General features: G+C 36.9%; 1 protein-coding gene and 1 long non-coding RNA gene across 2 annotated transcripts; both read right to left on the bottom strand.

The window, feature by feature from the left end:
• Window positions 1-44,876: 44,876 nt before the first annotated feature.
• LOC148759306 (putative CENPB DNA-binding domain-containing protein 1) lies at window positions 44,877-45,236 on the bottom strand. Its single transcript, XM_088795405.1, has one exon. The coding sequence runs from the start codon at window positions 45,234-45,236 to the stop codon at window positions 44,877-44,879; it is 360 nt and encodes a 119-aa protein (XP_088651531.1).
• Window positions 45,237-49,740: 4,504 nt separating this feature from the next.
• LOC109451023 (uncharacterized) lies at window positions 49,741-70,690 on the bottom strand. The gene is made up of 3 exons (XR_016018995.1): window positions 69,770-70,690; window positions 63,173-63,312; window positions 49,741-51,901 (listed from the first exon to the last, which is right to left on the bottom strand). It is a non-coding gene; the product is annotated as an uncharacterized LOC109451023 (long non-coding RNA).
• Window positions 70,691-72,089: the final 1,399 nt, after the last annotated feature.

Here is a 72,089-nt window from a genome sequence, read left to right as displayed (position 1 = left end):
TCAATAATGGCTGTTTTGTAGTTTAGTTGTAATTTTGATGTCGTGAGAGAAAGTAAGCACAGCATTTATCTATTGCACCATCTTGACCGGAACCTGTCTTGTTCCTGATCTTGTGGTGGAGAAACACTAATTAGGTCTTTTAGCATTAAGTATGATGTTAGCTGTAGTTTTTTTTATATATGCTCTTTACCAGGTTGTGGAAGTGTCCTTCTAGTCCTTAAGTTTGTTGAGTATTTTTATTATGAAAGAATGTTATATATTTTTTTCCAAATGCATTTTCTGAATCTATTGAGATGATCATGTGTTTTTTGTCTTTTATTCTATTAATGTTTGTTACATTAATTTATTTTTGGATATTAAAACAACTTCACAATCCTGGGATAAATCCCATTTGTTTGTATTATATAATCTCTTTTAATGTTGCCATATTTGGTTTGTTAGTATTTGTTGATGGGAAGTGTTTTTCTTTTAATAATTTTGGAAAAAATATAAATTATTGATATTAATTATTTAAATATTTGGTAGAATTCACCAGTGAAGCCATCAGGACCTGGGAATTTCTTTGTGGGAAGGTTTAAAATTACTAATTTAATCTCTACTTGTTATGGGTCTCTTCAATCTATTTCTTTCCTCCTCCTCCTCCTCCTCCTCCTCCTTCTTCTTCTTCTTTTTCTTCTTCTTCTTCTTCTTCTTCTTCTTCTTCTTCTTCTTCTTCTTCTTCTTCTTCTTCTTCTTCTTCTTCTTCTTCTTCTTCTCCTTTTGTTCAATCTATTTCTTATTGAGGTACTTTCAGTAATTTGTGTCCTTCTAGGAATTTATAGATTTCAGTTAAGTTATCTAATTTGTTGATTTAGATTTGTTCATAGAATTCCTTTAAAATCCTTTTTTTCCCCTCTAATGTTAGTGGTTATGTCCTCTCTTTTATTTTCAATGTTAGTAATTCCTTTTTCAAGCTAAGATTTTGTCAATTTTATAGCTCTTTCAAAGAAACAACTTTTGATTTTATTGATTTTCTCTGTTGTTTTCTATTCTCTAATGTGTTTCCATTCTAATTTTTAATATTTCCTTCCTTTCACTTACTTTGGATTTACTTTGCTCTTTTATTTTCTAGTTGTTTTTTTTTATGGTGGGAGTTTAGGTTATTGATTTGAGATCTTTCTCCTTCTTAAATATTGGTGTTTAGAGCTATATATTTCTCTCCAAGCACTGTTTGAGTTGCATCCCATAAAGGTTTAATTTTCAAGCAAGTTATCTTTGAGATTGCTTAATCCACTGGGGGAAACTCTTGGAGACTTTGTGCTACAAAATACTTAGAATTTATCCCACTTAACAGCTGAGGGAGTGTTCACCAACTCTCATCAATTACTAGTTGAGGATTGCTTTGGGGAGGCATTAATTACCTTGTACTGTTGGCTTTCCCCACACCGGTGACTATAAAAAGAGCCCTCAAGCAAAACCTGCAGCGCTGTCAGTTAGAAGTCAGGTCTATATGTACAGAAATGGAAAATTATAAAGTACCCTGTATAAGTCTCTGAGAGCATCTGTTTTACCCATCAAATGTTTTGACTCTTTGTTAATGGCAGGGTTGCAAGGTACAATGTCTTGTCCTTTATCTTAGAGTGTGTGAGGACATGTCCCAATATATATATATCATTGGCTCCCTAAAAATCTCCAAAATATATGGCAAGCCTTGAACCTTTGTAGCTTTTATCTCTGACTCTCTGGCATGAATGATCTCGCTATGGCAATGTGACGACTCACAACTTCCTGTTCATCATAGTGTCATCAACGTAATATACCAGCATAATGTTCTGCAGAATGCCAAGATGATCCACTCCCTTTGTATTATATTCTGATAGAAAACAGGAAAATATAGCCCTGGAACAAGGCAGTGAATGTGTATTGTTATCTTTTGCACACAAATGTGAATTTCTTTGATCCTCATTATTGATGGGAATTACAAAGAACCATATTAATGGCTACATACCTAGTGAAACCATTTGATGAATAAGGAGTGTTGATCAGTTCCAGTGAAGATACCACATCTCATATAGACTCATAATTGTGGCTCTCATTTATTCAATTTATGATAATCAACTGTCATCTATGAGGATGTTAACTAGACAGTGACATGAGAACAATGATACTTGTGTCCTTTACATCTTGATTGTAGCATTGACCTTCCATTTTCATATGGATTGTGGTATTGCTTCTGATTTACTATTACCTTGGCTGGACAAGGGTACTTCAAAGCCTTATCCTTGACCTTTCATGTATTAATGGCTCTTATTCCACAATTCAGGGAAGTACGTGAATGTTTGTTAGCTGCTGAGTATATCCATCCCAATTATACACCCAGGGACAGGGGAAATAACAACAGGATGAGTCTATGAACCATTGTGAGACATTGTTTGGTCAGGTTTTATCTGACCTTTAAACACCTCACTCTAACTAGGGTAAAAGGACATGAGGACCTTCCATGTCTCCTTGTATTTGTGTCAGCCCAGAAATATATCTAAAGGTCCTTGAAAGGTTAGAGAGCTCTTCTTTCCCCAGTGCACAGTTTACTCTGGTAAATGGCCACAGGTCCTTTTGGTCAGAAACTGGGGGATGTTTATTGTATATGCTTGTTGTAGCAGTATATACAATATATTTTCCTTAAGGAGATCTTTAAGGATCTTTAAGGGAGACCAATTTTTCTTCAATGATTGGCTCTTTGTCTGAGAATAGGATCCCATCTTAAAGTTGAATGAATAATTGTGATTTTCCACTGGTGCTTGACAGCAGCTTTGTGCTTTGCAGCCCTAGATTTTTGTTTATAGTCAACTGCCCATCTATCTTACCCTTAGGAACACAATGGTCAGGATACTCTGATCGCCATTCTGGATTTGATGCCCATTACAGTAACCACTTCCACCTTGCCTTTGACTATCAAATGCTACCACCTGCTCTGATTTTTTTGAATTCTATAGTCTGCTTTGACACAATGAAAATGAGTTATACCATGGTGTCATATTCTACTATATACCCTGGCCTATAGAGAAGAGCTACCATTGAAATTCTCAAAAATATAATGGGATGTCATAAAAATTTTATCACTTATTGTCTTAGTAAAGGGAGTATCCTTTGGGCCCTCCTGCAAATCATAGTGAGAATGAGTTTTCTCTTCCATTTCCCTAAGCCTTTCAAGTCTTTTTCTAATACTCTGCCAAGACAGTTCCAGGAGCTCCACCTTTATTACTAAAGGCCATAATTGTGACTGAGCTTCAAGGAGGCATCCCAACTCTGAGTTAGGACTGGTACCAGGTGTTGTTTCTTAGACACTAAATCCTGAGTAATGGAAGAGTACTTCAATGTCAGCAAATCTCCCCTATTTAGGTTTATATACTGCCTCCTGATCTTAATTCTCAAAATTCGCTCACACATATCCCTCCAATTTCTGGCAGTACATATTAGTCAGTATTATATTTTTCTGTAAAAAAGCTATTTCCTTCTGGAGCAAGGACTATATTTCTCTACTGAGTGAATGCACAGTCATGACCTTAGTTATTGGTTTGTATACTATCAGGAGAGGTTGTGGTGGGTTTTAAGTAGGCAATATCATCTTGCTAGGCATCTGTCTCAGGTGAGGTCTTCACAAGCTCTTCAGGTAAGGAAGGTGTAATCATTGCCCCATTCATTCAGTGCAATGTTTTTCCTTTCCCCTGTATTTTATCACATTCACTATGGATGAAAGTGTTAGTAATTGAATGCTATAGCATGTTAGGTCTTATCACCATCCTATTTACCACCAGTAATTGGATTATTTGCATAATTTAAATCAAGGTAATTCAGCTATAGAATCTCATTTTGAGGGTCTGCTTTCTAGGACCATTCCTGGTACCAAATACCTTTGGGTTTCCTTGAAAGCAATGCCTTATACAAGAAATTATGTACAGGTAGTTTAACTTATTTGGAGAGTGATCCCACAAAACATGAGTGGCCAAGTAAGGAGAGTGAGATAGCAAAGGAGGAAGAGCCAGTGTAAGGTACTTTATTGAGGTTTGTGTTCTGGGCAACAGGGGACTTATGATAAGAACAAAGGATGCCTCCAAGAATTAGCCATCTAAAAAATGGGAGTCTGGAGCATTGATCTACCAACTCCCACATTGTGGGTTGCCCTTATTTCAGTGGAAAAGCCAGCTCCTATGACATTATAGAAGGCCCTGGGGACAGAACAAGGAAATACACGAAGCATCAGGCACTTGAAATAGAAGTTTGACAGCAGGAGCTGAGTTGTCTATAAAGACCACAGCTGGCTACCAGCAAGAAGGGGCAGGTGAAAACATAAGGACTTAGGAAGGAAGCCTAAATCAGAGATGCAGATGTGAAAATCATGTGGAGGTGATATTTAAAACATAGGAACAAATGCGATAATAAAAAAAGAAGTGGAAAGCACAAAGAGCATGCATTTTTAAGAGGATGAGGGGAGAGTATTCAGGAAAGAAGACTATGGATTTGAGATGTAAGAGAATCAGGAAAGCATGGTATCATGGAAAACAAAAGAAGGGAAATTTCTCCAAGGAGAAAGTGGTCATTATCTTCAAATATCATGTAGAAATTCAATAAAATAAGTCTTAAGAAACATTCCCTGTATTTATCAATAAGCAGATCATTTTGACCACTGTCTTTGTACATTTCAGTAAGGTAGGAAGGACGGAAGCCAGCTTACAGTGGGTTAATAAATCAGACGAGAGGCAGTAGAGATACTGAATATGGCAACACTGTCAAGGTGGTTCACTGAAAAGCCAAGTAGAGGTATAATAGTCAGGATTAACAGGAAAGGAAGAGATTGTTAGGTGGGTCTTTAGGTTCCAGACAGAAACTGTAAATTAGTCACCTCAAACATTTTGTCCTTAAAGTTGTTCAGTTGGCTAATTCTTTATTGAGCTCATTAACCAGTTACTAGGAGTCTCAGCTGCTTTAGGAAATGCCATCCTTTTATTTATCTCACCACTTCCTCTAACAAAAAGAGACTTGGGTTACAACTTGGTTGTGTTCCACTCTGCTCTAACCACCAGAATTCAAGTGAGGGCCTGGGTTATCTAGAGCCTGGAAACAGGAGGAAAAAGTGATTAAAATAAACACAAAGCTTGTTTACATATTCACAGGAAACTTCCCAGGCCATACTAAAATGGAAACAAAGAGATCAAATTCAAGAAAGGGATGCAAATGTTGAATTTCTTTGAATCCACGGAGGCCAATTTTCTTTACAGTAAAAAGCCCTGAAAAAGAAAATTAGCCCAATGCACTACTGTTTTCCGTGGCTGCCAGCTTTTCAGCATCCGGTCACATTGTTGCACTGATTTCCCCCCTTATTATAGGCAGGCAGGGGCTTGAAATTCCCTGCTGAAGCGAAGGAAGGCATCGGTGCAGATGCATATCATAGGCAATTGCAGTGTGATTCACACGGTGTGACTGGGGATCTTGGGAGTTGAACTAAGGACAAAATGGGAGGGCTTTCCCTTCCCTAGGCTGGTCTCCAAAAACGCATTTTTCACACACCCCACTTTTAATGTAAGCTTAATGCTTGGTTAGACTTCCTCATGGAGAAAGATTATAAGAACTATAGGGAAAGTTAGTGCTTGTTGCTTTCTTTCTTAACTTTCTTGACTCTGTGCTTTACTGTGCTCTTATTGTTGTTTTTTTTCTGAACTTCCCCAACTTTACTATATATGAGTTGGTGAATAATTTTATAGAAAAATTGGTGATGATAATACTAAGAATTTGTAAAAAAAATATTGGGGAGTTCAAAGAACTATGTGGCTCTTAATCCTTGGAACACTTGTTAGGAGATATCAGATATTTTTAGGATTAACACTGATATAGCTGGATAGGCAGCTTTTCCTCTTCCCCTCCTCTCCTTTCTCTTTCCTCTTTCTTTCTTTCTTTCTTTCTTTCTTTCTTTCTTTCTTTCTTTCTTTCTTTCTTTCTTTCTCTTCTTCTTCCTTCTAAGTGCTATTGTGTCTGCCCTAATAGCCTGCTTTTCTCAGTGTTATTATGAGATTAAATCACACGTAGGAAACTATTTTCAATTTCATAAATTCTTATAGTATTTTTTGTGATTATGACCACTACTGTGCTATTTGGAAATGAAGATCAAAGGTGATATCATTGATGGAAACACAGCAATTGACTCATAAATATTTCTTTCTTTTACCCTGTACATGAATTGAAAGAGAATAGTAGATTTGTCATTTTTTTAAAACTAATTGATTGATAACAGTAATCATGCTTTTGCCTTAATTTTACCTGTAACAGACGTTGTGTGTATATCTATATATCTATATTTACTATATATCATTTATCACAGATTTTTAGGATTATTAGTCATACATTACATCAGGTTCCTCCAACTATTTACTAATTTGTTGATGCCACAGTCCTGTGTAAACTTCCATCTTGGTTTTATCTCCCTTCCTTAACAATTCTCAGTGTACTCACAAAAACATCTGCCTCTGTCCTGTTTGTGACAGAGTGGGCTAGTCTATTTCCCTGAAGTCCAGAGCTACGAGAGTACCCTGAAGATTTCCTCAGTCTCTGAGATCATAGTACAGTAACTACTTTTCATATATTTCTGAACATTCAATGAGCAAACTATTAGTGCTTCATACACACCCATTGGTCTTCCACTAAAAATAAATCATGAATGGAGTATTGTTTGAAGGTTGATAATGTTCATGCAATATCATTCCAGCAATGAAATTAAAACCCCTTGAACAAGATTCCATTGTATAGCCAAGAGTGCCATGGTTCGGTTCCAGCTTCATAAAATTGTCTAGCATTTGTAACTTTAAATAGGCATTGCTTCTTGTTGATGTTAGAGAGGAAAAGAGAAAAGAGACTCTCTCCCTCTCTCCCAATATGGGTAGGAACATGACACTTCCCATGGGACTCTATTCCCCTGCCCCCAAATCAGCTCAAGGTTTTATTGTTTAATCACTTCACATTCAATGTTGTATGGATTACAATATCACCTTGAGAAAAAGGCCTGAAGGCATTTAAAATTACAAATGCTAGGCAATTTTATGAAGCTGGAATAGAACCATGGCACTCTTGGCTACACAGCAGAATCTTGTTCAAGGGGTTTTAGTTTCATTGCTGGAGTGCTGTTGCATGAAGATTATCAACTTTTAAATAATACTTCATTCATGATTTAATTTTAGTTCAAGATCAATGGGTGTTCAAAATGAAGCATAGAACTGCAGTCTTTCTTTCTAGGAGAGAACTACAGATGCTAATTTAAATGTATGGAGAAAAAAACAATGGCCCTTGGTAAGCTACTAAGTAGAGCATCTGAGAGGTCATTGCTATTCAGGGAGGATGCTGCCTGATTAAGCAGCACACCTCCCGCTCCCACTCTCAAGACCCAGCAGTGGTTATTCATGGCAGATAACTTATCACTTACTGTTTTCATTTTCCTCCTTCAAGTTTTTGGATTTTTTAAATTTATGCTGGCAAATTTTTAAAACTATCTAAATCATGGACAGCTCTTCCCCTCAGGGGAGAATAAACTTGAATTAAAAATTAACTTTTGCTTCTGAGTCCTAGAAATGTAGAAGCTTTATCCTTTCGAGGAGACATGACAGAAGAAGCTTGCCATAATTTTTCTTTCGTGCACTGGCCCAGAATACTTTCAGGGTTACACTGAGAATTGTTAGGGAAGGAAGGAGGAGTGGCAAACAGAGGCATTGTGTTGTCATTTCAAATCACCAAGGGAACCCTATTAATATAACAGAAAGTTAACTCTTACAGAACTCACCCATCTTAGGTATCATTCTAATTTCTTTTTTAATTTTGGCTCTCGCTCCCTTATTCCATCCTTTCCTCTGCTTTAGTACCACTGTCATATTTCTCTGAACTTGCCCAAGGTCAGTTTTATAGCTAATTGTCTGGGTGTAAGAAGTCCCTACTTATTGATCGCTAAGAGTGTTGTCTGATCAGAAATAATCTGATTCTCAAGAAGCTACAGTGAAGGGATTGAACTGATTTCATGGAGAGGGCAAGAGTGATGCAGATAATATGGCGAGGAGAAGAATGTGCTGCCAACTTTTCTCAAAAGCTCCAATGGTGGAGGAAATGTAATGTAAGTGATTGTTTCCTAGACCTTCTAGTGTCGCAGTTGTACTATAGTCAATTTCTTTTGCAGTCTTATATTTTTCTTTTCCCTTCCTCTGCCCAAGCATAGGTTTTCTGATGATGAAATAACACAGAATGATATATTAGGAGACCAATAGTGAGTATTTTGTCTTATAAAAGACTGGCTTAAGATCAGTGATGTGCTGGGAAATGTTTAATGACTGGTTCTCTGGGTAAAAAGTCCTGATTTGTAGTATTTGCTGATTTCATTGGTGTAAATACTCTCCCCGTCTGATTTCAAGCTACAAACTTGGTCACTGAATGCAGAGTTGGGAAGAGTTATGCATAACCAGCTAGCCCTCCACTGAATATATATATAGTGCTTAGCACATGGCTGGGAACACAGTGCATTATAAACTAATGTGTCTTTTTATCAAACGTTACTGATTATTATTCTGATTATTATCATCCTCTCTCTCCTGGTGATGTGCTGAAAACTCTCTAAAAAAAGTCTTGATTTGCATCATTTGCCAATTTCCATGTAAATGCTTGTACAAAGGGTGATTTGGACTTGGTTTGCAAAATTGCTGAATGTTTAGCAGTCTGCCCTCTCAAGCTAGTAGAAAACTGCTGCTCCAGCACACAAGTGTAAGAGTTGGTTTCCGGGGATGTCTGTATTGTCTCCAGGGTTTTGTTCACAAACATTGAAAGGACAGATTGTAATTTTTAGATTCTGTGTTTTAGAAACTTTTTCTCTTCTGAGTAACAACCTATGGATAAGTATTTTCTATTTTTTTTCCCCAACTCTTCCTTCTTTCTCTATTTAAATAATTTTATCTCTCAATTTACAAAATGATATTCGATTTTTAAAATTTATTTATTAAAATGTAGCTGACATAAAATATTATATTAGTTTCAGGTGTACAACATAGTGGTTAATCATTTATATACCTTATGATGTGATCACCATGATAAGTCCAGCAACCATCTGTCAACATACAAAATTATTACACTATTATCGACTACATGCCCTGTGCTGTGCATTGCATCCCCATGACTCTTTTTTTTAATAACTGGAAATTTGCATCATTTATTTCCTCTTCACCTTTTTCACCCATCCACCCACCCCCCTCCTCTCTGGCAACCATCTTTTTGTTCTCTGTATCTATGTAGCTCTTTCTGTTTTGTTTTGTTTCTTTGTTTTGTTATTTTAGAATCTACATATAAGTGAAATCATATGGTATTTTTCTTTCTCTGTCTGACTTATTTCACTTAGCATAATACCCTCTACGTCCATCTATGTTGTCACAAATGGCAAGATTTCATTCTATCTTATGGCTGAGTAATATTCTATTATCTATGTGTTTATATATCACATCTTCTTTATTTATTCATCTCTCAATGGGCACCTAGACTGTTTCTGTATCTTGGCTATTGTAAATAATGCTGCAATAAACATAGGGGTGCATATATCTTTTTGGATTAGTATTTTTTGTTTCTTCAGATGAACATCCAGAAGTGGAATTTGTGGGTTGTATAGTAGTTCTATTTTTAATTGTCTGAAAAATTTCTGTACTGTTTTCCATAGTGGCTGTACTAATTTACATTTGTACCAACAGTGTATGAGGTTCCCTTTTCTCCACATCTTCACCAACACTTGATAATAGTCATTGTGACAGGTGTGAGGTTTTATCTCATTATGGTTTTGATTTGCATTTCCCTGATTATTAGTGATGTTGAACATCTTTTCATATGTCGGCTACAAAAAGATTATAGAACAAAATCTTATATTACATAATTTATCTGACATTTCCTAGAAAGCCTTATAAATTTAGAGTCTTGGACTTAAAGTTATATGAGTATATTTAGAAATTGAAATGTTGTTCTGGCTTTTAATAGTTAATAGCCTTGTAATTTTGAGCAAATCCCAAATCAAAGATAAGAAATATCTCAAAGAATAGCTGTGAGGTATGTGAAAGGATGTTACAAGTTATGTATATTTAAATGTATGACATGTTCTTATTATCTCAAGAATCAATATTATGGCTAATTTCATATCCTCCTGTGCATGGAAGCTGGGGGGGTGGTGGTGGAATGGATGATATGGACTGTTAGTGTCAGAATGTGAATGAAGAAAGACATAATTAAGCTTAGGACAGTTTGGAGAGAAACTAAGACTAGAGAAAATAGTTTGCATGGAAAAGAATGAAGAGAGCATCCTAGGTAGAAGGAGCATACAAATAAAGTAACAGAACTAGAGATAAAATCAGTAGTATTCACGGGGAACACTCGTTCAACACACACTCCCTGGTTGCCGTATGCCAGACACTGTGCTTGGTGCTAGGGCTATGAAGCAGTAAGGCAGAATTACTGTATTCATTGACTCTGAAATCAAGTAAGAGAAGATGCACTAGACTGAAGAAGATGGTTTGGGAAAAGTGCAAGTTAAATTTTGCTGGGTAATTTGAGGTAATTTGTTGGAAGAATGTAGAGTTTGTAATTATCAGATGCATAAAAGAAGTCACTGTAGAATTTTTAGTAGGTGAGTGACAATTAAAATGGTATTTTGCAACAATCAATTTAGTTGAGATATGCAGAACAGATTAGGAGGTTGAAAACAGGGAGAGTTAAGAGAATATATAAATAACTTATGAATGAAGAGAGCCTGAATTGAGATTGATAACACTTAGTCCCTGATTGTACATGAAGGAAAAGAAGAAACCAGAGATTTAGAAAATGGGCTGGTGAATTTTTCTGTAGAAAGCCAGACAGTAAATATTTTTGATTTTGAAGGTCACATGATCTCTGTTTCAACTACTTAGTTCTGCTATTGTAGAGTGAAAGCAGGCATAGACAGTATAAAAATGAATGAGCAGGGCTGTGTTTCAATAAAACTGGCAGTGGGGGATTTAGCCCACTGGCTGTAGTTATTCGACCCCTGGTTTAGAGTGTAGAGAAAATGACAAGGATCATTGTGTAGAGGACAGGATTATAACTTAAGTGTTGGATATGCTGGATTTAGTTGATGAAGAGGAAGTCTAGGTGGAAATATGGAAATTTAGGATTGGATTTTGGAGGAGAGCTCAAACTTGCATTCAGGTTTGAGTTACTCAGTGTTAAAATAAGAAAGTAGCTGTGCTTTTAGAGTCCGGCCAGGAACACAACAACCAGAAGGAATCTAATGTAAAGGATTGATTAAACGCGTGATGGAGTTTAGGACACAAACAGGAGACAACCCAGATATTAGGAGTAACATGTGGCTCAGCTCATAAGCTGTGCTTAGGATGGAGGTGTGTTTCCAGAGCTCAGGGGTTGGTTAAATTGTTACAATAATGGCGTCCAGTGAATGACATTTCCTGTGGCTAGGCCCTGTGCAATATAATATTGTTGTTCTTCTCATCATGAAGCAAAGCCTATTTTTCTATCCCTTTGGATAAGAGCTAACTTTGTAACTTGCTTTGACCAACAGAGTGTGGTAGATGCGACATTGTGTGAATTCTGGAACCTACAGGTCTTGAGAAGCCTCATAGTTCCAGTCTTGCCCTCTTAAAAACCTTCTGACCACCATGCTGGGAAGAAGCCTAGTCTAGTCTACTGAAAGATGAGAGGTCACATGGAGGAGAACCCAGCTAACAGCCAAAACAAATCACCAGACATGTGAGCCATCTTGAACCATCCAGCTTTAGTCAAGACATCAAACATGGCATCCAAGACAGAGAGAGATCCCCTGGTTTCTTCCATCCTTTATCCTTCTATCTTCCTCAGTGCTTCCTGTCTGTACCCCTATCTCCCACCAGCACCCCCATTTGGTCTAACTAAATGAAGCCAGCTGATAGGAAACCCCAGGAAATGCATCTGCGAATGTAGTAGAACTGAGGAAACAAGTCCAGGATCACCATAATAGATTAAGTAAAGGAAAGCAAGCGTGAAGTTGGGTAGAAAAGCAGAGGGTTTAGTCCTATTGTGGCCATGGAGAAGGGAGAAAGAAGTGGGATGGGCCAGCCAGTTAGATAGGAGAAGAAAGAATACAATGTTGGTCTGAAGAAATGAGAGGAGCATAAGGAAGAAGGAGAGGTATAATATATGGTGGAAAATAATGCAGAAACTTCAGAAAGAATGCCTGCAAAAGGGGCACTTTTATTTGGTGACATGCAGTAATTAGTGGCCCATGAATGCCAAGTAAACATTATTTCTCTCTCCCAAATTGTGGTTTGAAAATCTTCAAAGGTTTATGAAAGTGTCTTAGGGGATTCATCATTAAAAATGGTAATGACATCTGTTTGGGTTTCCAGTGTCTTTAATTTATTTTTATTTTTATTTAGATGGTAAGTTTAGAAAAGATTTTCAAATGTAGTAAATCTCTATTAAAAAAGAAAACCAAACAGAGATGAATAAAAATTAAGTTAATGACCTCTAATCTCTCTTTTAACAATGTTTAAATTAAATGATGATATATTGATTTTCTTTCAAAATTGAACACCTTACGAGTTTTGTAGAGTGTATACACTACTTGTAGAGTGGACATACACACCAATCACTGGATATAAGGTGATTATATTTGTGATTTGGTCACCCGGATGAATACCTCTAGCCACTATATTGATTTTGATTACTATAGAGCTGAAAATTCTTTTTATTCGTAAGCACCTTTTAAATATAACTTATATCCATGATGGGACTTTGATAAAGACAAAAAAGAAAATTAATAATAAAGTTAAACATAAGTTACATATGATGTAAAAATGGTAAGTCTAAAATTTGCTTCAAGATGTCCTGTAGAAGAGTCTTACATTTCATTAATTTAATAACAATTTTTATATAGCATACCAAAATCTCTGTAGTACTTCCAAAACCAGTGTAGAAAGAAAAACAAAATTGAGACAAGTATATCTAATTTAACTTTTTTACTTATTGCCTTTATAGATAACCCTGTCTGTAATGTGACATTTTAAAAGAAGTGCTGCCATAGATATTTTTCTCATCTTGTAATTTAAAAACAAAATGTATATACTGTATGATCCCATTTGTATGATATTATGAAAAATGAAATCTAAACTATAATGACAGAAAGTAGTTCATTGGCCTCCTAGCTACCAGGGATGGGCACCAATAACTTTTTGGGATGATGGAAATGTCTGTATTTTGATTGTGAAGGTTGTTACGTTGTTAAATCATTGAACTATACATTTGCAAAGGGCGAACTATGCTGAAGGCAAATTAAATCACAACATAGCAGATTTAAAAATATATATAAATTTCATAAAAAGAGCTCAATTTAATTTTTTTGTTCAATCAGATAATACCAAATATTAGGTAACAAAAGCAGATATTTGTCTGGGGTGAGGCTAATGAGGTACAAAATTGAAGGTAGAGCTCGCTGCCAGATTTCTGCAAGGGTCAGCCCTGTACCTTCACATCCCTAAATTTTCCCTCCTTCAATTTTGTGCCTCGAGCACCTCACTTACCTCACCGTTTTTGACGATTTAATAGAAGTTAAGATTTTGTCTCAGCTTTTAATATACATTTGGTACCTACATCAAATTTTATAAAATGTTGCCATTAAATTTTGTTGCCAAATCAAATTTTTTTTTTTTTTTTTAAATCCTGGTGTGATTTGTTGGGCTTCTTGAGAGTGTGCTGCCTTTCACTTGTGGAAAACTCTTAGCCATTATTTCTTGGACTATTGTGCCCCCCCCCCGCCCCCCCCGCCCCCCCGCCCCCCCCCCGCCCCCCCCCCCCGCCGTTCCTCATGTTCTCCTTCTGTAACCCTGAGTGGTTAAATGCTAGAACTTCTCCACCTATTCTTTATGTTCTGTTCATATTCTGCATCCCTTTGTCTCTTTGTCTCTTTGTGTTGTATTCTGGATAAAAGCCTGAGTTCTCTCTTCAGTTGTTTTTAACCAGTGGCTTATCCTGTCCATTGAGTTTCTGTTTTCCATGATTGTTATTAGTTTTTATTCTTTCAAGTTCTATTTGTTTATCAAATCTGCCTATAATTTTGACATGCTCCTTATTTATTTAAAACATTTAAACAGACATTCTTTACATTTTAGACATTGATAATTAATATCACCAAAATGGCAAGAGTTCAGTTTTGCTCATGGATGCACCTGATCCCAGATGGAGGATAGTCTGGCACACAGGAGAAAATCTATAACTATTTGTTTTAAAATTCATGATTTGCTATCTTTGCAGGTCAGGTTCTGTTATTTATTGTTCCTGCTGACTCTTACTAATGACAGCTTGTTTCCTTGGGTGCTTTGTGATTTCTTTTTCCTTATTGTGACCTCATGTTTCTTGGAGCTTTATTTGGGAAACTTTGTGTTCTGGGTGTAAGGTGCTTTTCCTTGGGAAGTTTCTATATTTTCTCTTTCCAGGTGCCTCAGAGGCGCTAACAACTGGGGGCCATTTTAAATTCTCAGCTTGGCATTTTTATGGCTTACACAGGTAGAGAGTGTGAGTCTGAACTCTGCATGTACACTGGATTGTGGTTAAGAGTTCTCATGGGAGAACTTACTGTTGTCTTCACACAGGACCAAGGCAGGATGTCTCACCATTTCTCTTGAAGGTAGACAATGGAGCAATAAAATTAAGGTCATACAATTACAAAAGGAAAGACTTACCATGAGTACACAGATTTGTAAGACTTAGAAGCCCATGCTTTTCTCTTATACCAAATGTTGTCAAATGACTTTATTGTGTTGATATATGAACCTGCCTTAAACTAGCTCTCCAGTGGGTAAATAAATTAGAGTTTTCAGGAAGCCAGTCATGTCCAGTTGCTGGGGTGGAATTAGAAATGGGACTGGACTAGAATTCTACAGAAGGCGTCTGGTTCTTTGTGGCCAATGGCTCTGTGAATTTATCATGAAGTGGTTGGTGGTAGCCTGGTGTTGTTATTGGTCAGCAGAAAAGACAGTCAGGTAGGGAGCTGGACACAGATCAAGGAGAGCAGGACAAACTGGAACCTTTCGTCTGTCCCTGCCTGACCTGAGTAACCATGATCTTCTGAGCATAATGGCTGCTGCTTTACTTCACCTCCAAAATCTCATGCAAAAGTCTCTGTGGCCAGCACTTATCCAAGACTATATAGGGATGGGGATTCTGGAAAATGTAGTACCAGCTTATCTAAGCAGACACAGTATGCAACCACCAATGGAGGGGAAAAAATACATACATATGGCAATGAACATATAGGCCAGTTGCATCTTTCTCCCATCCCTGAGTAGGGGAACTGTAGTGTGTAGGCTCTTCATAAGTGACCACTAGCTGCCTTACCTTTTTACCACACAACTTATCACCTGCAAGTGAGTGTGGGAAGTTGTACATATAGTGCATCCAGTTTTAAAATTACATTTATTTCCCTGAGATGTTTGTTTCAGAAGCAAAAATATATGCTAATTTTCAATCCATAATCCCTGCCACATTTTTCGAAGGCTATTTAAAAATCTTCAGTTTCTGTAACAATGGAAAGCTGTGAATTTGGGAGCAGAGATATAAAAATGAATGATTGCCACTGACTGACAACTTCATGTAAGAATGCACAAGCATATGGTCAATTGATGTATTGAGAGAGAAACACGACCTTGACAAGTTAAGGTGACCCCACACACTGTTCCATGGGCAAATGTCATTTGAAACCCTGCAAGCTCTTTGGAGAATAGGATCCTCTACCAGCGTACCCTTTGCTTTTGAAAAAGGCTCTCAGAAAGATGTGACTTTAATTCAAGGTCTGTAGAGTTTCTTTCAAAGAACATGTGTTAATGTGTCTGGAGTCCACATCAGTCAAAATAGACTTCACTATTTTATATAGGATTATAGGGCTTGCGTGTCTCCTTTTCCTCTTGTCCAGAGCGTAAGAACAACATAGTCTGAGCTGTACCATCTACTAATTTTAGCAATTCTGGGCAAGACTCACTATTTTCAATAATAATAATAATAATAGTAATAATTGTCATTGTTATATTTAATAACATTACAATTATTTTATAATTTTATTGTTGTTACTATTATCATTCCACTTGCTTCTTCCTGATGCTCCTAAAATGTTTTCCATTTGCAAAGCTCTTCACAAACATTTTACTATTTCCTGCTCACAACAGCCCTGTAAGGGAACATTTGACCATTTCCACTCTATAGATGGGGAAACGGAAGCTCAGAGGCATTAAGTAATTTGCCTGGGCTCTCACCATCAACATTGGCGCTGGGCTTAACTCAGGCTATTGTTCTACTCCGTCATATTTTTATCATTCTATTTTTAACAAGGCTGATTATTCTAATTTTCGATGTTTGGTCACTTGCACGTTGTCAGTGTTTTTCCAGTAGGAATTATGGAAAAGCCACCAATTTAGTCAACGTTACCTGTTTAAATAGTCAGCATATAACAATGACTTCCTGGACAAATTGATGAATCTGTACCATTTGTTCATCCTCCTTTAAAAGTGATGTTTCAGGATCAGTCTTCAAGGTAAATTACATATTCTCAAGGAACTGATTAAATATGGGAACATTTTGACTTCTTAAAATGGCCAGCCCCCTGAGATGGGTAGGGGATATTTCCTTTTGCTCATATGGAACAGAATAAAAAATGATTCGTCATGCACTGATAATTACGGTACAAAGGAAATGTGACTATTTTTAAAGCACCATTTTTCTCTCTAAGACCCAAAGCTTCCCAACCTGTTATAAAAATCCATTCACCTGATATTAAAAGCTCCGTTCGCTGCACCAAACCTCAATCTCTGACCTGACACATAATGGCAAGTTCCAAGGAAATGATGCAGCCGCTGCCACAGTCGAAGCCTTTGTTGTTTGCACTTATCCTCACACGCAGACATCTCTGAATAGAGAGGCAGGTGCTGTTTGATAAAAAACTGGTCCCCACAGTAAATGTGAACAGCAGTCAGAGCACATTTACATTGCTTTATGTTCTGAAGGAAATGTTAGATGATTTTGGAATCTTGCAATATCCTTCAGCAGTTTAGCACCCACTTCCCTTCAACATTGACCAATCCCAATATTTTAAAGCTGTGTTTAGTTAAAAATGCATACCAGTTGTTCAGGTGCAGGCATCCCAGTAGATGACAAAACAATGACAAAGAGAAAAATCATTGTATATTTCAATTAACCCCCTGGACTTAGAATTAGAGACTATGCTTGTGTATTCCCATTTCTTATTATTTAGAAAGGTTCTTTGGAGTTGCTCTTTGCAGACGCAGCAAATTCATTGACAGGATTACAAACATTTGGAGCTAGATTTCAGATGAAAGTGTTGCTGTCTGCATATCAATGCCAGCTACAAATCAGCACAAACAATTGTTCTGTCATTAGCAAAAGCCTGTGTACGGAGCGGTCCTAATATTAAGCCTTCTGGCACTCTCATTGGATTTGTTTGACTTGATTGCATCTCGTTACATTTACAATCTGCTTTCTGTTATCAGCACATAGACTGACAGACTTTTAAATTCACATTTAGAAAATTTGAGAGCAGTTTTCAAAAAACAAACACCCTCCAAAAGAGTAATAGATCAGCAGTATTGACTTACACTGCCAAAAAATAATATTTAGTCACCGGAAACAAATAATCTTGTCCAATTAAAGAGGAATCCTAGAAGATGAGAAATCTAGATTCTGCTAAGGGTTTACTTGGTTTTACTTTGTGCATGTAGTTAGTTCTCTGTCCATCCTATAGTTGTTTTTAATAACTAGGCCATGTATGTGCTCCCGCCTTTACTAGTATAAATAGACAAGAAGTAATATTTTCCAGGGCTTTGGTCCTCTGAGATGAAAGGTGCTGTGGAAATGCAAAGATCTATGAAATTATGAGTTCCAAATGTGGTTATCATTCAGCTCAGGTACATGAAACAGCTAGTTACATGTATAGTAAAAAATAATAATGAGTATAAATTCCTGTTTAACGAGTATTTATCATGTGCTGGCCATGTGCCAAGGGCTTCACATTTGCTCTTCCTTTTCATTCTCACAACAACACTATTATTATCTCTGTTTTACACACAAGGAAACTGGTTAGAGAGGTTCAGCAACTTGTCCAAGGTCACACAGCTCGATGTCACAAACAGGATTCAAACTAAGGTTGGTCTGTCGCCAAAGCCTGTGCTCTTCTTCAGCTCGATGAGAATTCTGAAAGCCACTGCCAAGGCTCTGCTTTACTGAAGTTCTCCTTCATGATCTGTTCCACAAATGACATGCACTCTTTACTTGTATGCTTTCCATCGGTCATCTCTCCACATAGTGGGGACACTCAGGGGATGAATTCCTGAGATGAAGGATCCTTGTCCAGTCTCATAACCCACATCTATCTTTAGCCAAGAAGAAAAGCTAGTTAAACAACTTTAGCTTCTCAACAAATAGGAGTTTTTAGGCTTTTGAGGGGGTCCTTCCATTATGATGTGAGTCTCATAGAACAAAGAAGAGGGTGTGTTTTCTTCTATAATATTCTAATTTGTTATATGAGAATAACTGAAGAATTAGCAGAAAAATTAACTGAGTTGTTTCCTATTTGGTTCAACATATGTAAGTTAAGAATGAATGATATTTGGGGCTGTTCTAGCTGACTAGGGATGTGATGAATTAGACATGATAGCTGCACTCAAGGAGTTTATAATTTAAGTGAGAAAACTAGATCTATGAACAACTAACTACTTAAAACAATGTGGTGTTAGCAGGAGTAGGGACAAAAATCATTATAGATTTTCAAATATGTAACAGGAAGATTATTGTTTATATTGGAAATATAATTATTTAAACTAAAAAAATTTGTACTATTCGTGTGTAAGGTCCATTTTACAGATAAAGTTTTGTTTTGTTTTTTAAGTAAAGTTTATTGGTGTGATGGAAGGAGAACTGACTCTGGGTGGCAAACACACAACATGATGTATAGATGATATATTACAGAATTGTACAGATAAAGTCTTTAAAAATGAAACATACAAGATTCTGGATTCAATGATTGATCATTTCTGATAATTACCTGAATTACTATGGGTAAGTTACTGAACTTCAGTAAGCCTCAATTTTCACATAAGATGTGGATAATAATTCCAACTCCAGAGGACTGTTGTAAGGATGACATAAGAAAACATTTGTAAAGTCCCTAAAGTAGTACCTGGCATCAACCATCACTCAGTGCAGATTTGCCTTACCCTACCCTCGTCTCACCCGCGCTGTTTTTCTTCTTTCTGATTACACAATAGGAGAGATGAATTTTAGTTAGTAATAATGATTGTAAAACAAAATACACGTTGAGGTCATGCCTGTATGAGATAAGTGCCTCCTATTTAATCCCTTGTGCTATTTTAAACACATAGTTTAACACCGATTATAGTGAGAAATAGGGGTTGTAAATGAGAGGCGGCCTCCATGTCTTTCTGTCTACACGTTAGGGGCACTATATTTCATTTAAGGACACTCAGGAGCTCTACTTATCATTCCTGATTTTTAGCGGTAACCATATAACTTAACAATTGTTAAGGATCCTCTCTGTCTGGACGCTGAGCTAAGCCTTTCCATGTACATCTACCTTCAGTTCTTCTAACAACTTTGTGAGCAAAAGGTGAAGAGATGGGAGAGTTACAGAGTTGCTCAGATGATCATCTGAGCCAGGATTACAAGCGTTCTGTTTCTCTTTTTACAGGTGTCAGTTCCTCATTGTCGTTTGAAGGCTCTCCCTACTCTTGCTTCCTCTCTTTATCGTTCACAAAAGTTTCTCTCAATGAGTATCTTGTATGTGTAATGCTGTCTTACTGTCTCCTTTTGGGTTGACCTGGGTTAATTCAGTTGATACCCAAAGTGGCCTGATAAATCAGGTGGTAAGATGTGTTTGGGGCCTGGCTCACTCACGGCCCAGCCAGCAAGGAGGACCCCATCCTGAGGGGAATGCAGGACACACACAGTCTTTGGCACAAGATAGCAGTCAAAGTGCTGAACATTTCATCAGTGGTGACTTCCAGGAACTTCCCAATGGAGAACATTCTTGCAAGTGTGATGATTCAGGGATTTGAAAGATATGGGGATGGGACATGCAAGGACAGCAGGCTTGGCTGGTTATTACTAAGCTCTGTTGATGCTCTGCTGTGGGATCATGAGAAACTGAGGGCCATTCACAAACAAACAAATTTCAGTCATAACTCGGAGATATTGTGGGTTTGGTTCCAGACCTCTGCGATAAAGTATCACAATAGAGCAAGTCTAATCTTTTTGTTGGTGGAGAGTCTTTCCTTCAATGTGTAAAAAATGCAACAACTGTGGGGTCCGCCGGTGGCTCAGGCGGTTAGGGCTCCATGCTCCTAACTCCAAAAGCTGCCGGTTTGATTCCCATATGGACCAGTGGGCTCTCAACCACAAGGTTGCCGGTTCAATTCCTCGACTCCCACAAGGGATGGTGGGCAGCGCCCCCTGCAACTAAGATTGAACACGGCACCTTGAGCTGAGCTGCCACTGAGCTCCCGGATGGCTCAGTTGGTTGGACTGCATCCTCTCAACCACAAGGTTGCTGGTTTCAACTCCCGCAAGGGATGGTGGGCTGTGCCCCCTGCAACTAGCAACGGCAACTGGACCTGGAGCTGAGCTGTGCCCTCCACAACTAAGACTGAAAGGACAACAACTTGAACCTGAACGGCACCCTCCACAACTAAGATTGAAAGGAAAATGACTTGGAAAAAAGTCCTGGAAGTACACACTGTTCCCCAATAAAATCCTGTTCCCCTTAACCAATAAAATCTTTTACAAAAAAATTGCAACAACTGTGAAGCACATTAAAATGAAGCACAATAAACCGAGGTATGTCTGTACTAAAAGTGAGAGCCAGAGAGGCTCTTTGGTAGCTTGTAGAGAGACCCTTACCTCCTGCAGTGGAATAGGGAACAGCTCAAGAGCGGACTTAGAACTTGATAGATGAGTTCTAGAAGCTACAAAGATATTTAGGTGCTTATCCAAGGCACATCTCTTAGGCCCCAATTGGGAAAACCTGGGGTCTTGAAACATAGGGTGAAGACATCTGTATAGATGCCTCCAGTGGATTTTGGCTCTGTAGACCTCCCTAAATGTTTAAAGTTTACAGAGATTGTCCACTCCTCTACAATAAGAGTCAGCATCCGTGAGTGTGGGAGATGAAGATTCAAGGAACTATCACTTCAGTGAGGTCTGTAGATGCAGTGGTCAGGGACATGGTAGACTATGCTCCCCAGTGTGAAACTCAAAGAACTACATCTTGCATTCCCAAAACATGGAAGGAGGTACTGCCCCTGGTAGCTCTCCTCAGGTTCTAGAGATAACACCTTCTATGGCTAGGAGTGTTGTTTTAGTCCATACACTTGTTTACACAGAAGGCTGTCAGCTGTGAGGGACACCTGAGCTGGAAAGGGCTCTGCATTATGTTTAGGCTGCAGTGGGGTCCAGGTCCGTGGGCTATGTGATCCATCAGACCCGATGGTGTTGGAGGTGTCAGTGGTGGGAGAAGGTGTAGTTTGGAGTTTATGGCAACTTCTAGTGGGAGACACTTAAGACAGCCCTTCAGAAGTCTGGATCAAGGCCATTCTATGTGCAGTGGAGAATTACGTGCTTTTTGAAAAACAGCTCCTGGAGTGGTATTGGGTCATACTAGAAATGGAACTCTTGATCATAGGTTGCCAAATGAGCTGCCCGTTATGAGCTAATTTCTATCATACTGGCCAAGTCATAACTATGGATGGGCCCAGCTATATTATATCATTAGATTAAAATGTATATTCAGAAATGTCACAAACAAAGAGAAAGCACAAGTAAGCTACATGGACAGGTAGCCCAGACCCCCATGTCACTCACTGCAGTCACACCAGTGATATTCCCTTAGCTTGCATCTATTCCTCAGGTGTGTGTGTTGGCGGGGGGGGGGGGGGGGAGGGGAGGGGATACTGCACAATAATAGAAGGAGAGTGAACTTGGTTTATAGGTGAGGAGGCTCAGTATGGGAAAACAGAAAGTGACTGTATTACAAGCATGTTTAGCATAGCTACAACTTATGGATAAAAATTTGACTGTAAAAGTAGACGTTTTTACTTAAATATACGTCAAGATGTATAAATATATACATTTTTGAAGATTTTTTTCTCCCAAAAGAGTTTTTAAAAATTCAGGAAACTTACAAATTATGTGGGTTACAGTTTTATTCGCGTACTTTCTCTCTCTGACCACCTAATTTAGGATAACAAAGTTTTTAGTCTTTTACTTAAAATTTTCCATCTGCCCAGCAACCGGAGTCCATCTGGAATAATGTATTTTTATCAGATTGTATGGGTAACTCAAACCAAGGTCACTCATCTGAAGAGAAAATGGTTGTTATTTCATAGGTTTCACACATGAGCAAATTGATCTATAACTGTGAAATGAATAATAGTGTTATTTGACTATACAGTTAAATGAAAGTCTTGGAAATTATATAGTTGAATATTTTGCATTATTATCGCTATTTCCTCTGGATTTCTCCTTGGAAGTGTCTTTATACTTAGAATTTTTCACTTTTTGCCTTCCTATTAAACAATAGAAAGGACTATTTTGTTAGTGTAGGGTTGGTGAGCAGCTCTGGAATGCTCCATGGATGTGACACAATTATGTAACATCTGAAAGGCTGGAACATCTGTAACATCTCTTAAGGCAGATCCATGAGTTTAAAATCAATGAAGTGGCTTTCCAATTAGTGATCCCGTCTGTTCTCCAATGGAATCATTTCTCAATGTGAGATGGAGGATAACTGTATTATTCTAGGGTACAGTTTTTATTTCACCTCCCTGTCAGTAGAGATGTAAAGCAAGCTTTAGTATCTCAGTGATCTGGTTTGGCTTGGCTTCTTTCTTCCCTGTTTAAATGCTGTGACCTCTGGAAGTCACTTAATTTGTTTGTGCTTCAGTTTCCTTATCTGTAAGATGAGAAGGTTAGAGTAGATTTACTTTCTTCCAGTTTTGATTTTCAATTTCTAGAAACCAGATTTTTGAATAAAATTAAGGCTGACTAAAATGAATGTCTAACTGCCCCCAAAGTACTTTCTCCTTAAACAGTCTCTTATAATGGTGTGTGAAGGTCAAATAGACTAGCAAATGCATTGTGACTTAATCTTCTAACAATCAATTGTGCTAAGTCCTCATTATTAATTCTTTATTCTCTCTCCAACAAGATGACATTAAAATGTCCTATTGTGTTATTTTTAATTATTTTCTGGCAGAGTTAGACCTTGAGAGATATTGATCATACTTTAAAAAAGTCAATTATCTGAATAGAAGGCACATGACATCATTTATATGGCATATTTTATATAGAAATTCTCAAAAGATGAACAGTATTTATCATATATGTGGTAAATACTGTCTTTCCCCATTCTACTGCCAACAGTGGTTCTGCCTCAAAATTTATCCAAGTATTTTTTAAATCCATTTACACTTCTGAAATTTAAAAAGCAATATATTGCCTAAATTCATTACTTGTTGATAAAGTAGTAATTCTGGTGTATTTGTCTAAAAATGGCTCCATTCACTTCATTCTAATATTCGGTTGTATTCTTCCTAGCTACTGCTTTGAGGCTTTTTGAATTCTTTACATTGGTGACAAATAACCTTTGCTTTGAGAATTCACCATTGAAGAAGATCACAGGAGAATGGATGATTGACAGCCTTGAGGAATTACAAGGCAAGTCTTGGTGCAAAGGGTTATAAGCAAGAAGGGAATATGCTATGGCCAGCGCAACGCTAACGCACACAACAGGACCTGCCCTAGAGTAAGCAGTCAATATATATTTGCTGAGTAAATGAAGGGATTAAATTTAAATACCGTGGTTTTTTTTTTAAAGCTCAATGCAGATGGTGTTTGTCAGACAAAAAATATTATCTCAAATATTTCCTAACCAGCTAATGTCATCACACTCCTCTACTAATTTTGGAGATTTTTTATTTTTATCATGCCTAGAAACAATATTGTGGACTAAGAGCTGCAAAAATCATTTCATTGTTATAAGGCCCTGAAAAAGTAATTAGAGCATTCTGGATGCTCACTTTTTCTGCTGGAATTATGTTGATACTATCATTTAATTTTTTTGTTTGTTCATTTCTCATAACAGCATTCCCATCTTGGCACTTAAGCAGAATGCTCCACTTGTTATGGCTGTTTCACAGTTGATTCCATCCTTTGACTTCCTGTTTTCACAATTTCCCAGCCAATCAAAGATATCTGTGGTTTTAAAGCATGTGTCAACTGAACAGATATCAAGACTACAATGCACATATACATCCCAAAAGACTTGTGTCAAAATCAGTAAGATTGCATAAGGCAGGAACCTCGGATAGCATTTTAACAGAAAAAAATGGTCAAAAATTAGTTCATTCCATATAGTAGCTAAGCTTTAATAAACCATGTCTTATCTCCTTTGGCCAGTGGACAGCTTCTAATTGGTAAGAGTCCAAGGTAAGGCAAACAAATGCAAGGAAACCTGTCTGCCTGGCTTTATACATCAGCAAGATAGCCCTATCGCACATCAACGGACATGCTTCAAGTTGACAACAGGAAAAATGTGACTCAGCTTATGCAAAAGGGGAAGTCCCAGCATTGGGCTCAAACAATGGGCCTGTCATTTTACTGCTTCTCTGGGCTGTCTTACCTTTTTTGAAGATATGCAGGGGCAGAGGACTCAGTATTCTTTTCTGGGTCTTAGACTGGGACACTGAATTGCATATTCAGGGAGAGTTATTATTTAAGGAGAGAGCAGAGCTGAGGAAACAACGTGGAATCTGTGGTCGGGCTGGTAAAAAGGACGCCTTTAATTCTAGGACTTCTGCTATTGGGTATGGAAACAGGATAGGCCCCGCAACAAAACAAAAGCAGCCTAACATTCTTTTTAGAAAGATGTGTCTTGTGAATGAATGAAACAAAGAAAGCAGTCTGTGACAGATAGACTTCTTTTCTCCTCCCATTCTCACACGTCTGCAATTTCCACTGCAGCAGAGAAATGCCATTTCAAGTCAGTAACTACCTGCTCAGACAGTAGACACCATGCGTGCATGGTTTATATGTTGTGTTATTTAAATTTGGAGAGATTCTTCAGTTCTGAAGAATCTGTGCTGAAGTAAACTTATTTCTCTGACCACTGAGATCCATCTTACTTAAATCACACCACCGGCACCAAATGGGCAGACTTCACTGGAGTCAACCCCAGCAATTGTATGCTTCCCCAAAGAGCCACTCCAAGAATTCTGTGGTCTTTGAATCCCTGACACATATTATCTTCAGTGTTGATAGTTGTCCCTAGTGCCTTCCTCAAGGCTCTGCCTCACCTCACTGTCTCCAGGTCTTCTTTATTAATTTTTGTGGAGCTTCCACCCTCTTCCTTTTTGGTGGTATAGTGATAATATGGTAAACGTGGGTGATTAAGGCCTTTCAGTGAGACTCAGACTTACTAACAGGAATCAGGAGACTCGGCTAAATGTTGCTGGGGTTTCAGAGTTTTATGTGAAGGACGATAACAGTAATAAAATAGTCATTGGTAATCACAGGTTTTCTTAAGTTTCACCCCTTTAGAATACATTGAAAGAAATGTTTATTACTTTTGACTGATTTATTTCTAGAGTATGACAAACATGTTATTGTTTTCTTGTGATGTGCAGTCATTATGTTCTGGCCTGTGGCACAGCAGCAGCTCAGAAGTTTATTAAGGATGGCTTCTTACCAGTGGTAGAGTCACATCTTCTCATCTTTGTGTCTTTGGTACATGGGACCTGGAACCTGTCAACCAGTTAATACACATATTTAATTGAATGAATACATTTTCAACAACATTTTTATTAGCTATGTTGAAAAAGTCCCAAGAAACAAAGAAAGATAATGTGATAAGACTGGAATTCCCTCTCCTGGGCCAGAAAGTGTAGTTTTGATGCTCTTCGTTGGTTTCCAAAGAAATATAGATTGAAGGAAATAAAACCAGTTAAGAGAAGTCTTTGGTGGCAGCAAAGAGACTGTGAGTTTTAAATGTCAGATGTAAATAATTTAAACTCATTGTAGGGAAGAACTTTTAGGAAATTGGAAAGAGTTGACTTCATACTACCCACAAGATTTCCAGAGCCTTCCCTGATCTCATATTAGAGTGGAGCTCCCTCTCCTCTCCACTACCACCCCATTCTTGAGTCCTGCACTTCTCTTTTCTCTGTTCCTGTTCTCAGTCTCCCACGTCATACAACAGTAAGAAAATGACTAAACCCTTATGGAATTCACTGTGTGGGCCAAAAGCAAGTGCTCTGGCAGTTTGGCAAGTTTACCACATCTCCTGAGTCCCAAGGCAGCCAGCAGGGGCTGAAAGTCCTCTCCTGAGATGGGAGAAGGAAATGTGATACTCTTTTCTCAAATATCCACTTGTCTAACTCCATGACCTCCTTCAAGCCTGGTCAAGTCTCACCTTCTCCAGGAGGCCAACTCTGACTATCCTATTTAGTGCTGCAAACTCTTCAGCCTCTAGCCCTATGCTCTGGCACTCCTGATCTTTCTTACTCTTTTTTTTCTTTTCTTTTCTATGGCATTTATCATCTGACACGCTAGCATGTCTACTTATTATATTTATTTTCTGTTCTTGCTTCCCACTTGAATGTAAGCTCTGTCAGGGCAGGGGATCTTTGTTTACTAATGTATGTCAAGTCTCAAGAACTCTGTGTATCACATAGCAGATGTTCCACTTCCCCTCCTTTAGCTAAGTGTTTGAGTGCGCAGCTGGAATTTCAAAGGGCTCTGTAGAAAAATTGTAACCTAGTCCTTATACTCACACAGGATGACAGACCACACATGAAATATCAAAGGGAAGTTCAGGTAAATTCAATTCACTAAGATTTTTAAAATGCCTCTTCTGGCCTAGGAACTTTGTTAGGTGCCGGAGAGACAGAGATGAGTCAACTATTGCTTCTGTTCTCATCTGTTAGAGAGATAGATGCACAAACAATGCCTCAGAGTACAGTGTGATCAGTGCTAAAATAGCAGTGTAAACCAACAGCAGTGGAATGAGAAGTTTCGTTGAACATAGAGCAATTCCGCAGAATAGTTTATCTACTGTCCTAGTAAGGTAGCCAAAGGAGATCGGTCATAGGAGAGAGCTGAAGGTGTGGAGGCATGAAGAAGAGGCCTGATTTGCACTATCAGCTTCTCTTCCCATGTTGGAATGGAGTCTTCTTATTAGGGTCTTCTCCTGCCTTTGGTATGGCAAGTCCAGCCAGCAAGTGGAGTGAGAGGATTGAATTGGGAAACTGGAACCCACCTATTGAGTCTCTTGTCTTCCGATTTGCTGGTTAGCTAAGGTATAGGTCTCTTTCTCTTTGCCATATCAGTTACTAAAGGTTTTACATCTCACAGAACCTATATCTGCCCAGCCCGATCAGCGAGGTTCTGAATAAGTCAATCTCCTTGTGCTAGCTTCTCTATGTGTCATTTTTCTTTTACCATCTAGAAAAACAGCCCATTTTACATTTTTTGGTATTGCTTTACTCTTTGTTATCTGTACCTTGACTTATCTTCCTTAATGAGAAACAGATGGCAGATGACTCATCAGTACAATCATTATGACTTTCTTTGATGCTCATAATTTCAGATTCCTGGGCTAGATGCTTCATATCACTTCTACTTCAGATGAGTCATATGACTTCAGGTGGTGGATTAGAATCGCTGCTCTCACTGTCCTAACCAGTTCCAAGTATCTGCTTTTAGGTCTGATGACTATTTAGAGGTAATGCTGATAAGCAGACCCGTTCCAGTGAGAAGAATGAGGGGCAAGTTCTGTTTTTTTGAGCTCTTATTTCTATTGATGGACAAAACGTTGTTGTATGGATCATTAATTACCCTAAATATTTAAAAGCCATCCAAAGACTTCATGAGTGAAGATTTAAGATATATCTGAGGCATCTGCCCCTATTTATTGTGTTCTCTGTGGCTTTGGAAAGTGAGAAACAAATGAGTTACATATCTTCTTTGTGAAGCTTTTACTGATTTCCTAAGACAGAGGCTGGGAAACACAAGGGAAAGTACCTAACCATCTGCCTACAATGTGCTTGAAAGTTCCTTTGGGTTAAATTTGTTTTTGCTTACCCTGCTCCTAACACAGAGCTGCACATACAGTTGGTGTCTAATAGGTGTTGTGAATTAGTGAATAAAAGAAGGCACGAATTGATCTACTTAATAATGTGAGGAACAGCGTGGAGCCTGGCAATCCAATTTCTATGTCTATAGGGAGGAAAAATTATGCCAGTGAATTATCTGCTAATGAGAACTAATGTAGGGTAAATTGAACAGCTGAGATTTTTAAGTTCAATAAAATGTGTAAACATTACATTTCTCCAATTTTATAAGAAGGAAAAATTGTCTTAGGATACATCGAGTAAGTACCATCTACAAAGTAAAATTTGAGGGGCTCTAAATCAGAGTCTCTTAAATCTTCCCATTACACTGTCTTCCCTTTTACCTGGCCAGTAATTCCCATCAATAGAGTTGGTCTTCAAAGTCAAGGACTAAGTATTTTGGTAGAGAGCACACATCAATTGGAGGGCGTTAAGAGGGAGTGTTGAGGATTTTCTAAAGTCTTCTCCTATTATAGGTCTTTTTCACTTTGGTTAACACATAGGTATAAATCTAAGGCTGAATTTCTCAAATTATATTCTGTGGATTCCTGTACCACCGTATTCCAGGCTCAGCTGTTATTGTTTATCTCCATGCCCTGCTTAATTTTTCTTCCTGTTGTTTATTACATATTATTTTTAGTTTTTACTATCTGCCCTCATCACTAAGATTATAAACTCCTTGAGGGCAGGGACTGGTTTGTGCCTTTGTAGACATAAAAACAGTGTTTGGCGTATACTAGATACTCCATAAATATTTGAATAAACGAAGGAGTGTCATGATGTGAAAAAAGACTTCTGTAGACAAATTCATTTTGAAAATACTGGATAAACAAAAATAAACAGATTTATCTACTGCAGGACTCATTGAGAATTTCAATAAACTAATGTGTATTATAAATGTCAAGAAGGGGAAATATGCAGTGTTCCTTCAACTTCTTTGATCACAGAAATTTTTTTCCCCCCAGCAGTATTGTCCTAATGTAATGAGATAAGTACATTTCGGTGGTGAGACCAAGTAGGGAAGAGCTTAGAGACGCTTACTCCAGGAGGAGAAAGACATACTGGAGTTCTGGTTGGAGTCTCTAAAGGACAGGTTCAAGAAAGCTGGCCTTGACTAATGAAGAACTGGGGATGAGAGAAGTTTGGAGGAAGAATGATAAAAGAGGGGAGGATTTGCAAAGATAGATTTTGCCTACCTCATTATACTCCCCTTGTATGTGCTGGATAGATACCACAGAATGTGCCAGATGGCCGTGTGCCAAACTTAGGTGTGTTTTTTTTTCCTATGTAAACTTTTTACACATACAGAAAGATGAACAATCAATATAGAGCATGATGGTTTGTCACAAAGTAAACACACTCACGTAACCAGTATTCAGAAAAAACAAACAAAAAAAACCCCAGCAATATTACCAGAAGGTACGTTTTATCAGTTTTATCTTTTGGCAGTTTGATTTTCTGTATCTTACACTTTTTAAAAAAATTTAAAAATCTTATCTGTGTTATGTTTTTCATTTGCTTTCTTTATATTTAACTATTATTTTTCTATTTTTTTTTTGAGATACACCATTGTGTTAAAAAATAAACTGAGGCATATTTAAAGTTTTTAAGAGTTTGAGCAAAAAATCAATTCTAATTGGGCAGTGCCAACCAGAAGTGCTTAGGAGTGCTCCCCTGACAGGAGCTAGGGAAAATACTTTTACTTGAAGAGAAAAAGCAGAAAAGTGAAGGAAGGAAATTGCTTAATTGGCTGTAGTTTGAGCATTTGCCTTATTTGTGATTGGTTTGTCTTATTTATTTCTTAACTTTGATGGACTTATACAGGCTTAGGTTTGGTTTGCTTACATAGGCTGCTAAGGTATTAGAACCACCTCAGTCTAATGGCCTACTTATTTAATTAACTTAATTTTTAGTCCTTTTTTTCCTAATATGTATACTTAATGCTATACATTTTTCTATGTATTTTTGAATCAACATTCTATATGTTTTAATATATCATTTTCATTATGATTTCACTAAAATATGTTTAAAATTTTAATTGTGATTTTTTTTTCTTTGAACTATGGGTTCTTTAAGAGTATTATTTACTTTCCAACCTTCTGGAGATTTTCTAATTATCTTTCTCTGATAGATTTTTAGTTTAATTCAATTTGTCCAAGAACATGTTCTGAATTACTTCAATATTTGAAATTTCTGACACTTGATTTATAAGGTCAATTTTTCTAATGGTTACACGTACATATGGAAAGATTGTGCCTTGTGTAGTTGTTATGTCTAGTGTTATGTTTATCTCAATGAGGTTAAACTTGTCTTTTTTTTTTATAAGTCTTATAATAGTTAACTTACAGATTACATCAATGGTACTGTTGTCACTTTTCAAACAATAGAAAACTTGAATTCCATTTGTCCTCTCCCTGCTTTTTGTGTAATTGTTCCCATTTTAAGTTTAAATGTATTTAGGATAACACAAGACATTATTATAGTTTTGTACATTAATATACATTTAGATTTATCCACATTTTCCCTTTCTGTAGCTCATTATTTTTTCCTGCATTTTTATGTTTTCATTGGGATCTTTTTTCTTTCTTCCTGAGACATTCTCATCAGTACTTATTATAGTATGGGTTTGCTGGTAAACAAATTTTTCTCAGTAATTTTTCAATTGGAATGTATTCATTTCACTTTCACTTTTGAAGTATATTTTCACTGTATATAGAATTTTAGTTTGGCAGTTATTTTCTTTCAGCTCTTTGAAAATATCATTGCATTGTTTCCTGGTTTCCATAGTTTCTTTTGAGAATTTACCTAGTAACATTCTTATTATTCTTTCTTCAAAGGAAATTAATCTTTTTTTCTCTGGCCGTTTTTAAGAATTTTTTTCTTCTTATCTTTGGCTTTTAGTATTTTTCACTCTGATTTTTTAGGCATGATTTTATTGGCATTTATCCTGCTTAGTTCATAGAACTTTCTGAATCTATGTTCTGATACTTTTGTTAGTTTTAGAACAATTTTAGCCATTATCTCGTAAAATATTGTTGTATCATATTATTTCTCCTCATCTCCTTATGAGACTCCAAAGTGTTCCATGCGTCAATTATATCCCTTTTGCCCCCATCTTCTTTGCTCTTCATACTTTGCATGGATATTTCCTACTGATATATTTTTGTTTTACTATCTTCTATTGAGTGTTTCTGCTTTGTTTTAACTTTCAGTTGTTGAATTTTTAGTTCTAAATAACCATTTGATTCTTCTTTTTCTGGATTTCAGTTCTCTGATGAAATTTTTCACCTTATAATCTATTTTATCCTATATATGAATCACAAGTATTTTAAAGGCAATGTCTTATAATTCCAATATCTGTGTTTTGGTTTTTTTTTTTCATTATCTTTTTTCTCTCTTGGTCTTGTTTCTTGGAATGCCTAGCAATTTTATAATTAAATGATGGGATTTTATATGAGGGATTATATAGATTCTTTTGATCACATCCTTCTAGAAAAGACTATCCGTATCCTTTTATAGGCAGCTAGCGTAAGAGCTTATCACCTTAATAAAAATAGTATGTGAGCTGACTTGAGCCTGGATTGAAGTTTGGGTAGGGCTTGGCTTACCTCTGGTTTGCCACCACTGCTAAGGTATAACCCTGTAGCATTTTCATCGTAAAGCCCTAAGTAGTTACTAGGAATCTTCCTTCTTGGTTAGTCCTAAACTCCAATACTTGTATCCTCAGCACCATGAGATTGCCAATGTGTTTACTACCCATTTCAGTGAATTTCTGCTAGTTTCTTGGGGAATCCTCTGAGCACTGGTCAAGTCAAACTTCAATTTTTGTTCTTTTTCACACTTTAGATTTCTATAAGGTCTGCTGGATTCTTTGCCTCTTAGCAGGGGTCCTTTACCAACCCTCTCCCCCACCATTTCTTGCCCAGTACCACGCTCTGATAGGACAGAGGCACATGCAGAATGTTAGATCACATCTCTGTAATTTCCTTTTCTGATCCTGTCCCCTCAAGTCTTGGTTGCTTTTGTAGCCCTATAATGCCATCAGATATTATCTGGGGCTCTTAGTTTCTTTCAGCAGAAGGGTGCGTCTGCTATAGCTACCCCATTGTACTTAGAAGTAGAGGTGCTACCAAATATAATTTATTGAACATGTAAGAGCTAGAAAGTGTGAAAAATGCTTTATATATTTGATAATTTATTTATTGAACAAATATTTCCTGAGCACCTATTAAGTGCTCAATACTTTATAAGTATCTGGGCTACATCAGTGAACAACACTACTAAAATGGCTGTCCTCATACACCTTCAATTCTGGTGAGTAAATTAAATATAGACAATAAGTATAATCCATCTTCATTTACAGATGATAAAACCAAAACACAGAGAGATTTTTTTTAACTTGTCCAGAGCCAAATAGTTAATAAGTGATAATGCCAGCATTTGCAGCATGTAGATCTCTCTAAAGCCCTGTACCAGTCCCTGCAGAATATTTATAGTTATTTGGCCTTTCCCAAAAGTGAGAACTTGGCTATTCATATATTTTTAAAATCTTGGGAGAATTGCCTATATAGACTCAACAGATTATTCATGAGATAGAAACTCTCTTTTATGAAGAGTTTTTGTAGATAAGTGTCTGTTCTGTGATGATCATTTTGAGTAGATCTATTCTGCTTTCAAAATCAAACAGTGAGATGGGCCAAAGTTCCTGTGGAGAAGTTGGCCTCGGTTTGCAGTACTCATTCACATTGCTCATTAGATGCCTGAGCCAACTCATTGTTTCTGGCTCTTGTTTTCCCTAATTCTCATGGCCCCAGTAATTAGTGATGAGTGCCTTGGTTATACTTTTCTTCTTGACTATTACTATACCACTCAGGACATAAGTTTGGTTTTTGCTCTTCAGCTCTACATATGACAAGTGAAGGTAAGAAACCCATCTCTATGCAGCTTTCCCACCATTATGATTGAATAGTATTAGGCTAATATTTAAATATTTCAGCTGCTCACTTTGTCCATAAGTCAAATTCTTTGCACTTGAGTTCCCTTTGGCTCTCTAGACACAGAGTAAATTATTTTTTAATCTGGCATTTATTTTCACTTGACTCATTTTTAAAGTTTTCATTTTTTCCCCCTGTTTACTTATAACTTTATTAGCTTGGAGACACCATTCATTTTGTAAGCAGTGCTTTAAACACATTTCATCTATCAGGATTAATTTTGCTGAATGTACCACCAAATAAATACATTAAAAATAACTGTAACACTTCATTAATCAAAATGCCAACTTCCACAGATGTAAAATGTCCCCCACCTTAAAATTTTCTTCCTTTCCTTGTGAGTGCTTGTCTGTTTGACTAAAATATAAAAAGTGATATAAAATGCTGTCATTCTATTAGAATATGCATGCAGGATTTGAAGGTGCAATCCATTATAATTAAAGCTAATTAATTATTATATGGTCAAATGAGCAACAAATACATATGCAAAATCTAAAAAGTTAATTTTTTGAAACTTGGTTAATCAATTGTGCATTCAAATGCACATTTATTTTAGCATGTAGACACTTTTCACTTTTACAAGAGATTAGTCTAGATAAAAAAAAAACAATCCGTTAAAGTAAAACATTTTTGAAATATCTCTGCTCTATTGGGAAAGAAAATACATTAAGATCAAATGAAACGGATACTTAAAAATAAAACTGTTTTCCAATAAACAATCTTCAAAAGAAAAAAATATCAGTGTGAACATTCATTTACAATGAAGAAAGCAGTCCAGATTACTTACTTTGTGGGAGGCATTCAGCCTGAACACAATTAGAAGGAAATCTCTACCATGTTAAGTGGCCTGCCACCTGCATAAAGTCCCCTCAATGGCCAATATCCAGATGGAATTGCTCTCTTTTAAAAACAAAACTAGATTCATGTAAGGATGTACAAATCCCCAGTCATTTAAGTGGTTTCAAGTAAGCTCTTTTCATCTTCAAATTTCATAACATGCATCACTTTAGAAAAGAGGGGGTGGCACCTGAGACAGTCACAGTGGCAGGAACCACAAAAACCCTAACAAACTATAGGAAAAGTATGAGAATAATGGTTGCTAAAAAGAACCCATAATTCTTGTTATCCATTCTTTTGTACATTCATCAGGGAGTCAAAACTATTGAAAGCAGAGAAAATGTTTTTTTTTTGGCTCCTGAATATCAGAACTAAGATTCTGATGTTCATTCAAGGTAATTTTCAGAAGTCCTCCGTAGAAGAAGCAGGAGCAAAGTTGTGAAACTAGGGAAGGGTAAGTGGTGGTGTGGCAGAGCAAAAGCACAGAGGTGAAATGAACTTATTCTACTATAAGCATTATTCATTTTGGGGTAATAGACAATTAACTTGGATACATCAAGGGCATCAGATTAAAGCTGGTTCTGAAAGGCAGTGTCACAAATCTAGGCTTTATGTGATGAGTCGTGGAGACTCACTGAAGGTTTCTGGCTCAGAACTACGACTTCATTTAAGCTAAATTGTAAACACAGATTAATCAGTTTAGGGAAAATTTGAAGAAAACGGCATCTGTGACAGGAAGAATTGTTTGAGATTATTTAATTAATTGAGGTAAATATGTCTGAATTTTGAAGAAGGAGGAGAAATGAAGCAATAGACATTAGAGTCATTTCAAAGATTAAATCAACATGACAGAAATAGGTAGCAATACCTCAAACATTTAACGCTCTAAGACTGAAAAAGTGATTGTACCACTGGAAGAAATAGAAAATTAGAATAAATGGTATGTTTGGACTAAAGATAATAAGTTTAGTTTTGGAAACTTTGAGCTTAAAATGACAATAAGGCAACAAGTAGATACAGAAATTAGTAGAACTACTCTTGTTGCTTTTGGGAGTCATCGAAATCAGAATGGATCTGCTCAAAAGAAAGATTGAGGAGGAAAGGAGGTCTAAATATGAACTCTCAGGAGACAGCGTAAAAGGATAAGAGGAATAAGGTAAAAAGAGGAACCAGTCAAAGAAGTGGGAAAAAGAAACAGGAAGATAACTAGAATAGCATAGAACCACATAAGCAACGCTGGAGATGGTAGCCTGTAACCAATCATTACATTGTTAAGGGGTGAGGAAGGACAGGATGTCTATGTAAGAGTAGTGAATTAGAGTTTAAAAGCGGAGATCAATAAGATTAAGCTATAAAATAGGGTCATGGGATTAAGGTTTAGGATAAGTGTCAAAGATTATGATGTGACCAAGCAGAAGGGGTTATGGAGGACATAAGTAATAAGACAATCAATTAGTTCTTCAGTAAACAATTGACATGGAACAACTGAGCATATAGTGTGTTCAAGGTATGAGGCTCAGTGACATAAGACATGACTTATGCTCTTGAGCTTACACTCTGGGTTGAAAGATAGAATAACATAAGGCAGCAAGTGATCAGACTCAGAAGAAAGATGCACTCTATGATAGCTTTTAACCAGTTGATACGTGGAAAGACAGCAAGCTCCATGGACAGAGGATCACACCAAAGGCCTTAACAAAAGGTAACCCCAGACATGGATGTAAAGGACATGAAGACTTGTGTAAAAAGATAAATGGAGAAGAGGAGGCACTCCAGGTAATAAGGGCTAGATGCTGAGAAAGTGTTATATGTTATGGCAGACATGATGTAAAACTTTCATCAATGTTCATTCTCCAACTCCCTGTTTTCTGCTCACAGAACCCACATTTATTCCAGTAACAATGAAGAACTCCTGATTTCAAGAGGAGTAGGGTCTTATCCTCACTTCAGGGAATGGATTGTGATTGATCTAAATTAGAAATGGTATTCTTATGCGCCGTTGCCACTGATTGGTCCAAGGTAGCCATGTAATTCAGTGCTGCCAATGAGAAATAGAGAAAGTTTACTTTATTTCTTAATAAAAAGGGCAAACTTAGGCCCAACTTTTTGTCCTTTTGGCTCCCCCCCCCTTTGATTTGCTTATATAATAAAATGAACTAATTACTTAAGGAACAACTGAATAACTAGTAACCATGTTGACAAGCAATGAAGATAAAAGTCAAAACACTAAATTTGACTGAGCAGAGAAGCAGAAATAGCCTGAGTCTTTGTTACTGTCATTGAGAAGCTGAACTGGCCTGGAATACCTACCTCCAGACTTTTTGTTTCATAAGTAAAAAGGCAACTATTTGTAGCAACTATTTAATCATTTTTTGTTACTTGCTGCCAAATAATTCATAACAGACTTAGATTTTGAGCAGTTAGGACAATGGGACACTGACAAGTTGTATGCAAAAGGTCAAGAAAGATTTCTGGAGAAATGTGAGACTACATCTCTGGACTGTCCTCCTGAAAACAAAATGCTGGGAGACATTATATATATATATATATTATATATTATATATTATATATATATTATATATAATATGCAATTGAAGATTATATATATATATATATATATATATATATATATATATATATTTATATAATCTTTAATTGTATTCATTAATGTCAAGGAAGAAGAAATATGCAGGCCAGAGACTGTGATATATCTGAGTATTCAAATAAGTGCATAGAGAACACTCAAAACAGGATTTGTTTGTTTGTTTGTTTGTTTGAGGTCATTAACCACAGCATGAGAACTCAAGTATTGGTTTTCATGAGAATGTGAAATTCAAGAAAGGGAAAAAACCATTCTGGAAGTCACCTAAAGTGAGAGTCTAGTAAGTAACCCCTTATATAAAGCTGGGGTCACAAAGGACTCTACACCCAGAGTATGTATTGACTACTAATAAATCTACCTCCTCTTTATCTTTGGGAAAGTATAAGAAAAATTGCAGTCTCAAAACTTGGTATTTAATATAAATTTTTTAAAAAAAAATATCCTTTGAGATTTGTAGCCACAAATATTCAAACTATTGAAAGAGAGAAATTATGAGCCAAGAATAATATATCCAGCAAAGATATCCTTTAGATATGAAGGAGGAATGAAGACCTTTCCAGACATACAGAAGCTGAGGGAAATATCTAATACACAACCTGCACTACAAGAAATACTGAAGGAGGTTATTCGACCACCATCAACAGGGACAATTTGTGGCAACCAAAACAGAAAAAGGGGGAGAGTAAAGGCCTGAACCGGAATATGGGAATGGAGAAAGTAAGCGTGCTGAATAAAATGGAATACTGTAAATATCAAACTTTCTTTTACATAAACTTAAGGGTAACCACTAAAAAAAAATCCAGAACTGAAATAGATACTGTAATAAAAGAAGAAACAAAGGGAAACATCATAGAATACCACCACACAGAAATAATAGACAACAAAAAAAAAGGCAAAGAAAAAATGGAGACACAGTCTTACCAGAAAACTAAAAATAGAATGACAGGAAATCCTCACATATCAATAATCACCCTAAATGTAAGTGGACTGAACTCACCAAAAAAAAAAAGGCACAGAGTAGCAGCTTGGATCAAAAAACTAAATCCAACCATATGCTGTCTCCAATCTCAGTTACAAGCACAAGCATAGACTCAAAGTGAAAGGGTGGAAATTGACACTCCAAGCAAATGGTACCCAGAGAAAATCAGGTGTAGCCATAATGATATCAGATGAAGCAGACTTCAGGGTGAAAAAGATAACAAGAGACAAAGGTGAACATTTCATAATGGTAAAGGGGACTATACAACAAGAAGACATAACAGTCATCAATATTTATGCCCCCAATCAGGGAGCACTGAAATATACCAAGCAACTACTAACAGAACTAAAGGGAGAAATTGGCCAAAATACAATTATACTAGGGAACTTAAATACATCATTGACAGCTATGGATAGATCATCCAGACAGAAAATAAATAATGAAATAGCAGGCCTAAATGAGACATTAGATGAAATGGACATAATTGATATATATAGAGCACTTCATCCTAAAACATCAGACTATACATTCTTTTCTAGTGTACATGGAACATTCTCAAGGATAGACCATATATTGGGAAATAAAATCAGCCTCAGCAAATTTAAGAAGATTGAAATCATACCAAGGCTTTGAAACACAAAGGCTCTGATCACAAGGCTTTGAAACTGGATATCAACTGCAAAAAGAAAGCAAGAAAAAACACAAATACATGGAGATTAAATAACATACTTTTAAAGAATGACTGAGTCAAAGAAGAAATTAGATGAGTCAAAGAAGAAATTAGAGGAGAGATAAAAAAATATATAGAAACAAATGACAATGAAAATACATCCTGCCAAAATTTTTGGGATGCAGCGAAAGCAGTTTTAAGAGGGAAATTTATATCATTACAGGCCTATATCAAGAAACAAGAAAAATCCCAAGTAAGTAACCTCATATTACACCTTAAAGAACTAGAAAAAGAAGAACAAGTGAAACCCAAGGACAGCAGAAGAAAGGAAATAACAAAAATCAGAGCAGAACTAAATGAAATAGAGAACAAAAAGACAATGGAAAAAATTAATGAAACAAAGAGCTGGTTCTTTGAAAAGATTAACAAAATTGACAAACCCTTGGCTAGACTCACTAAGATAAAAAGAGAGAAGACACTAATTAACAAAATCAGAAACGAAAAATGGGAAGTTATCACGGACACCACAGAAATACAAAGGATCATCCAAGAATACTATGAAGGACTATGTGCCACCAAATTCAATAACCCAGAAGAAATGGACAAGTTCTTAGAAACATATAGCCTCCCAAGTCTGAACCATGAAGAAGGTGAAAATCTAAACAGACCGATCATCAGTAACGAAATTGAATCAGTCATCCAAAACCTTCCCAAAAGCAAAAGTCCGGGACCAGATGGCTTCACTAGTGAGTTCTACCAAACCTTCAAAGAGGATCTAATACCAATCCTGCTAAAACTCTTCCAAAAAATTGAAGAAGAGACAGTACTCCCTAACTCATTTTGTGAGGCCATCATTACCCTGATACCAAAACCTGGTAAGGACAACACAAAAAAAAGAAAACTACAGACCAATATCTCTGATGAATACAGATGCAAAAATCCTAAACAAAATTCTAGCAATTCGAATACAACAATGCATTAAAAAGATTATTCATCACGACCAAGTGGGGTTCATCCCCAGGGCAGAAGGATGGTTCAACATCCACAAATCCATCAATGTGATACATCACGTAAACAAAATAAAGGACAAAAATCATATGATTATATCAATTGATGCAGAAAAAGCATTTGACAAGATACAACATCCATTTATGATTAAAACACTTAATAAAATAGGTATAGAAGGAAAATACCTTAACATAATAAAGGCCATATATGACAAGCCCTCAGCTAATCTCATAATTAATGGTGAAAAACTGAAGCCCTTTGCTCTACATTCAGGAACACGACAGGGCTGTCCCCTATCACCTCTGCTTTTCAACATAGTGTTGGAAGTCCTTGCCAGAGCAATCAGGCAAGATAAATAAATAAAAGGCATCAAAATTAGGAACGACAAAGTTAAATTGTCACTCTTTGCAGATGACATGATGTTATATATAGAAAACCCTAAAGACTCCACCAAAAAGCTATTAGAAACAATCAATGAATACAGTAAAGTCGCTGGCTACAAAATCAACGTGCAAAAGTCCATTGCATTCCTATATACTAACAATGAAATCTCAGAAAAAGAAATACAAAAAACAATTCCTCATTTGTGACAACATGGATGGATCTTGAGAGTATAATGCTAAGTGAAATAAGTCAGACAGAAAAAGCAGAGAACCATATGATTTCACTGACATGCGGTATATAAACCAAAAACAACAAAAGAACAAGACAAACAAATGAGAAACAAAATCTCATAGACACAGACAATAGTTTAATGGTTACCAGAGGGTAAGGGGGGTGGGGGGTGGGAGATGAGGGTAAGGGGGATCAAATATATGGTGATGGAAGGAGAACTGACTCTGAGTGGTGAACACACAATGGGATTTATCGATGATGTAATACAGAATTGTACACCTGAAATCTATGTAATTTCACTAACAATTGTCACCCCAATAAATTAAAAAATAAACAACAACAACAGCAAACAAACAAACACAAAAACAATTCCTTTTGCAATTGCAGCAAAAAGAATAAAATACCTAGGAATAAACTTAACCAAGGATGTGAAGGACCTATATGCTGAAAACTATAAGACATTTTTGAGAGAAATTGAAGAAGATACAAAGAAATGGAAAGACATTCCGTGCTCATGGATTGGAAGAATCAACATAGTTAAAATGGCCATATTACCCAAAGCAATATACAGATTAATGCAATCCCCATCAAAATCCCAACGGCATTTTTTAAAGAAATAGAACAAAAAAATCATCAGATTTTTTTGGAACCACCAAAGACCCTGAATAGCCAAAGCAATCTTAAGAAAAAAGAACAATACTGGAGGTATCACACTCCCTGACTTTAGCTTGTACTACAGGGCTACAATAATCAAAACAGCATGGTATTGGCAGAAAACAGACACATAGGCCAATGGAATAGAATTGAGAACCCAGAAATAAAACCACATAAATATGACCAGATAATTTTTGACAAAGAAGCTAAAAACGTACAATGGAGGAAAGACAGCCTCTTCAATAAATGGTGCTGGGAGAATTGCATAGCCACTTGCAAAAGAATGAAACTGGACTGCTATCTGTCACCAAGTACCAAAATTAATTCAAAATGGATCAAAGACTTAAGCATAAGACCTGACACAATAAACTGCATAGAAGAAAACATAGGTACTAAACTTATGGAGCTTGGGTTCAAAGAGCATTTTATGAATTTGACTCCAAAGGTAATGGAAGTAAAAGCTAAAATAATCGAATGGGACTATATGAAACTTAAAAGCTTCTGCACAGCAAAAGAAACCATCGACAAAGTAAAGAGGCAACCAACTGAATGGGAGAAGATTTTTGCAAACAGTGCCTCCAATAAGGGGCTAATATCTAGAATATATAAGGAACTCATGCAACTCAACAACAACAAAACAAACAACCCAATTGAAAAATGGGCAGAGGACCTGAAGAGACATTTCTCCAAAGAGTACATACAAATGGCAAATAGACATATGAAAAAATGCTCAACATCACTAATCATCAGAGAAATGCAAATAAAAACCACAATGAGATATCACCTCACCCCAGTTAGAATGGCTATCATCAACAAGACAAATAGTAACAAGTGTTGGAGAGACTGTGGAGAAAAAGGAACCCTCATACACTGTTGGTGGGAATGCAGACTGGTGCAGCCGTTATGGAAGGCAGTGCGGAGGTACCTCAAAAACTTAAGAATAGAATTACCATATGACCCAGCAAGCCCTCTCCTGGGTATCTACCCAAAAAATCTGAAAACATTTATATATAAAGACACGTGTGCTCCAATGTTCATTGCAGCTTTGTTTACGGTGGCCAAGACATGGAAACAACCAAAATGTCCTTCGATAGATGAATGGATAAAGAAGTTGTGGTATATATACACAATGGAATACTATTCAGTGGTAAGAAAAGATGATATAGGAACATTTGTGACAACATGGATGGATCTTGAGAGTGTAATGCTAAGCGAAATAAGTCAGACAGAAAAAGCAGAGAACCATATGATTTCACTGATATGTGGTATATAAACCAAAACCAGCAAAAGAACAAGACAAACAAATGAGAAACAAAAACTCATAGACACAGACAATAGTTTAGTGGTTACCAGAGGTAAGGGGGGTGGGGGGTGGGAGATGAGGGTAAGGGGGATCAAATATATGGTGATGGAAGGAGAACTGACTCTGGGTGGTGAACACACAATGGGATTTATAGATGATGTAATACAGAATTGTACACCTGAAATCTATGTAATTTCACTAACAATTGTCACCCCAATAAATTAAAAAAATGTATAGGGGGAATAAACAGAGAAGTCAAATACATTATGTGTGTGTGTATATATATATGTATGTATGTATGTATGTATGTATGTATGTATGTATAGTTAGTTAGTTAGTTAGTTAGTTGAAATTTCTGTTTGAGAAGAGAGAGAATGAAGCAGAAAAAATATTTGAAAATATTACAGCTTAGAATTTTCAAGAAATGATGAACGATACCAAACTCATTCAACAAATCCAATGCATTCCAAGCCAAGAAATTATAAAAAATTCACACCTAGGTGCATCATAGTAAAAATGAAGAACATTAAAATCATCCAGAGAATTATGTGATTTGAAAACAACTGTTGGCAGGCTAGTGAGGAATGGTAGAAATGGAGTACACGACTTTGTGTTTAGAACTGACCATCATAATTTGGGGTCTGTCAGACTCTTTGAGATGTACAATTTGGTGGGCCCAGCAATAATCCATTGTAAAATGGAAGTAGTACATCTGCAATTGAGAATGAGCAGAGGTCAAAAACAAACTGACTTCCATGACTCTCATCTGCCATTATTACACCAGCAACCACTTAGCTCACAGTTTTAGTTGTAATTTAGTTTTAATAAGGTGATTGAGGAAAACAAAGCCCAAGCTTGGTTTATGGATAGGTCAGCTTGGTACATCGTGGCCTGTCCATATGGTCAGAACTTCACTATAGCCATACTCAGTGGTCCTGAAAGACAGTGGTGAGAGAAAAATCCACCTGGTAGGTGAAGCTTTGGGTGATGTGTCTGGTCCTATAGTTTGCATAAAGGAGTGTATAGACTTACGGACATTGGCTCGTAAGGAGAAAGATTAGGTGGTCAGAGACCAAAATATATATGTAGAGGCATATGGATGGATACACAGAAAGAGACACAAAATTTAAAGACCTTCATGTTGCTTATTAACCCTTGCCAGAGGGCAGCTACTACAGAAAAAACACTAAAAAACAAAGTAGATCAAATAACTTGGCTGATTGATGTCAGCAGAGTGTCATCAGCTACCCCATTGCTGGAACAATATGCATATGAGCAAAGCGGACATGGTGATAGGGATGGAGGTTCTGCATGGAGGATTCCCACTTAGTATGACTAACCTTACTACAACCATTATCAAATTTCCAATCTGTCAGCAACATATACCCACACTGAACCTCTGAAATGGTACAGTTCCTTGAGGAGACCAACTGGCCACATCATGGCTTGAGGGGGTCAGGTGTTCACTATGTAGCATTTTAGGGCAGGGCAAAGCATTGGCCATCCTAGCCACAGGCTGACTGTACTGCAGTATTTTCAACAGGCAACTCTGTTGGTACCCCTTGCCCACTCCCCTTTGAGGTATTGAATGTTTCTTTCAGGGTTGTCCATCTGCCGGGGGTTGGGGTGGCAGGCCTTTGGGAAGGGGAGATGGACTTCCCTGCTCCATAAGGGTTTGTATTTTTGATTTTGCACAAGGCCCTACAAATTATGAAGCTGGCTCTGCCTGTAAGAACTGATAGGAACAGGCTCCCTCACACCACTGATAGGTGGTAAAGTAAGATTGCAGTCATATGGCACTTACCAGTAGAGACACATCTTGAGAAATGCATCATTGGGTGATTTCATCATTGTGCAATCATAGCATAGACTTACACAAACCTAGGTGATACAGCCTACTGCACACATAAGCTATACGGTGCAGCCTATTGCTCCTCGGCTGCACACCTGGACCGCATGGTATTGTACTGAATTCTGTAGGCAATTGTAACACAATGTTAAGTATTTGTGTATCTAAATGTATTTGGACATAGAAAAGGTACAGTAAAAATACTGTTTAAAAGATAAAAAAAAATAGTACACCGATACAGGGCATGATGAATAGAGCTTACAGGATTGAAACTTCCTCTGTGGCAAATCTTTTGAGTCTTCTCCCAGATGCCATTCATACACTCGTTGGTGACATCACTCCAAGCCCAAGCAAGGTTCTTGATGCCGTCATAGATGAAATCCTTTCAGAATTGCATCAGCGTCTTCTCAGTGTCATCCTCAGTCATAGCAATAGCCTGGGCAAGGGTCCGCCTCAGGTTGTGGGCCTTAAAAGCTGCTATAAATCCTGATCCAAAGGGGTGGTGTTTGGAGGGAGAAATACCCCTTTGATATTGGGATGAAGCTCACCAATAAAAGGAGGATGTCTGGGAGCATTATCAAGAATGAGCAAAATCTTGAAAGGTATGTTATTCTTCAAACTACAGTTCTCAGTTTTGCTGGCACAGCAATTCAGGAGGGCACCTTGGAAGAGGAGCTGGGTCATCCATGACTTCTTATTGCTCCTGTAGTGTGTGCTTATTGATATGCCTGAAGTACCTGGGGTTCTCACTGTGCCAGATCACAAAGGGTTTTAATTGGTGGCCTGCAACATTGCCCTCAAACAATTGTAATCCTGCCTTTAAAAGCCTTTAACCTGGCATTGTTGTGGGCTTTTTTATGGATAACAGTCCTCTCAGGCATCTGATTCCTGAATAGGAAGTTTTCATCCATATTTAATATTTGCTGTGGCACGTAATTTTCCTCCAGAATCAGCATATCTAGAGTTTCCAAAAAATTCTTCAGCTGCATTCACATCAGCACTCCCAGACTCACAACTCAGTTCTATATTGTGTAATGAATAACGATTCTTGAATTGATTAAACCACCCAGAGTTAGCAGTAAATTCAACATCACAGTTGGGTCCAGCCTTTGCTTTCAATATCACAAACTTTTTCCATTGGCTGTGATTCTCATGGTGCTGAGAGTGATATGCTCCGGTGTCTGGTCTTCAATCCAGGTAACTCGAAATTTCTCCATATCTGATATAGGCCCTTCGCAAATTTTTGTTAGTCTCATTGCCTTTAATGAAGCAGATGTTTTAACAGCTTCCATTTCTTTGTTTTTGTTCTTCAAGATCATAGCTATTGTAGAATGGGACAAACTTGACTTAGGAGGAATAGCCATCACTGATTTTCTACCTTCATAGTCCTTAATCGCTTTTAAATTTGTGTCCAGGAAAATCACTCGATGTATTTTCTTACTGGCAACATTAGCAGTGGATTTTGTACACATAGGGGCCATGATGAACAAAACAATATGAGATTAAATCAAGCCCAAGAGAAAATGATGCAATCAAGAGACATGGCAAACATGAGATATATGGGGCTGCAGGTGCAACATGACATAATTTTTATTTTAGTTTTTAAAATTTATTTTTAAATTGCAGTTGACATACAATATTATATTAGTTTCAGATGTCCAACATAGTGACTGGACATTTATATACCTTATGAAGTGATCACGCTGGTAACTTTAGTACCCATCTGACCTCATACATAGTTATTATAATGCTATTGGCTATATTCACTATGCTATACTTTACATCCCTAGATCTGCTGTGGCATTGTTGATTTCTCAATTGTATGTAACTTTTCTATTTATTTCTACTTAAAAAAAAATTATGTTTTCCTTTTACTTCCTCTGGATTTAATTTGATCTTCATTTTCTAGTTCTTGAGGTGTAAACTTAGTTTTACTTTAAATTTTCTAATTCAAATTTTCTGTTTCCTATTAGGCACTGCATTAATTGCCTTTCCGAAATTTAATTATGTTATATTTTATTTTTATTCAATTCACATATTTTCCATTTCCCTATGACTTCCTCTTTAACTTATAAATTGAGATGCTTACTTTCTAAAAAATGTGAGATTTTTATAATTTCCTTTTTGTTATTATTTATTAGTATAATTTCATTGTGGTAAGAGAGCATATTCTGCATAATTTGAATGCACTGACAAATTTTTTGACTCATTTTACCAGCATATGTTCTATTTTAGTAAATGTTCCTTGTGCAGATAAACACTATGTATTTTGCGGGTGTTGACTATAGTGTTTCATAGATGTAAATGTTGATTAATATTGTTGTGTAACTTTTCTATATTCTTAGTATTTTTTTCCCTTAATTTATCAGCTACTGAAAGGGTTGTATTAAGCTCTCCAGCTATGATTGTAGGATTATTTTAAATTCTAATTTTGCTTCATAAGTTTTGAAAGTATATTATTAGGTACACACATTGATTCATACACAAATACTTATATTTATGTATTCAAGATGAAAATTGACTTTTTATCATTATGAAATATCCCTCCTTTTATCTGTTAAGAATCTGCATTTTGAAGCCTACTTTGTTTGACATTAATATAACCATAGTAGCTTATATAGTTTTTTAAATTAGTGTTTACATGGCATATCTCTTTCCACTCTGTAATTTTCTCCTTATCTATTACATTCCATCTAAATTGTGTCTTTTGTAAATAGCATATTATTGGGTCTTATTTTTTATGCAGTCTGACAATATTTTAATGGGGATATTTAGTCCACTTATATTTAATACAATTGCTCAATATTAGTTTAAGTATATTATCTTGCTATTTTGTTTTCTATTTGTTCCATCTGCTTTTTTTTTTTTCTTCTTTTTTTGTCCTTATGTCCTATTCTTCCCAGTTTGGATTGAGTATGTTTTTTATTATTGAACTGTAGCTTTTCAACTGGATTATTCTTTGCAATAATTTTAGAGGTTAGCATAAACATTTACAGTGTGTCAATTAATATTTCATTGTCAAACTTGAATTCATATTGTACTATTTCACCAATCATGTAAAAACGTTATACAGGATAATGCCTTTCATGCCACCTCCTATTCTTGGTGCATTTTTTGTCATATGTTTTAATTCTCTGTTTAAAAGCCAATAATACATCATCATTATTATTTACGTTAAACATGCTATCATCTTTTAAGTACATTTTAACAAATAACTTTTTATATTAGCTCACATATTTACTCTTTTCATGTGCTTTTCATTTCTTTTTGCATATTCAGTCTTCCATCTAGGATAATTTCTCTTCAGCCTGAATAACTTCCTTTAGAATTTCTTACAGTGCTGGTCTCCTGGCAACACATTTTATCAGTTTCAGTTTGTCTGAAAATATCTTTAACTTCATTTTTAAGAAAGTGTCACTGTGTAAAGAATTCTAGATTGAAAGGGTTTTTGCTCAAGTATGTCTCTATTGACATGTTTTGGTTTTTTTTCTTGGTTATGTGTCACATCCCTGACTTGTCCAATGTCTCATAATTTTTTATGTATGTGAGACATTCTGTAAAAAATATTAGTAGACATTTAAGTAGATAATATTTACCCCTATATAGGACATGGTCATTTCTCTTATAGGCAACTATTGTGTTCTCTTTGATGTAATTAGCACATGGACTGGGTTAACAGGCTTCACCTATTACATTAATTAGATTTCTATTCACTTTCTCCCTTCTTAAAAAAATATTGTAATAGTCCAGGTTATTTTAAAAAGCTGCCTAAATAAATCTGCCTAACAAAATTTATATTTCTGTTACACATTCTGTAATAAGCAGAGGTAATAAAAATTATTCCATTATCCTTAAAACTGGACTCAAAATGATTAAATGCACTTTAAATATATTGTTTTCCTTGATGGTGACAACATGATAATATTTGGTGACTGTTATGGGCATTTAAAATTTTTTTAGCTGCTCTGTGAATAATATTCCTTCCTGTTTTGGGGGAATTATCCATTGTATAGATCTGTGGGGTGCAATTTCTATTCTCCTTACTCTCCCCATCACCACTACTCTTACGTCAAGGTATACGTTCATGAACTAGGCTCAGCCATCTGGATGTTTGCACCCAGAATTTTGAATGTGGAGGCAATGAAACAAGGAACTAGAGATAATTGAAAAGTATTGAGAGTCCAGTGATGTGAGCACCATGTGTCCACAGCAGTGATGTCAGCAGAGAAAGAGGCACAGGCCCATGGTAACAAGATAACTAGACCATGATTATGACACGGCTTTAGTTTTGGTTCTGCTGCCCTGAATCCTTTGGTTCCTGCCCACTTTCTGAGCCTTCTCATAACTTAGCTAGAGTTGGTTTTAGTGGACTGCAAGTCAGTACCCTCACTGATACACTGTTTCCCCAAAAATAAGACCTAGCCGTACCATCAGCTCTAATGCGTTTTTTGCAGCAAAAATTAATATAAGACCCAGTCTTATTTTATTATATATGAGCCCGGGTCTATAATATAATATAATATAATATAATATAATATAATATAATATAATATAATATAATATAACATAATAAATATAATACCAAGTCTTATATTAATTTTTGCTCCAAAAGACATGTTAGAGGTGATTATCCGGGTAGGTCTTATTTTTGGGGAAACACGGTAGGCACCTTTTAAATGCCAAATGCCATTCTAGATGCTGAGGTCAAAGAGATAAAAAGTTACTGATCGTAGAAAAGTGCAATATAGTGAGGACATGGATGTGCTAACCAAAACATTTACAATAGGATATATATATATATATATATATATATATATATATATATATATATGGAGGTATGTGCAAGGATGAGAGGACTAGAAAAAGGAGTGCCTTTGGTTGCCTAGGGCATCAGGCGCTGTCACAGTGGTGACTCTGGAGCTGGGGAGAGATAGTTGGCAGAGGAAAGTAGCCATGGGGGGGAGGAGGGGAGCAGGGAAGGAATTCCTGACAGAGGGGATAGCATGTTCTATCACAGAGAATGACATCAGGGAATACTAACAAGTCACTAAGGCAATAGGATAGATACATGGTGGGAGAATGGCAGGAGGGAAGACTGAGTGTGAGGATGGATGCCACACTAAGAGATTTAAATTTTGGACATTAGAATGCCATTAGAAAGATCTCCATAAAAAGGAGAGGGTAGATGAGAATGAGCCAAGAGATAAAGAAACCAGTTAAGACTGTGGTGTTTCTCTTTGTAAGTTTTGTATTCAAAGGGCTGACACAACATGTCTCTTCACAACACCGCCTATGTTTCTTTTGCAAACTCACACATATAAAGTCTCAGTAGCATACCTGACTTTTTCAACTTCCAAATATTAAGAGCTAACAAGTAAACCTTTCTTATCTCTCATGGTCTTAGTTTCGTTTGTCATATTTCCATGCAACCTCACCCTTCACATGTTATTGGAAAGCAATAAAAACATTACCTCATTAATAGGAATGTTCAAAGAGAACTTGGAAGCATCTCTCCACACACTGATGAGTCAGTTGATGGTGCATGTGGCTACTGCACTAATGGAATGGGTGAACGCAGACGTGAGGTAGGGGTCACAATGGACAGATGCAAATGACTGAAGAGGCGAAATGTGCATGGGGACAAGGAGTTAAAGATATTGAGATCACGATGGTATAACTGAAAGCAACAGTGTGTTTCAAAACATTTAATGGAAGATAATGATCAAAGCAAGTGGTTCCTCTATACAGAAGGCAGCATACACAGGCCTAAATTCTACAAGTGAAAGATTTCCCCCCCTCCGGTTACTGTGGTCCCTTCTTGCTCTGGGTTGGCAGGAGCCGAAAGTGTGATAATGAACATTTGTGCTCATGATCTTCTCTTGCTAAAGCCTTGATATGTGTGTGTGTGTGTGTGTGTGTGTGTGTGTGTGTGTGTGTGTGTATGGTGTTTTCATCCCCAGAACAATACTCAAGTTCTGTTTTAACACATAGCGTAGCTGAAACATTACACAAAGAGGAAGTAGGGTTGATGGGGGTGGTAGAAGGGGTAGGAATGGTCGGGAGGGAGAGAAGGGGAGAAGACGGGAGAAGGGAGGAGGAAGCAATGAACTAAGAGGAGGTAGAAGGAAGTAAGGAGAGGCTCACAGGCAGTGAAGGAAGACAGGTCAACTCAAAAGAAAATATTAAATTGAACTAGTTCCTGTTACTAGCTGGTTTAAAATGGAAATTGTGGGTCAGCCACTCATTATAGCAATTGTTCCCATCATTAAATGTTTGTTGAATTAAAACAATTTAAATACATTGTTGGATTATAAAGAGTAACAGGAAGGGTAGGGCTGCCGAGAATAAAAAAGAGCTGCTGCAAGAAGTGATGATGGACATGAGAAAACATGATTGGCCTAAAATAAGGAAGCAAATTATTTATAATAGCTGAGGTGAAAACTAGGAAATCTGGAAGAAAAGTGTTAAGGCTCAGGAAGCTGCACTGCCTGTGTTGTCTGTGACGTTTAATACACCACAGAGGAAGTGTAGAAAGTACGCTTGTCTTTGGAGAAGGCATAGCTGGACAATGCCTCTGCTGTGATTTTATTCTTTTGGATGCAGCACACTTGAGAAGAGTAATTATTTTGGTGCTGTTTACTCTTGTACCTTGTAATCAGAGTTAAAAACTAATATTTACCTGTATCTTGCTTTAGTAAGATCAGTGTTGGCCATGGTTCTAAAATAGACACAGATGCATTTCTGAAAGGATACGTACCAAATGGTTAACAGTGGCAACCTGTGGGAGTGGGGATGGTGATGAGCAAAGCTTTCATCTTTTACTTCACAAATTTTTGTAATTTATGGTAAAGTTAATTTTCAAAGTTAACATTTTAAACAATTTTTCTCTTCTTTTCCTCGCCTACCCTTACATACTGGAAGTTTCTGTTGCAATTACAAAATGGATACATGCTTATTGTACAAATGTATGGTAATTTATTTAATCAATTCCTATTGACAAACTTGCAGGTTGTATCCAATTTTTTACAATGAGAAACACTGTGAAGGTGATCCTACTTATATGTTCCATATGTGTCTGTATTATGTAGGATAAATTCATAGAAGCAGAATTTCTGGGTCAAAGAAATTGTGCACCTTTATTTTGAGAAGTGATACTAAATAGCTTGTTGATATGTTATAGTAATTTATACTTTAACTAAAGTACATGATTGTGCTAATTTTCCCTTACATTCACCAACACTGGACATTATTATTCTTTTTAATTTAGGCCTTTTTATCAGTAAAAATAATTTCTTCTTGTTTAAATTGGAATTATTAGTAATGGGGATAGTTTCATATGCTTAATGGTGGTTCTGTTATTTAAAAAGTAATTTGCAAGAGCTTTCTATGTAAAGTGATATTTACCCTCTGCCAAGCATGTTGAGACTATGTTCTCCCAATTTATATGTGTTATACCTTTGTTATAGCATCTTTTCATATAAAAGTACTGTGGTTTTATGTAGTCAAATATGCCAGTCTTTTTCTTTAGGATTTCTGTGTTTTATATCATGATTAGAAAGAATTATAGATATATTCTCATCTACATCACTACCATCTTGGTGAATAGTGGGACTCAAAAACTGGTTTTAAAATTCGTAAGAGTATTTTACAAAGCTTTAGGTAATTAAGTTGACAGAAAGTATTAGCCATCTAAAATTATTTAAAAATTATTAAAATTATTTTAATAAAAGCCTATCTTTTGTGTGTATCCTTCCTTTTTATCTTTCTAACACTACAGTCTCTAGCAACAATTGCATGCTACTCAGAAGGTAAGTAAAGATTAAAAGATTTTTCTGTGACAGAAAAAGAATAAATCCTCATTTTGCAATGCCTGTTGTGAATAGAATAAAAAGTGCATTCTTTTTTTTTTTTTTTAAGAGTAGAGGTCATGTTGTGCAGACCATTTATTTGCATTTATTGGCATATCATTTTTTTCCCATGTAACAAGCCAGTGAAGATAGAGATGTGTATCTATGTCAGTATTGCTGTAACTGCTCTTGATAGTGCATTTCTGCACGTACCATCACCACTGAAGGCATTGCTGGATATCAGCTTCATACAATAAGCGACACCATGCTTTGCCAAATGAGTATGAGATCACCAAGGCCTGAAACAAGAGGAGAAATATCAATTGTTATCAGTTACTAAATTGGTCATCTCATACAGTTCCATCTGTCTATTTTCCTATCCCAGATTGTATAACCCCTACCTACCCTTTAAGGCTCAGCTCCAACATATCTTTTTCTGTGATGCCTACCTTAATCTCAGTAAAATTACTGAAAAGCTGATAGCTAACCTCAGTAATGCAGTTGGAACGGGTAGCAAATAGGAAAAAAAAAAAAAGGCCATATTTAGGCTTTCTTACTTTTTCTGTGTGAATATTTGGAGAAAATAAAATCTCATGTTCTGTTCTTTAAGGGACTACTTAATAACCAAAAGATACCATTTTATTTTACAAATTAGATTTGAAGTCACAGCAAATGATAACACAAAATAGTTCATTGAACTAGGAAGAGAAAATTAACATGTGTAACAACTGATTTGTACTTTAAAATTTATGATTAGTCTTTCCATTTGGATGATATTTGTGATTTGCATTGGTATGATTCATGCAAGTCCACACTTCACGTAAATACAACCCTTCACAAAAAATATTTACTGATTTTCTTTGACATAAATGTTCAGTTTAATACAGTAACTGGAGAGCAAAAAAAAAATGTGTTTTGTATTAAAACAGGATTTAGTCTTCTCAAATAAGAGCTAAAATGATGTTTTATCTTGTCATTTTATTTGATTCTCGAAAATCTACGTGGCAGCCACACACCTCCTGAATAGCTTGTATGGGTGTGCTTGAATCAAAGCTACGTGATTTTCTTCAATGGAAAAACAGATAATGAAGTTGCTTCATTTCTCAGTCATCAACAGAGAATAGCCAATAATTGATCTGGGAAGGGAGGGAGGATCTTATATAAGCTGGCACTGATTTTTTTTTAATGTATTTTATTGAATCTGTCTCCTGATGATTAACACAGAAATTCCTCTACCAATTACGTTCGCTTTTATAAATGACTTGTGTCATAATTTAAAGCTTGCCAGGAGCAGCTTCAACTCAAAACATGTGTGTAATTCACTCTTCTGGCTCATTTCCATTCCATCTCCCCCCAGTCCTGATTCTCTCACACATGTGAAACGCTCCACACTGAGAATATGTATTCCCCTTGGCCAGAAAAACTGACCTACCATACAGAGAAGACTAGAAAGGAATTCCATGGGTCAGGTTTCACACTTCCTTTCTAATCAACTGATTTCAGCCTTCTGCCTCTTCTGCCAATTTTTTTCTCCCCTTCTTTATTTTTTTTAAAAAACTATCAGCGTTCTGGGCAAACAACTCAGTTAATCGATTTGAATTTTAGTTTCTTTTCTGTTAATATTTCTCTTCCTCTAGTAAGGAAGCTAATGATCTGTGAAGTTTCCAAAATAGGGGTATTAACAGGTAAAAGAAAGAAGAAAAAATGATTTGGAGACCATATTAGCCCCAAATCTCTACCTGAACAATAAACACTTGAACATAGAACCATAGTAAAATTTCCCTATCCTGTAAAAGCTATGCAATTTGGCTGTAATGTAGCTCTTTATTAGTAGTAACATTTACATTATTATTAAATGGACTTATTTCTTTTCTACTGTGCGTGGTAATGGGGGGCTTAGGAAAAGCAGATAGCCATATTTATAGCTCTGGGCCTATACGGTCGTGGGCTACATGTCCAGGAAGATGATTTATTTGCTAAAAATGTATTGCATGCCTCTTTTTTTCAATGCAGTTTATCTTGCCAGGCTTTCCAACATGGATTTGGGGACAAGGTAAGGAAAAAAGGTGGGAAAGACTATAATAAGTAGACAAAGCTACCATAAGTAGAAGATGTTGTATCACAAAGGGCTAGCCAGGGAGCAATAAACATGGAGACAAAGGGATGGACCAATAATGAGCTGCTATTCATTCAGTTAACATTTGCCAATCATCTACGATGGGCTAGGCTATGGAGCAATGCTCTGGGGACAGAGCAGTAAATACAAGAGTCTCTAAACTCCCCCCCAAACCCCTAATTTTCAGTCTAGCATAAAGGCTAGGAGGAGGTAGCATCGGAAGAAGAGACAGTCAGTCTTGAGGACAGAATGAAGTGTGGTCAGAAGTGGGAAAACACACTTCAGGCCCAAAGGCCCTCATGGTGTAAATCTTCCTTTTATATGACCTGAAGGTGACTTTATCAAGCTGAAGATATCAATAGGCTGAAAGATATGGTGATAACTAAAACACAGTCTTGGAATGCACGCACTTACATTTCACAGATGCCACGTGTGGTGTACATGGATTACTATGTTATAAGGCAGTATGTGATCCAAGCCATTGGAGAGGGAGGAAATAATTGAAAATTTACTGAGTGCCACAGCACTGGCTATGTCACATTGTCTGCAATGCTCAGTGCTCTCTCTTTGATAAAGCTGCCTCCCCTTAACTGCCAACTCAAAGAAGCCATGATGGGCTGGTTTTCCCTAGGTGTGGCCACTGTTTGGATTGGCACTATAGGCCTGAACCAAATCAGCTATAGGCTATAGCCTGGTAGATATTATATGATGTATCCTGGCCTGAAAATATGAACTGGCCAATTGGATTACTTTTCATTGGAATTGAGCTCAGAGCCACTAAGAAAACAAAGCGATTACCATAGCATGGGGATGTAAAAGTGAAGTCACGATTCAGAGCATTGAGAGGGACTATGCATTCCATGGAAGAAAGAGCAGAGTCAGGTTAGCAAAGAAGCTTCAGCATTGTCCTGGAGCTCAGGGAGGGCCCTAAGCTCCCCTCCTCTGTCTGACTTATGAGAAGATGACTTCCCATTTCAGGATAATATGAAGATGACAAGAGCAGGTTTTGGCGAATAGTGCTGGTAAAAGCCTGAATTGGCTCAGGAAAGAATAGAAGAATGAAAATTCAAAGTAACAAATACAAACAACTACTGTGAGGAGTTTTGCTATGAAGAAAAGGAGGGAAATGGGTCAGTGAGTAGTGGAAGGCATGGGGTCAGCAGAGGAAAAGTTTTTAAGACAGTGAAAATAACATTAATATGTTGGTAGGAAAGATGCAGTAAAAAAGGGTAAAAGGGATCAAATATATGGTGATGGAAGGAGGACTGACTCTGGGTGGTGAATACACAATGTGAGGTATAGATGATGTATGACAGAACTATACACCTGAAACCTATGTGACTTCACTAACACTTGTCACCCCAATAAACTTTAATAAAAAAATGGGAGGGGACAATGATAATGAAGGAAAAAAGGGATAGAGTTTCTAGAGGGATGTCCTTAAGCGTGTGAGAAGGGGTTAGAACTGGTTGATAAATGGAATTCATCCTTTGTATTGGGAAGAACACAGAGTATTGGCACCAGTTAGTGTAAATGGGTAGCTGTGGCCATGATAGCCTGTGTTCTCTTCTGAATGTTTTTATTTTGTCAGGGAAATGAAATGGCCTGAGAAACTAGGGAGTACACAAAGGATAGGGGATACAGGAAATTTGAGGAAAAAGGACAAGTTAGGAAATTGTTAAATGAGAGGATGAAGGGATTGCAGAGACTTGATGGCAAGGCAGCATTTAGGACCCAGTTGACGGTTAGTGATCACTAATTTAAAGTAAAACCAGTCAATGTCAGCTGCATTGTGGGTCTGGAATAGGCACAGACTTGGGTTTCATAGTATTATGATTGGCCAAGTGAGGTCTACAAAGAGAGCTAGATATGGGGGTATAGTGGGATATAAAATGGAATGGTTATCTTAATTGACTATGGAATTTAACTTCATCAGGGGGCATGTGAGATTGTGAGGGTTGAAAGAAAGTGAAAAGACGATAGGTAGGGGACCCTAGTTGTGACAATGAGTGGCCAAGGTGGGACAGAGGGCAGTACCCTGGAAGAAAGAAAGTCAATAGGCAGTTTTTACATTCTAATAAAAATATCTATTTATGTGTTTCTCCCACTAGATCAGGGTTTCTCAACTTTGGTACTATTGACATTCTTTAGTGTGTGTGTTTGTGGGGGGGAGCTGTTCTGTTTATACTTTAATATATTTAGCAAAATCCCTAACTTGATGCCAGTAGCACTGGCCCAGTAGTATGAAACAAAACTATCCCCAGGTACTGCCAGATATTCCTGGGAGACAAAAATCAACCTTGAATGAGAACCACACCACTGGAACATAGGCTTCTTAATACAGAATGTATCTTATTCATTATTATGTTACCAATGTTTAAAAAATACTTGGGCACAGAGTGAAAACTCAATAGAAGTGTTATAAACGAAATATTTTTTGTAAAAGTCAATAGGTGCTATGTTGACTGTCTCCACAGTCACTCCCAGGTTCGTTGATTTGATAGAGGAGCTCATAAGACCCAAATAGGTAGTCGTACTCATGGCTAGGATTTATTATAGCAAAAGGCACAAAGCAAAATCAGCCAAAGGAAAAGGCACATGGGGTTAAGTCTGGGGCAAATCAGGTGCAAGCAAAAAGCATCTCTCCTAGTGGACTCACAGATTGTGCCCTTAATTCTCCCAACAACAAGTTGTGACAACTGAATGCTGGCTTTTCCCAACCAGGGAAGTGTCTTGAAAACTCAGTGGCTGGGGTTTTGTTGGAGGCTGGTCATGGAGGCACCCTCTGCCTAGCACCCAAATTCCAGACTCTCAGAAGGAAAGCAGATATTCAGGATAAACCACATCTTTTGCACAGTTTAGGAACAGGGGAACAGTTTAATCAGTTCTAGAAAAAGTGGGAACCCTCCATCCCCAAATCCAAGTTCTCAGACACAATCCAAGGGTCAACCTTGTAAGTAAGACTTTCAAAGGATAGAAGTCAGGTCAACTGTGTTAACTCTTTTCTGTATAGGGGATTTATATGATATATCACATAGTGAAACAATACAATTTCCACCGAATCCCTGTTTTTAAAAGTCTTAATCCCTGTCCGAATGTCTCATTTCCCATCTTTTGTTCTATATCAATTTGCAATAAAAGAAGTGTCTCTAGTCCAGGAACGCCTACTCTGCATACCCTATTTCTTCAGAAAATAGTTCAGGGATCATTTATCGTTTATAAGGAATGATGCCAGGAGATCCAAAAACTCTTTATTTCTCATTACAGCCTGCCAAGAAAACAAAATATTCTCCATGTTAGTTGATAAAGGAAGAAAACAAGGGCTTTTATTTGTGAAATATTGAAGAAACCTGTCTTAGCTGCCTTAGAGCAAGATATACTTAACAGAATAAACGTATTTCTGAAAATAGAGTTAAACTCAGCAAAAATATTAACACTAGTTGCTTGAACTGCTGACCACATAAAACTATTGTCCAATTATTTAAAACTCTGTCTCAAAAAAGAAACCATTCACAGATAATTTATAATTCTCATAACTATGAGGAGTTTATAGTAAAGGTTACTCTCCACAGGTCACAGCAGAGAACAGAGAAGCTGCAGGAGTGAGAATGCTGAGCTGCTCTCTGTGACTCCACCTTTTGTTCAATTAAAATGCCTTCTTATGGAAGTTCTAATAAAATAAAAATGTGGGACTGTCAAACTAAAAAGCTTCTTTACAGCAAAGGAAACTATTAATATCAACAAAATTAAAAGGTAACTTACTGGATGAGAAAAAAAAATATTTGGAAATTATATATCTGGTAAGGGGTTAATACCCAAAATATATAAACAAGTCATACAACTGAATAACAAAAAGAATCTGATTAAAAAATGGGCGGAGGATCCGAATAGACATTTTTTTCCAAAGAGGACATACAGGTACATGAAAAATGTTCTATGTCACTAGTCATCAGGAAAATGCAAATCAAAACCACAGTGAAATATCACCTCAAACCTGCTATCAAAAAGACCAAGAATAACAGGTGTTGCTGAGGATATGGAAAAAAAGGAACACTTTTGCACTGTTGGTAGGAATGTAAATAAGTACAGCCACTATGGAAAATAGTATGGAAATTCCTCAAAAAATTTAAAAGTAGAACTACCATATGATCCAGAAATTCCTCTTCTAGGTATTTACCTGAAAAAAATGAAAACACTAACTCAAAAAGATATCTGTACCTCCATGTTCATTGTAACATTGCTCACAATAGCCAAGACATTGAAACAATGTGAGTTTCTTCGATGCATGAATGGATAAAGAAAGTGTGATGTGTGTATATACAATGAAATATTATTCAACCATAAAAAGGAAGGAAATCCTGCTATTTGCAACAGTATGGATGGACCTTGAGGGAATTATGCTAAGTGAAATAAGGCAGAGAAAAACAAATAATGCATGTGTGTGTATGTATACAATGACGTATTATTCAACCATAACAGGAAGGAAATCCTGCTATTTGCAAGAATATGGATGAAACTTGAGGGAATTATGCTAAACGAAGTAAGTCAGAGAAAGACAAATAATGCATGATCTTATATGTGAAATCTAAAAAAAAAAAAAAAAATACAAAAAACCCTTTCCCCCCAAAAAAACAATCCTGCTGGAGATAGGGGGCAGGAGGTGGGTGAAATGGGTGAATTTTATTTATAAACTAAATGTCATGAGTATGTAACATACAGCATGGTGACTCTAGTTAATAATACTATATTGAATATTTAAAAGTTTTTGAGAGTAAATCTTAAGAGTTTTCAATACAAGAAAAAACTATGTATGATGAAAAATGTTAACTAGACTTGTGATCATTTCACAGTATATACAAATATTGAATCATGAATGTGAAACTAATATAGTATTATATGTCAATTATACATCAATAAAAATAAAAACTGAAAACTGACAAAAAAAATGCTCTAATGAAATGCCACTGAGTGACAAGGTATATTTTGGGAAAATTCAGTGAACAAGATATAGCACTGTGAGGACAGTGGCCATGATTAAGAATCTAAGAGGCAAAAAGAAAAAAAAAAAAGAAAAAAAAAAGAATCTAAGAGGCAAATAAGTATATGATCAAACAATGGATACAATAAGCAAAGGTAACAAAATAATCAAAACATAACACACAAGTTACTGAGATACATCAGTGTGTTAGATACTGGCTTTAGGAATCTCTAAATTAGGATATAGGGTGTACGGACCTGTCCCGTTTTGTAAAATACAAACATCAGTAAAATTAATTTTATAAATGACTAATTATGTATATTGATATGTGAAAGATGGATACCAATTTATTCACATTGCATTGGCAGGAGGAAGAGATGGTACTTCATACGCGTACATCTTTCCCTAGATTCACAGATGGGGTTCACATGTTACTTTTGAGATTTTTGAGAAAATTTTAATATAAAAAAGTTTTAAGAAAAGTCATTTCTATATAAGGGAGATTATTTCAAAGATTCCTACAAAACTCCTAAGAAATGGTGCATGTCTGACCAAAGTATCGGAGGAAAAAAAGAAACAATAACAAGATAATGCTAAGTCAGCAATTACTGAACCTTATAACTGGTAAGAGGTAGACAGTGAGAAGGAGAAGAGTCAAGGGCAACTAGATTGCTGGCTGAGATAACTAACGTGTTTCCCCGAATATAAGACCTAGCCAGACAATCAGCTCTAATGCATCTTTTGGAGCAAAAATTAATATAAGACCTGGTCTTATTTTATTATAACATAGGACCAGGTCTTTATAATAATAATAATAATAATAATAATAATAATAATAATAATAATATAATACAATACAATACTGGGTCTTATATTAATTTTTGCTCCAAAAGTTGCATTAGAGCTGATTGTCCAGCTAGGTCTTATTTTTGGGGAAACAGGGTGGGTACATTTAGTTAATCAGAGAACACGAGAGAGGGATGGGATGCTCAAAACTGAGGGATTATGATTTGACCTTTGAGCATGCTGACATTAGGCACCAACATAACATTGGACAGGTGAAAGCTTTTTGACAAGAGGGTCTCCATCTCAGGAAAGAAATCAAGATTGCAGATAATATTGACTGGGAAGTCAGTCAGTGTATCATTCCTTTATCCAGTGTCTGTTCTGTGGCAGGCACTCGCCGGGCCTGTAAAAGCTGTGAAGCCAGAGTTGTCTCCTGGTTTGCTTTCTGACCTTCTCTCCTCCATTGATTTTGCTCTCTATTCACTCTTCCACTGAGCCCCTGACTCCTATGCCCCTACCTTATACCTTGTCATTACAAGTAACTTCAAGTAACTCCACAATCTCAATGTCAAGTTTTCCACTGTCTGCTTACCACCTCTTATCATCTTAGTTTCCTCCATCTGGTACTCTAACTCCAAAGCTTTCTTTGCCTCATTGGAACCTACAAGTCTACAACCTTTTCATTGTCAATTCTTAACCCTCTCACATTCTCATATTATTTCATACCTAGCTTCCATACCAACCTCTTCTCCCTTCACTCCTACAGAGCCTACTGTCTCAGTCATTTCTCCTGCAGCTAGGGGTTTTCATGTGACTCATTTCTGTCCCATAAACTTTAGTAGAAACCTAGTGGAGTTTGTGTGTACGTGTGTGTGTGTGTGGGGGGGGGGGAGGAGTTTGGGAAAGCTTCGGTGTGTCTCCTCCCTGCCTGCTTTGCTCTGCCTTAAATGAGGTCACGATGGGTAACTCCTTGGCAGCCATGTTGCAACCATGAATGAAAAGCCATGGGAACTGCCAGGATGTTGGGTGGCCTTGACACTTTGGAACAGCTGAACCAGAGGCAGCAGCTGCGTTCCTCTGGATACCTACTTATGCAAAATATAACCCTATTTGATGCAGAAAGCATTCCTAAGTAATATGCCCCACAAAAATGAGGGGTGTTTTGCTGAATTTGTGTCCTTTAGAGTGTTTTGTGTTAGGATGAATGTTTTTCACCAATATTCTGCTATAGGCAATGGGGAAAGTTGATGGTGTTTAAATAAAGGAAAAAGATTTAGATCTCTATTTTAGAAAGAGTTCTCAGTTGGATGTGTGGAAGATCACACGTTTTCCTTCCTTTAGATAATGCTTCCTTCCTTTTTCCATGCGGTCTTGGTGGGAATTAACTACATCCCTAACTCCATGGCCCTAGGAATTACTCCAGGGAGTGATATGTGAACCAAGTAGGGCCAATCAGAATCCATCCTCAGGATTATGCTAATCAGAGCTAGAGGGGAGGCTGAGCCCTGATTCTGGCATCATGGGCTGGGATGCTGTGAAGGTGCATCACTTAGGCCAGGTCACCCACTATTTCAGGCTGGTTCTCTGGAGGCAAACAGCAATGGAGTTTGGGGTGCAGGTGTGTATTAGGGTTCAACCCCTGTATGAGGAATGGAAAAGATACATAGTGGATTGCGGTGCAGGTTTGGCAAAGCCTCAGCCAACCTGGCAGGGATCTCTAGAGTGAATAAAGCCCACTGAGGTCCTGCATGGGCTCCAAGTGGCTGTTCAGCCTCGGTAAGTCACTAGATGCATGCCACCATGGGAAAGCTGTGACCTCAAGTGAGGTGGCTTTCTGCAGGTGAGGCATCTGACAGCTGGAGGCTGTTGGCTTATTGCATTCCCTGCAGCTGGCAGCAAGTCCTGTCTGGAAGGGGGATGTGGCCGGTGCATCTCTATGTCTGCCACACCCAGCAGGTGGAGAAAGCCTGCCTGCTGTAGGTGAGAAGAGGGCCAATATATTAACAAAACCAGAGCTGAAGGATGGAAAAAGAAATGCAAAAGTAGGCTTGAGTCTATAGACCCAGTTGCAATTGAGGCCAGAACTACTCTTACCATTCTTCGTTATTTGAGTCAATAAATTCCCTTTTTTTGGTTTTAGCTATTTTGGTTATGTCAGTCTGAATTGAAAGAGTTTCTGTGTAAGGCAATAATTGATTTGAAGGAAGAATAAGTGGTAAAGAGACCTTTATAGAAACTGGGCAGACTTGATGAATCACTCAGGTAGTAGCAATGGTGTTGAAAAATATGTGAGAGAACTGACAGGCCACAATGACTGGTTTAATGCAGGACCAAGGAGAGCGAGAATTCTCAGATAACTTTCCAGCATTTGATTTAGGTGATAGGGGAGGATAGTGAAGCTATTTATGTTGATAGGAAATAGAGGAGCAGGTGGAAAGTGGGAGGAATTTATTGGTTTAGATTTACAACATACTATATTTCAAGTGCATACAATGGACTTATTTAAAATCTAGAATGCTAGCTAATAAATTTTCAGTGAAAAATATCACTATCGACTGACAGGAAAACTTAAAACAGTTGATCAGTTGAGGAGTCTTTTTGGATAGAAGGGCCCTTTTGTGAAGCCAAATTTAAATTGGGAACTTGCTTGAGTTGGGATAAATTAAGTTAAATGATGCTTCATTGTCATGAAGTGTGATAGTCATCTTCACTACAAGGATAGATTTGACCAGAAAACTTGAATATTTTGTCAGTTGGCTGGGATACCTCTGCCCTTGTACGGTAGTAGCAAAACCCTGGAAAATCTTTGAATCTTATTTACATAAATCTCCATTTACAGAAAATGGCAACCAATGATCTTTCCCCTGCATTTTGGGGTACATCTTCTTCTAGTGTCAGTTATCCTCATTTTATCATCCAATACAGGTACATGAGTAGTGGAGAGGAGAGGAAGACAAAAATCAATGGTGGGTGGTCTAGTGCTTACTTTATCAGATCCAAAAACCTAGAAATGAGGCTATCACATGCTATAGATACTTTTTAACTTCCTCATTTCATCTCGCATATAGAATTGCCATCTATCCGTATGGGAGGAATGAGTGATATATACAACACCTCTGATGTTGATGATATGTAGTTATTGTACAATTGACATGTTCATGAGTTAGATGCGGCCCCATCTTTATACCTGTCAAGAAACATGTATAATCCAAAGGTATAGACAAAAAAAGTGTGTTGGATAATTGTGAGGCACTAATCGTGATTCTTCGTACTCGGTATCAGATCCTCACTATACTACCTCTAGCTCCTATTTTTCAATTTACTCCTTTCCCTCTTAACTCATAGCCCCATTTGTCATTGCTTCCCACTGTCTGAGGCACATTGTACTTCACTAGGACCTCTAATCACTTAATACTTCCCAATTCACTGAAAACAGAAATTCTCAGTGGCAGCAATACCACCCCAAAGGGACAAGTTATTAAATACAGGTGGGGCAAAAACATCTTAGATATTAGAATGTTTTGTGGTCCTCCAAAGGGCCAAGATACATAAGCAGATACACAGTATATCTTTGGTGTTCAAATTTCATGGGGGGAGTGACTAGGAAAAAATTGTTTAAAAAGGCACCTTAGGGAAGGATAATGGAAATAAAATATGCCTGAGAAAAACTGAATTAGAGCAATAACTTACCTGAAATATTCAATTATATCAATTTGGGCTTCACTTCCACTCTACACTCCCCTGTCCCTGTGATTTTCTGTAGTGTCTGATCCAACTTTGTTTGACAGAAATGAGGTGAGCCTTATATGTAATTTTAAATTTTCTAATAACTGCATTAAAAGAGGTATAAAGAATGAGGTGAAATTAATTTAAATAATATATTTGACTTAACCCAAAAATGTTCAAAATATTAAACATACAACCAATGTAACCATTAATGAAATATCTTACATTCTTTTGTGCGTGGGTGAAAATTTTAAAACTCAGTATGTATTTTACATTTATAGCACATTTCAACTCAAATATTAATTTTCATTGAAATTACTTGATCTGTTTTCATATTTCATGAAATTTATGGTTAAAAGTGAAATCACATGCCCAAGTTATTCTAAACATTTATTCTAAACAATTACTTAAATATTTTCAATAACCAAATACAATATATGGGTTTTTTAAATTAAAATTTATTGGGGCAACAATGGTTAGTAAAATTACATAGGTTTCAAGTGTACAATTCTGTAATACATCATCTATATATCACATTGTGTGTTCACCACCAGAGTCAGTTCTCCTTCCATCACAAAATAGTATTTTAATTTTAATTAATTAAAATTAAGTGAAATAAAAATTTCAGTTTCTCAGCACACTAGGCATATTTTAAGTGCTCAAAAACCATGTATAGTTAGTGGATACCATGTTAGAAAATGCAGATCTGGTATGTTATTCCCTTACAGTTCTCTTTCAGTTTTTTTCTTTTTGCTGGATTGCTGGATACAGACACGGTGAAGATATAGAATTGAAAGACACTAGCACTGGACTCTTCCTATTTTTTCATCCTTACCTCGTACTTTGGATTTTACTTTCCATGCATAGTGAACTACTTCTAGTTTGACAAGCACACCTTGATCTTGCAGCTTCTGTTCCATTCTACTTTCCTCCTGAAATGCCCTTTCCATATTTTCTAAATTTATATTCCTTCCTTAAAGCCCAATTAATTCAATTAAGGTCCATATTATTCTCATCTGGGGGTTCCGTCATCTTATTTGCAACAGCAATTTATACATCCTGGATTTCTGAATCTGTTAGCTTTCAACCTTGTATTCTGTTGTACTGCATATGTGTCTCCTCTGGATGCCGCAAGCTCTCTGAGAAAGGAGATTATCAAATACATGGTGATGGAAGGAGAACTGACTCTGGGTGATGAACACACAGTGGGATTTATAGATGATGTAATACAGAATTGTACACCTGAAATCTATGTAATTTTACTAATAATTGTCACCCCAATAAATTTAATAAAATAAAATAAAAAAAAATAGTAATAAAAAAAGAAAGAAGATTATACCTCCCTTGTCATTGATTCTCCTTAAAGTACCAAGTACCTACCCTGAATATTATAGGAAAATCAGCCAGTGGATTTTGGAGGTCATTTTCCTGGTGACACATAGAAGAAAGAAAGAAGAGAAAAAAAGAGAAGAGAAGAGAAGAAGAGAAGAGAAGAGAAGAGAAGAGAAGAGAAGAGAAGAGAAGAGAAGAGAAGAGAAGAGAAGAGAAGAGAAGAGAAGAGAAAAGGAAGACTAGCTCAGGACAGGTATATGATATCAAAATTCATTTGAGTCTTTTTTGTTTTTAGGTGATCGTATGGCTCATGTTTTGTGGACTCCCTTTCACAGGGATAGCTACTAACAAGGTACAAGTATCACAACTTCTCCATTCTGACATCAGGGCAGACATCACAAATAGAAGATGGTGTTCTTTCCCACTGAGCTCAAATACAGCCTCAGAATACTTTTATAAGTTATTTCAACTAATATAACTCCTCTTAAGACAGCCACCACAAATTAATTGGAATTACCATGAAAGTTGAAAGCTTTCTGTCATCCTTGTCTTTGTTCAGCCCACCATATTCCCTTTCAGAATATATATATATATATATATATATATAACACAACGGGTTTTAGACTAAGATATAAAACAGTTCATGAGCATCAGAAGGCAAGCATCCATAGCATACAGGTAAAAAGCAAATCCCCTGTGGTAAAACAGACTTGGGATTTAATCTACTTTTACTACTTACTATCTGCACAATCTTGGGCAAGTCACCTAACTTCCCTGAGTCTTATTTCCCTTTAAAAAATGATATAATAATACTAGCTTTGCAGGATGATTATAATAATTAAAAATATATGACACATCATTCATTTGGCACACAGCTTGGCACATAGTAAGCATTCAGATGAAATCAATATTCATCGTCTTGAGATAATTATGTTATATTATTAGCTAAATGTTCAGTGTTTATATTCTTTGGCTTCCCAACCAGCTTAACTTCTTGGAAGGAAGAATTATGTGCCATTTGACAATTTTATCCTTTCAAGAGGCAGCAAATTCTAAGCATAGGGCTGACCTTCAATGACTACTGAATGAATGAATCAATGTACCTGTAAACTTACAGTTGCCCTCATATTTAAAAGATGAATTTGCCTACTTAGGTCAAAATAGCTATTAAATACAGGTTTAGCAAATTTCTATGACACCAGATTTCAGTCTAAGGACTATAGGTCAGGGCAGGTTCAAAATTCTAAGATCAATGTCGATGCATCTTTGAGTCCATGCTACTGCTAATGTTTTAATTGGAGCTTAGGTCATAGGGAGAGTAAGCCAACATGGTAAGGACTTGGAGAGCAGGGACCTTCACAGAGGAATGACAGCAAATTGAAAGGTCAGCATCAGAAAATAGGAAGTGGTTTACTAGGAGTTATGTAGGAAAAGGTCTGCAGTAGGCAAGAAATGCAGGTCTCAGTCAGTGAATATAGTCTGGCCTGGATGAAAACACATAGTTAAGGCAATCAGCAGAGAGATAAGCAATTATTTTCAAGTATATTTGGCATTACGCAGTAGAAAATCAGCTATTGAGACTAATTTTGAGTAAGACTTTAACATTTAGAAAGGCCTGTGAGGGGCAAGTCAGGAACCCAATTCTGGATGAAACTCAATAGTAGCCAGTAAATCCAGAGGATCTGCCATAAATGAAAATACCAAAATTTCTTACTTGAATTATGGCAATAATCTTCTATGGGGCTCTTCCTCCTCCTGTCTTCCTCGTCTTCCTTTCCATTCTCCACATGGTAGCCAAAATGACATTTCCAAAATGGAAAACCAATTCTACCATTTCCCTAATTTATAGCCTTCAGTGGCTCTACATTGCTCTTAGAGTTCAAACTCTCTAACATGGTCTACCAGGTCCTGCAAAATCTACTCCTTCTTAGTTCTCTGATCTCATATATTATTATATCACTTAGTGCCATCATTTAAAATCTAGCCACACTGAACTCTTCCCAGTTTCTGCAATGGGACACCTGACGTGGTCTTTCTTACTTCCAGGTTTCTCAATGCTGTTCCTTCTGCCGGAAGATTTTGCCTCTTTTCTGTGCCAGGATAACTTCCTCAGCCTCCTTTGGGTCTTGGTTAGAAGGTATTTGTTATGGGTAATTCAAATCTGTCAAGTTTGGATTAGTTGTCCCTTACATCTTTTCATATTCGTCTCACCTCCTCCTTGTATCTCCTCTCCCCTCACAAACTCTGTCAGGGTAGGGATCATATGTCCTCTTCAGTTATATCTCCAGGGCCCAACATACATAAGGTGTTCAATAAATACAGAGGGTGCCAAAAATGTATACAGATTTTAATAAAGGAAAAAATTGTATTAAAATTATAATACTCAATATACACCAATAACAAGTCCTACTTTTTTTGTATACATTTTTTTTTTTGGCATCCCTGGTATTTGTTGAACTGATAAGTATATCCTGGAAGCTTATTTATAAAGAAGCTCTGGTTCTGTGCAATAACATCATAGGGCAGGCAGCTAGACTCTGGCCAGATGCTGAGTTTTGAACTACTAGACAGAGGTTATAAGAGATCTCCTTGATTATATTCAGAGGATGGAAATAGGTAAATTAAGAGACCTATCCCTGAAAGCAGAAAAGATATAGAAAGAGCCAAGCAGACTTTTATATTTTATAAGTTCTAGTTGTGGTTAATATGGAACCCGATGGTTGCCCATCCATGATTTTTTCTTTTCCAAGCTACTATGTAATATAGTATTAACTAATTATATTGAACTATGTTAACATTAGCAGTAATACGGAAAGAAGGAAATGTGATAATTATATCTTATAATTTTCATACAATCAATACTCATCCCAATAGTGAATGTTGATGGTCTTTCTTTAATCTTGATTAGTTTATAAAACACAAAATGAATTAAGTATTTTAGCTATTGACTGACAAATGGAATTAATGTGTGGGAAGAATATAAGCACCATCTTTTCCCGGCAAGAAAACTACTCAGAGCAATTATCTCCTCTGCTTTACTTGATCCTCCTTCTCTAATGAATTTTACTCTAAAATTCCAACATTGACTTGTATTAAAAAGTGTATTTATAGTGAAATGTTTTTTCATTTTGCTGATGATCCAAATCCTTGAATGATACAGCTAGTATGAAATATTTTGTCCTATTACATAAAACAAGTAGGGTTTCTTCTCTCTGAAAGATATTTATTGTGACCTTGACAAATTGTGACCCACCTCTTGTGATATGTCATCGTATCATTAACATTCAGAGGCATTAACAACATTTAATTAATCACATACTTCCTAGGATTCTGTCAAATTTCTTTTGACTAGCAATGTGGCATTGAATTACTATTGATTTTCTTTATTCCTTTCTTCCTTTCTAACTTGATGGCGATGGTGGGAGTCTACCCATCCCAACTCTTATTTTACCCTTCTTGAAAAAAGTCCTCTTGTTGGACTATCTCATAGCACCCTATAGTTTTTCTTTAAAGCATTTTTTTCAGAATAAATACATTTATTGGTTTATTTTGTTTCATAATAAGTTTCTCACTGAGTTTATTACAAATGAGCACAATAAAGACAGAAGTTTATTTGGCTCATTAATTGTATTCTCTAACATCTAGCATAAGACTTGACATACATCAGACAGTGAAAAATAGTTTTTGAATTACTGAATAAGTGTACTGAACTTTTTAGTCCTGACTGTGTTCAAATTTTGTCAGAAAACAGAAATCACTGTAGTATTGGGATTAGGAAGAAGATTAATTCAGAGCATTGAAGTTGCTGAGGGAGAGAAAGTCTGGAAGATTATTCTTCAGCCCATTTGAAAGTGCAGGATCGCAGGAGAACCACTATCAATGAATGACCCTAGTTGCATGGAGTACTGAAGAGGGTTATTCTCAGGAGGATGGCTGGAGCCACTGGAAGTTTCTGCTGATTATCTCAGCTGCCTGCATATAGCAGGTGATTCCTGGGAGAAGCACTGAAAGCCAAGCAGTGCTGCCAACCATGATCTCATCTGCCTGCAAGCAGCTGCTGCTGCTGAGAAAAATGGCTTCTCTTCAAATCCTTGTGAATGCCTCACTGGCAGAATCTAACCCTGACTGATACTGGATATTGGGACATATAGTTCCACAATCTACACGGGGATGAGAATAAAGTTGATAAAAGACTATTCAGCACACTGCATCATTAGGAGAGAACTCCTAATTAGAGTAAGAATGAACTAGACTGTAAGCTCTATGATGAGAGTGCTATAAAAAAAAGGTTTTTTTTCTCTTTAAGTCAATCTATCCCCAACACCTAGGTGCTTAAGACAGTGGTGGTTAGCTGAGCAACACAGAAGCTTAGGCCCCCTTCCACAGGGTACACTTTTTCTGGGAAATGGCTACCTAGCTACTGTCCTCAGCTTCCCTTATGTCTAGCTGGAACCATGTAACTAATTCTTGCCAACGCATGGTGGACAGAGTGATGTGTATCTATTCCAAGCTGAGGTTGTTAGGGATCAGGCAATCTGTTTTCCAAGGTTTCCTTCTTTGTGGCTGTTGTCTGGCTGAGTGTAGAATATCCAGCAGAGGATTCTGAAGAGATCCTAGGACATGGCAGAGTCATGAATGGAAGGATCTGGGATTTTGTCATGGCTTGAGTGAAAGCTGCTGATGGGATTCAAATGTCTGATGCGACTTTGTGTTATGAGACCTAAATCATGTAGTGTAAAACCAATGGAATTTCAGGGTTGCTTGTTATAGCACTTGGTCACTCCTAAGTGCTTAAGAAATATTCAACGAATAAATAAATAATGAACAGAAAGTGTTACCACGCCCTTTGCAAAATCTATTGAGGTCATTGCCTAAGGACGAGTACCCCATCGGCAAACTGCATTCTGGCAGGCTCTTCTGTGTGCTTCTTACCATTAACAGCTTCTCCTACAGTCATCAAATGTTGTTCAAAGATGTGACAAGACTAGTTTGGTGACTAATTAGGAAGGATCTCCCATTGTTAGAAATTAAAAACTTTTTGTAACACAGCTTTCTAACCAAAACATTTAAAAAAAACAAAACACACAGACATAAAAGGTGATAAGAGCTCTCATTCCTTAACATAACTAGCTTGGTTGATTAGAACTCTTGTTAAGTACCTCCCTAAGTTTAGTAATTCCTGTTTGACAATCTGAGAATTAGTGAGGATGCCAGGACCACGTGACATACCTGAAACTCCACTCTTATCTTGTGGCAGGATCAGGTATTGGAAATTAGCTCGATTATTATTTTCTGATATGTCTTCACATCCCTCTACGAAATCGCTTTAATCCTGGCCGCAGAGATAAAAAGGATAGACCACAGCAACAAAATAATAGGCACTATATTAAGTGTTTTATGTGTTCTCCCAGCTATCACTTCCACACACATAACAATAACCTCTCATTTATTATTGTCCCGACTTTACTGATGAGGAAACAGATGAGCAGAGAGATTAAGAAACATTTCTAAGGCTATACAGCTATTTAATACTTTTCTTTGATTTAGAAAATAATTTATGCATTTGTTGGTAATTTGCCTGATACACTGACAAGTAGTAGGAAGTTTTCATACACCTTTTTGCCAGGTTGTGTTTGGTCATTATTTGCTTTACTAAACATCCTGCTAAAGAATAGGATATTTCTTCACATATTTAGCAAGAAGTTTCTCTTGATTTCCAATTTTTTCGTTTTATACTAATTTCTCCACTTCTACATGTATTCATTATAGCATTTGATCTCTGTCTTCCTCATTGCTTAAAACACCAGAGACCATTTGATTGACCTTTAAGGACTGAAAAACGTTGTCTTAAACCTTCTCATATCATTCTAGTATTTTAAAACCGGAAATGAAAAGCACTTCCTTAAAGGAATTTTGTTTATAACTGTAAGTTTCAGTTACATGCCAATAGATATTATTCATGTCAATTTTCCCAAAGTAGCAACCTAAAAACTAAACAAAATAAAGTGAGAACTATTTCTCTTGTTGATATAGTCCCATAACAATCACTGCTGCTACGAATACAATTGCTATGATTATTCCTCTTATTGCCATAATTATTTATTGAATTCTTATTATTCCCACTCACCACACTAGGTACTTACATATAAGAACACTAATCTTTAAAACAACCCTGTGAAGTAGATATCATTATCCCTATTTTATAGGTGAGTAAGCCCAGGCTCAGGGAGGTTGAAAAACTTCCCCCATGGACATAGCTAGGGCTAGTTAGTGGCAGAGACCAGATTTGAACCCGACTTCAAGTCCTGCTATCTTTCATTACAGCATGTTGCTTCTCCTAAGTTATTTATAAAGATACATGTACAACACAGTTCAATTTGCTTACCTGGAATCAAAGAGAACTGCTCAGCTATATATTTGAATGCTTCTGGTATAATGACATGGGCTTCCAAACATATGTTATGGTTTCCTGCCTCTGTGTTTTCTCCTCCCTATGAGCTGCCTTCTTAACTCGTTTCTGCTATTCAGGTTCTAGCCAGCTGATAACACCCAAGCTATACTTTTATTGAGTTGGTAAGAGATAAACAATAGCCAGGCAAATGCTTCTCTTATGAAGCCTTCCCAGACTCCATCTATGCATGCGATCCCTTAGGTGAGGAAATGCTAGTCTGGTGGAGTGGAGAGGAAGAACCAGTGGATCAGGAAACCAGCGTAGCAGACAGAGGAGGGGAGCAAGCATAGTTTATTTCAGATCCATGGGTTCAATGAAGACTGTTAAGAAAAGGCATGACGTCCACCTCGAATGACGAACAGATCCCAGCAGCATTATTGTTTTAGCTCTAGAATTTTATAGAACAGAAAAGGAGAAAAAAATCTAGACGAGAAGGAAAGGTTGATCCAATACAATTAGAAGATTTATTTGAAAAGTAAAGTGTGATTTTATTCTCTAATGGATGGCTGCTTAACTGTACTTTTTACATTGCTGCCCAAGAAGGACCCTCTCGCACACACAGCTGTTTCCCACCCAGAAAGCTTTTCCACCAGCCAATAGGCCTTAGAGCCTGGGAGAGGAACTAACATATGGCTTGTTAGAGCAGTGAATCTACACATTAGAATCACCTGGAAAACCTTAACAATCTTGCTGTCTGGGTTTCCTATTCAGAGATTCTGATTTAATTGGTCTGGGCATGGGGAGTTTTAAAACCTCCCCGAGCAGTTCGAATGTGGAGCCAAGACTGAGAGCTTGTGAGCAACGAGGATGGCTCTGGGAGCCTGGGTCTCCACGCTGAAAATCTTCAGAATTCATAAGGTAGGAAGACATGAAGTAGCCACTTTGCTACTTTCCTGATATTTTCTTCAGTTTCTATTTCTCCTCCCCCTCCCCCTCCCCCTTTTTTCTCTCCTTCTCCCTTTCTTTTTTGAAGAACGCAAGACTGTCCAAAGAGAAAGCAAGTGGGCCTCAAAAAAGACTTGTTCTGGGAAATTGGGCATTTTGAGACTGGCTAAAGTAGGCAAGAATTCATTCTTTTACTTGGCTAGCTGGCTGGGA

Source organism: Rhinolophus sinicus, chromosome 1 (genome assembly GCF_057876585.1).
Source record: "Rhinolophus sinicus isolate RSI-liver-muscle chromosome 1, RSI-T2T, whole genome shotgun sequence".
NCBI lineage: Eukaryota > Metazoa > Chordata > Mammalia > Chiroptera > Rhinolophidae > Rhinolophus > Rhinolophus sinicus.
The sequence above is the reverse complement of the archived record's forward strand: the minus strand, read 5'-3'. Positions and strand labels throughout refer to the sequence as shown.

Coding starts and splice junctions, on each gene's coding strand:
- LOC148759306 (XM_088795405.1), bottom strand. CDS start 45,236: ATGGCCCCTATGTGTACAAAATCCACTGCTAATGTTGCCAGTAAGAAA.